The 60948-nt window shown below is 37.0% G+C and overlaps 4 protein-coding genes across 8 annotated transcripts; 2 read left to right on the top strand and 2 right to left on the bottom strand.

Moving 5' to 3' along the window:
- Positions 1-1122: 1122 nt before the first annotated feature.
- On the bottom strand, positions 1123-15611 carry LOC131333723 (uncharacterized). The gene is made up of 3 exons (XM_058368427.1): positions 15160-15611; positions 2495-2667; positions 1123-1557 (listed from the first exon to the last, which is right to left on the bottom strand). Exons 1-3 carry the CDS (start codon positions 15319-15321, stop codon positions 1473-1475), a joined length of 420 nt encoding a protein of 139 aa, XP_058224410.1. The 5' UTR covers positions 15322-15611; the 3' UTR covers positions 1123-1472.
- Positions 15612-20126: 4515 nt separating this feature from the next.
- On the bottom strand, positions 20127-25638 carry LOC131333715 (uncharacterized). 4 transcript variants are annotated; one of them, XM_058368411.1, is made up of 5 exons: positions 24936-25638; positions 24698-24836; positions 22772-22857; positions 22444-22607; positions 20127-20538 (listed from the first exon to the last, which is right to left on the bottom strand). In XM_058368411.1, the coding sequence occupies exons 1-4, from the start codon at positions 25191-25193 to the stop codon at positions 22479-22481; spliced, it is 612 nt and encodes a 203-aa protein (XP_058224394.1). In that variant the 5' UTR covers positions 25194-25638; the 3' UTR covers positions 20127-20538; positions 22444-22478. The 4 variants fall into 4 exon arrangements, with proteins under 4 accessions (XP_058224394.1, XP_058224395.1, XP_058224396.1 ...); XM_058368412.1 differs by having other exon boundaries at positions 20127-20494; XM_058368413.1 differs by having other exon boundaries at positions 20127-20494; positions 22466-22607.
- A 4483-nt stretch (positions 25639-30121) lies between these two features.
- On the top strand, positions 30122-35128 carry LOC131333695 (zinc finger CCCH domain-containing protein 12). Of its 2 annotated transcripts, XM_058368364.1 has the most exons (3): positions 30158-30471; positions 30825-31680; positions 34513-35128. In XM_058368364.1, exons 2-3 carry the CDS (start codon positions 30909-30911, stop codon positions 34791-34793), a joined length of 1053 nt encoding a protein of 350 aa, XP_058224347.1. In that variant the 5' UTR covers positions 30158-30471; positions 30825-30908; the 3' UTR covers positions 34794-35128. The 2 variants fall into 2 exon arrangements, with proteins under 2 accessions (XP_058224346.1, XP_058224347.1); XM_058368363.1 differs by having other exon boundaries at positions 30122-31680.
- A 4208-nt stretch (positions 35129-39336) lies between these two features.
- On the top strand, positions 39337-43693 carry LOC131333702 (transcription factor bHLH71-like). Its single transcript, XM_058368374.1, has 3 exons — positions 39337-39968; positions 40757-41167; positions 42086-43693. The coding sequence occupies exons 1-3, from the start codon at positions 39588-39590 to the stop codon at positions 42173-42175; spliced, it is 882 nt and encodes a 293-aa protein (XP_058224357.1). The 5' UTR covers positions 39337-39587; the 3' UTR covers positions 42176-43693.
- Positions 43694-60948: the final 17255 nt, after the last annotated feature.

The following is a 60948-nucleotide window of genomic DNA, read 5'->3' as shown; positions in this document are numbered from 1 at the left end:
GTGATAGAAAAGATTAGACAATCGACCACCAATTTTCTTCCATTGTGATTCAAGGATTAGAGTCTGGGATGTCATCCCCTTCCCATGGAATATATGTTTCAATGCCAGTGCGGTTCACTCCATGGCTAGAGATAATGCTCTTTGGTTCAGAAAATCTGCTTTGTGGACAGCCCGTTTTGCCACAAGTCCTCAAACTACCTGAGCTCGCGGGAAAACTCACCCCTTCATTGTCCAACCTTATCCCGCTACATGGACACCTCAGCAGATTGTAAACCTCCGGATGGTTCATTGGTCGATAATGTGGCAATCTCTAGCTTGCCACAGCTCTAGCCTCCTCGAATAGAATTACATTAGCAGTTCTGGAAGCATTGAAATGGACTAATCTAGTAGCTTAATAATTTCACAGCTTCACATATTTTCAAAGATTGTCTTAATTATGTCGTAATGCAGATTGGAGGGAAGACTGATAGTCATTGCGTTTGCTTTAATTAGCTAGCTATGAGATTTTAATGAAGTTGTAGCCAAAGTAAGAGTGACTGATTGCTGTGAAAAGTTGAAAATATGCTTTTAAGTTGGTTAGAATATAACGACTTGTCCTCAAAGCACTTGGAATACAGCTGCTCCAAAATCAAATTTCAGGCTGTTTTTCAACTTCCCTAAAATTCTCATAATATCAAAATTTGTTGGTAAGTACTATTTACAAACTGTTGTTTAGAAGTTAAAATTCCAAATTTTATTTACATACATGATCTAAACAAGCATTAAATCATGTATGCACAAATCCCGGCAACGCAAGGCAAATCTCCCCCTGCTTGGCTAAGAAAGCAAGTCGGCGGGCAAGTCTGGAGACAGCAAGGGTAAAATGGTGTCCATGTCCAAGACAATAAGCAGCAGTGGAACAAAAACTTTCGCCAAGAAAAAAAAAAACTGCTCAAACCAATTCGGAAATCTCCACTGTCCTGGCACCCCTTGTTAGGTGGTGAAAACGGTTGTTTCAAGTGCATGATTAGTTTGCCTCTTTGTGCTGGTATATCCTTCTGTTTCTTTAGAATTTCTCTTAATTTGCTGTATGCTTTTTGGTAATGAGATGATGATTTAGGTAAAATAAGATTCCACTGAAATGTTCACTTCTCTTGTATCCCGTGATTGAATTCAATTATTCGAGTAAATCTCAAACTAGCTTTAATTGGGCCGATCACAAGAGAAACCCGAGTCCTCCCCTGCAGTTTCCAGGACGATCGATCCAAGTTACATTAATCCAGTAACAATTTACACATAATCATGTTAGGAGCGACATTAATAACAGCTAACTAGAGCTTACTTCCATTGATAATCTCATTTGATATGCTTTCTTCAGGTTCAGGACTCAAAAGGATCACTGCGCACGCGATCAAGAGACCGCAAACTATTGACAATATCTCCTCTCTCTTTAGAATGCCTCAACCACGGCCACTGCTGCCACCCTCACCAGATTAGTTTTCTCTCTCGATTTTGCTGTCGCCACCATCTTCCTCCTCTGCCTCCCACATGAAGTGGGCATAAGATCCCAACACCGTACTGGCAACCAGTTAAACAAGGCACAATAATCATCAAATTCAACCCAAGCATGCCCAAGGGGTTTTGGCCAAGGGAGAATGGAAAAGCAATGAGTGTTTTTCCTCCATCAGGTCGTATGTGCAAATCCCACAAAGGCAAATATTTCAAATATTGGGACCACTAAAGGATTTTTTCGGTCGTTAACTTCAGAGCCCCGGAAATAATTCAGGTGCACGTAAGCTGGTCCAGACATCCGGTTAACAAAAAAAAAACACTTTAGCTATCCATATGTATATAGATAGAGAAAAAATGCACTGGCACGTAGTGATGGACCCAAGGGATCCTGGCCTGATTTGTTGCCCGAGAGTTTTACAAAATACCAAAATTTAAGCAAAGCCTTTTCTGGAAGTACACAACTACAGAGTTTTTGTTACATGTTAGCTTTTGACCTACAATTCGATCTTCAATTTATTCTTAAATTGACGTCGGCCATTTGTAGGAATCGATATTACTATATTTTACATGTTAGGTACAAATATTTAGTTGCGTGTTATTTGGGACCTCAAAATTTAAAAAAAAAAACTCGTTCCCGTGCATCTTCTACCCTATATTAATGACCTGGGACAGCTATTAGCTAATACACACCTCGACTATCTCAAGGCTTTGACTTCAATGACTAGGCAAACCTCTAAATGCTCAAGAGTCTTTTTGCTGACATTGGGACTCGAACTCGCTAGCTCGGGTTGTAAATCCCTAACTTGATGTTATGCTCTCATTCGACCAACTCTTTGGGATTATCTTAATTACCCAAAAAGAAAAAAAAGAAAAAAAAAAAAAGAGCTCTTTGGGATGATCTTAATTCCTACTCTTCTTCTTTCTTTCTTTCTTTTCAAGAGATGGGTTTTGTCTTCCTACCTAGACATAAAATATGGTGAGCCTTGGGTTTGAAATGAATTACCAATCGTGGAGAGAGGCATGAAGGGCTTGATCGAAATAGGAGTGGGCTCTGTATTGGTCTCGGTGAGTCTCCCATATTAGAGTTCCATAGAGTGACAACACCTCTCCATCCTCAGGACTCTCCAGTATTGCTTTTCCATAATACTCCTCTGCTTTCACCATGTCTCCCTCCACCTTCAACCGCCAAAATTGGTTAGCATATAAGTACTAATATAAATAAAAATCATCAATCTTACTCGAATGATCGAATCAACCCTGCATCACTAAGAATGAACAACTTACATCCTCAAGTGATTAAGATTAACTAGAACTCAGAGAAAGAAAAACGGCTTGTCTCGCCGTCGCCTGTGTGTTGGAAAATTGAATAGAATTAGGAGAAGTGTATTCCTTATTATTTTTCTTTTTTTATAACTCAGTCGTCCGGGCCAAGTTATGCGTAGTGCAAGGTGGAGTTGAGTATCCTTTCAACGTCTCGATTGGTTCTTTGTTGCCGTTGTCTAGATAGAACAGGAGGTGCAGTGCATCCCGGTATAATGCACGTGTAGTGCGAAACACGAACCGTAGAGCTCGTCAATCAACGGTTGCGATGTGTTTTTAATCTTTGACCGGTAATAAATATCTTTTACCAGTAATAGATTATTTTTAATTTGGACCGTTGATTGATAAGTTCAACGGTTGTGTGCTGCCCTACATGTGCACTAAACGGGGGTGCACTACAGCACCCCCGGATCCTGTCTAGATTCATGATTCGACCAAAACCGTATGGAGGTTTCTCTCTGCTGGTTTTGTTGGTGCAAAGTTCTGTCGGTGGCGTCATTTGGCGTTGGTGGTGTGATAAGCACCCGGTATTGCAATATAGGGTGCGCTAGGTCTTTAGTTTAGTCTAAATTCATTGCTCATTTTGTTATCTTTAAATTGCTTTTGCTCGTAGAGTTTGTTAACCCTGTTTTGTAGGAAAATCACCTAACAGTGAGGCTTTAAAGCATAAAGCATAACCAAGGCATGTCGAGTGCCGAAGGTGACCCGACGCCAAGGCAAGGCAAAGAAGACCAAAGCGAGGCAAAGCTCAGCGACTGGAGCCTAAGCTGCTCGGCATCGATAGGAGAAACCACATTCCATCGATGCCGAATCAATTAGTAAAGTCTGGCCTAAGCTGCTCGGCATCGATGGAAGAAAATACATTCCATCGATGCCGAGGCTGTTAGGAGGGTGATTTCAAGGCATCTCCTGAAGAATATTGGGGCATACCTGGAAAAGTAGATTTTTTTTTGCTTACATCATTGTAGATCTAGATCTAGATTGGTTTTTGTTTTTGAATGTTCATCAATTTCCAGTTTTGAATTTTTAATTTCTGTCTTCATTAATTAGTTTTTGATATTGTCATCTTCTTTAAAGTTGTAGTAAATCTTTCGATCTACCGTTTAATCCAATTTTCTTCTAGTGTTGTTAATTCAATTATGTTAAGTAGATTTTCGCTTGCTCCTATCTCAATAGATATGTGTGAGTAGTTTACCAATGTTAGGTCATGGGGTGATTAGCACCTCATGGCTCAAGTAGAATTGCGTTTTTCACCATAAAATTTAAACCTTTGGTTTGATCATCGATGTGGGGTTCGGGTTTATTTGTCAAATCGCTAAGGTGTTAATCTCCTTGATCATGTGTAGGTAGGAGCATCGCCTACCTACCACACATGATACTTTGAGCTCTGACGCACGAGGCATTTGCTAAAAAAATTCTAGAGCTAGCTATGTAATCAAACCATTCTATTTTTTGATTTGGGAACCTTAATTGTGTATCCTAAACCGTGTAATCGGGTGAGAAATGCAGTTTAATTTGAGTCGTGAGTGTTAGTAATTCCTAGACCTAACTTGCCTTTTATATTAGTTTATTTGCTTTTCAATTTAGCCCTTTTTCATTTCCACTACACACGTAAAACCAAGTTGGTTGTCTAAAAGCCGAAAGTTCTTGCTTGTATTTACAAATCCAGCAAAGCCGTATTAATTATTCCATTGGGTACAATTCCGGATTTCCTGATTATCATGCTTCAACTGATGTATTAAGCCCTACGCTTGGGGCGTTATTCCATATATCGGAGCAAACGAAGCATGGTGGGCGGCAGGGTGGGGTGGAGAGGTGATTGGAATTGATTGGTTGTCATTTTCAAGTAGTGTTTGCAGGTTTTTCAATTGTGGTTGGCTCTTAGGGTAGTTAGCGGCATAGGATTAGCGGGTGGATTAAGTGTTGTTTGGGATACGTTTTGTTTGTTATGATGCCATATCTTCCTATCCTTTTAATCACTGTAATTTTTCTTTTTCTAATTTTCCTGTTGATTAATAAAATTTTCTTTGCTTTTAAAAAAAAATAGACCTTAAAGTAGTTGATAGCAGAGCATATTCTTATTTTTCTACGGCTTGTAATAATAATAATAATAATAAAACTATGTCCGTTGAATCCTATTCTGAGTAATTTGTGTTAAAACTTTACAGAATGAAACAGTTTTGACTGTATTATTGGAGAGGCTAGAGAGCAACTTGTAAACATCCCAATTTGAGCTTCCGAATAATTTTTAAGTTCCCCGATGATGAAATAAGAAAAAATATACCTTCAAGACTTGGATTGTTGCTCCTTTGTCACTTATTCTCTAAACCTCAAGAAAACCCCTTCCCAAACATATACGGTGGCCCCCGATCCAACTGTAAAGAGAAAAACACGTTTGCTTTGTCAAAAACAACTTTTTCCATGACACACTGATGGTAAAATGGGTACACATTTCAATGTATAAAACGTCTTTGAGTGAAACCAATTGAGTTAGAAAGAGGACTTGACAAACTTTTCAACGCTTCAAACCGTGCTCAAGTCCGAGTTCTAAAGTGTTTGGGGCGCCGCTGCGAAGTTTGGTGTGCTGACGCACAATACCGCGCGGCGTTTCAAAGCGTCGCGCAGCATTTCAGAAACGCCACGCAACATTTCAGAAAATTCCAAAAAAATCACTCCACCGCATGAGATTTCAATATACAGCACGGCATTTCTCTTTATGTCACGCGGTGTTTCGGGAAAAAGTTCTGACAGTTGCAGAAAGTTGTCGGCCACACCTGCAGGTGCAATAATCCGGCCTAGAACCCACCTCCCCTCTTTGTATTGATCATCCTTGGCCCTCTTGCCTATAAATACGCCAACCACCCCCCCCCCCCCCCCCCCCCCCTAGTTGAGAAGCACCTCTTTAACTCCAAATAAAGTTACTCTGTCATTTTATAGACTCCCATTCTCTCTCTCTAAAAATACCCTCATTCTTCTTCTCCTCTTAAGTTCAGTAAACTACTGACTTAGAAGGACCTCCACCTCAAAGCATCCAAATAACCTCACATCCTTCAATCTCCATTCAAGCATTTCAAATCCAAATCAATTTTCATTCCACCATCTTCAAGCGCATCCAAACTTCGATCAAAAGGTATAAACAAATTCCTTGGGCTAAACCACGTTTAGCTTTGAGAGGAAGCCGATCGAGGCCCTTCTCGGTCTTTCTATACTGAGTTTGGGTCTCAAACGAGTTTTATATTCAAAAAGCACAAAAAAATAGTTTCTGTATCGGATACGCTGCACCGTGCGGCGTTTTACAACTCTGCACGGCGTAATGTGTTACACCGTGCGGTATTTTATTTCTTGTACATATTCCTTCTTATGTATTCTGTTTAGCCTGTTTACTGCTTTTCTGTGCGGGTACATTCCAGAATCAAGTTTCATGTTGAAAGTCATCTTTTTGACTTTATTAAATATTTCAACATTTCAAAAAAAATTTAACATTGTTTTACATGATAAGATGAACAAAATGGTCTCGTAAATCATTTTTCAGAGATTTGAAAAATATAACAAACTATTTTGTGGACCTATGATTTGTTTTGTCATGTAAAAATAAACTGATTTTGGAATGCGTAGACAGGTACACCGCAAGGTGTTTTAGTTACACCTTGCGATGTATCTAGTCCGTCGTGTGGTGTTTCACATGATATTGGCAGATTGCTGTAATATTGTTTTTTCACTTTTTGTACATTGCTCATCCATTTCATACTATACAGTTCGCACCACAAGCACGCCAATGTGTTATATTAAACCCCATGTCCCTTTCCCATACATGTTTTAATCAAAGTTAAGTTTTTCAAATGATATTAAATCCCCCATTTAAAATACTAAGTAGAGACCGGTTTTTACCGGACGAGTGGAGTGCTCTTTCAACAAAATCTTCCCCGCTCTTAACGTGGCTCTCAGACCCAAAGTCTCGACATTTTCGCTAGATCAAAAGCCTTTTTCTCTCAAACAAACTCTCGGTTTCTCGGATAATCCATCTTAAAAATCCAGGAGGCGACTCTTCGAGCGCGCGCCGGGCGGGGAGTCCACAGTGACGACTCTGCTAGGGACGATATTGCGTTAATCAAAACTTTAGAAATTAATACATAAATGAACAATCTTTCAAAAGTCTGTTAAAATAGTACGCTCTACGCTGCTAAAGAACGAAATGGTAACGAAACAGGATTTCACATCTGACCAATCCGAACTGAAACTTTTACTATTGTTCACTTGTGTAATTTTCTTCAAAGTATTGATTAGTGGAGTGAGCCAAACTTGAAAGGCATTTTCTTTTGGGGATTTAAAATCATTTGCAAAAAATTTAACTTTGTTTTCGTTTACACTCTGCACAGCACAAGCCTCGCCAATGTGTTTCGGCAATCTTGCCCGGTTTACCGGTGACAAGCTCTTCCGGAATGCCTTGCAACCCTCGACGATGATGAGCCATCGTACTGTTCGACCATTATCTTGCAATATACTTGACATGGGGAGTACATCTTGGCTCTAGTTCGGAGAACCCTTCTGAGACCAAAACCGGCCTTCTGCACTTGTACATAGCCATAGAACCTTCCCAACTAGGACAGGAACCCATGGCTAGGACTTATGTGATATATCATGTTTATGTGCATTTCTTTTCTGTGCATGCATATCATTCATACATCATTTCATTCTGCAGACTAAAGGATAGGATTCCTTTAGGACTCTTCCCCTTCCCTCGGTCGGTCTAGGAGACCTTAAATCTATGGAGTTTGAGATACATCCGGTGTTTGCCGTGCCCGAGCGGCTCCTCTAGTCTAGATCTAGCCTTAGGATGTGCCTCTATCTAGGTTTCGGCAACCTCATTGCTTTGTCTCGGATGGTCAAGATAAGGAGAATGGCTCTGATTCCGAAGCATTCGGAATTTAACCTATCTAACACGACTTACCCGTGGCTGCTGAAACCCTTGGTACAGTCATATCTTAAGTGAGATTTGGAGCTGAGGTAGGTCTTAGGATGTAGACGATGCCAACGACATTGCATGGACATGATTCTCGAGCAAGATTTAAGCTGCCTTTTTGCTTTACTGTCAAAACCGCCCGGCTCTAAGGTGGGTTCCCAAAGAGAAGCTCAGTCATCGGGGGTGATATCTGAAATGATGGGTCAAATGAATGAAATAAGGGAAATCAGGCAGGCTATGGTTAACCTAGAAGATCAACTCAGGCAGTCAATTATGAACATATATGGTCAGCTCAAGTCAGTCGTCGCCGATGTCCAAAAGAACATGACCATGATGTTTGAATCAATGCAAGAAATTAGTGACCGCCTACCAACGAAACCTACTCCGAGTCCCGAATCATTGCTCGCCGGGGATGCGCCCATCGCTGACCCCCAAGTGGTGGAATTGATTGCCAAAATCAGCAAACTCGAGGAATCTATCCTCAAGACAGAAAGGATGGGGAGGAGTGAAATAGACATGGATCGTTTAAGTTTATTTCCCAATGTAAAACTGCCTGAGAAGTTCAAAGGGATGGACTTTGCCTAATTCGATGGGACTACTGATCCAAAAGCCCACTTGTTAGGGTATGTTGGGTCCTTTTCCATGCAAGGGGTCCAAAAAGATGCCATGGCTCAACTGTTCCACGAGTCACTTACTGGCCCGGCTCTACAATGTTTCCTTTCTTTGGCACCTTCGAAGGAAAAGACGTAGGAGGACATTGGAATGGCTTTTGTGTCCTAATACGATTTCAACGTTGAGCTGAAAATGACCACCCGAGAACTTGAAAACACCAAAATGGGCGAAAATGAGAGTTTTGCTGACTATGTAAAAAGGTGGAGAGCCAAAGCTGCCCAAATGCACGATAAACCAGACCTAAAAGAGCAGATGCGTATCATCACTAAAAACCTGCCCAGCGCCTTCGCCTTCTACATGGTTTTGTCACAATCGTCTCCTGATTTTGAGACCTTCTACAATTCTGGATTGGCTGTTGAAGAAGCCCTTAGGGACGGTACCCTTGAGAAGAAAGAACCCACTTTAAAAGGCAATGGACTCCATCCCGACAATGGCGAATCCCTTTTTGGAAACAGCAATACCTTCCACGTTGGGAACTCCCCAAATGCCAAACCCCTCGAAATAAACTAGATAGCTGATAAACCAACTTACACCTTCACCTAATTCAGCACACCCCTATCCACACTCTATGAACAGCTCCTCAAAGCCGATCTCATCAAGCCACTCCTTCCAACTCCTCTGCCCCAAAAGCTTCTGACCTACCACGACCCAAATGTCTTATGCGCCTTTCACCAAATGCCCGGCCATGTTACCAATAAGTGTCACCGTTTCCGTCACAAAATTCAAGATCTTATCAATAGCGAAACCATCCTTCTACCACCAAAAGAATCAAGCACTTTGTCAAACCACCACATTAACTACATCAACACCAACTCCACTACATTTAACCCCATTCACTATATCATCCCTGCTCACCTACCCAAACCAATTGTACCCATTCCCGATGAATTCAGTATTTCAGTATTGGACTTTGAACCAATGATGGAGCAAAAGAGCTTAAAGAGTTAAGGAAGGCTTTAGAGGAAATGAGCCAGAAAATGGACACACAAATGATCCAAATAGGGGCTTCAACACAAAAGATGGATAGTCTCCTCACCCTCATAGTCTCGGATCCAAATCTAAAGCAAAATGCTAAGGAAGACATGAATGAAGGGTGTTTACCCCAAAGACAAAGCTCTCTGAAATGTTCAAGGGCCTAGCCGAAGCAAGCGAGGCCTGCAATACAAACAAAGATTCCGTTAGGGGCACCCCCGGTACCACAATGAGCCCTCAACTTAACCGCAACGCCAAATCGAGAACCTCATCCCGCTCCTCCGCACCCCAATCTCTGGTTTATGGGGAGCTCCTCAAAGCCGGTCTCATCAAGCCACTCCCTTCAGCTCCTCTTCCTCAAAAGCCCTCAGCATCCCATAACCCAGGTACCTTCTGTATCTTCCATCAAATGCCAGGTCATAACACAAACGACTGCATCCGCCTTCGCCATGCTATCCAAGACCTCATTGACAACAAGGTCATTAAGCCACCTCCTGAACCAAAGCCAAACCATGTGCCCAAGCGCAATCCTTGCATCAACACCGCATTCTTCAATGAAGATGAGTAAAATGTCAAAAGCCATGCAATGGTCCGACTTTCAACGAGTTTGAAAATTTCTAAAGTTTCAAGTCAAGTTTTCATCCTTATTGTGTCAGTCTGTACTTCGAATCTGTCATGCTTTCGTTTTCGTGTCTGTATGTTTTCAAATTGTCGTCATGAAAAAGAAAAATCAAAACAGAGAGTCAGTTTCGTAATCTTGAACTACGTTGTGACCTGATTCCTTTATGGGATACGTAGGCAGCCTCACCCTGAGGCCCGGTCACGAGCATTCGAGTCAGTCCCAAGGTTCGGTCATAGTCTTTCGAGTCAACCTCTGTTGGTTCAGCTGCTGTCTTTCAAGTGTCACAATCATCATAACAAACTCAGGTTTTTGTGAATATCTTCGGCCCAACTCGTAATTGTTTTCCGCCATCACTTGAGAATCATTTATAATCACTTCAAAACACGAGATGATTTTTGATTGAACCCTCACCCCGTGCAAGAAGAACAATTTCAAGGGACCGATCCCCGACACCATTCCAATGAACAATGCCTTAACTCTGGGGAAAAAAAAAGAGAAAAGAAGAAAAGCTCGCTAGGTCAAAATCTCAAAATCTGACTTAGGCAAAAAGTTAGAGTAAGCAAAAGCCTCTCAATGAGCATCTAGGATTCAGTTGTTACGTTGTGCAATCTAAAATGAAGAGAGGCCCTAGTTTCTTTCATCTTACATACAAAGATATATCATTTGATAGCCTTTTTTAGCCACAATCGAATTCTTTGAAAAAGAAGCCCAGCTAGCCAACTATCCCCCGCATTGGGATGAAATAAAAAATAAAAGTGCTAGAAGAAACTTTGAAATTCAAATCATCAAAAGGGTGAAAGTGCCAAACACATTGAGATTCAAACATCAACAGGACGAAAGCACCAAACACACTGAAAGGCATTGAAGACATGAGAAAACAAATGAAAATGAAAAGAAGGCACCTACAATTCAAAGATAGCTGTTAGCTTTGAAAATCCAGAAGAAAATGAAAATTTTGAGCCTAATATCCTTTCTTTGTCAAGCCCAAACCATGGCTCACGTTACAACCCAAAAAGTCCTTTCGGATTAGAAAGCACAACTTGATAGCAAAAATCTTAGGTGTTATGGTTAAGGGCATCAATACATCGAGGTATTGTGCGAAACTTGCATCAATCAAAACGAAAATCCAAATGGGGATATGGATCATCATTAGCAACTTGGTTTGTGATAAAAACTCTCGTGTTTTGATCAATTGATGGAGTAAAAAGAATTTCGAAGGGAAAAATCACAAAAACCTGGTTTGTCGTAAATTATGGGACATGAATCCTGTTTTCTTCAAAGAGTCAAACTCTCCGCCCAATCAAAAGCACTATTCGAAAGTCGCTTCATTCATAAATGGTCTTTCCCTCCTTCATATATTTTGAGTCAACATAGTCCTGTCAAAATCCATTCCATTTGCTAAAAGGTTGAACCATTCGTCTTGATCTTGTCAATCCTAAACTAGTGAAAGTCACCCTTGAGAGAAGCTCGTTAGGGTGTAATCATAGCTTGGATTGCGCTTGGTTAACTGCTTGTCAAAACTATCAAGACTGGGGGTCGTTACTCACTGGAATACATCGGCTCAATGTCGTCTACCGAGAAAAGCAAATCCAAGACTCAAACCCTAGCCAAAAGAAAACCCCAGCTCAAATCGGCACGGAATCCAACCCAAATTCGAAGAATACCGGTCCATTGGTCAAAGACAGTAAAGCAAATAGAGTGCTCAGACATGTCCCTAGAATGTTATCATCGTTTGTCGTTTGGTGTCATAGGCAAATCTCGAATGATTGTTCAAGAGTCAATTCCAAGATCAATCCACAGTCTTTTAAGCCTGTAGTTTCTCTCAAGCTATGGCCTAACCGACCTAGAAGCCTTTAGTCTCTCAAGCTGTGGTTCATCCTCCGGGACTACACTCTATCTAGCACTTCGTCCTTTGGGACTCGCACTCTATCTGCACTTTGTCCTCCAGGACTCACTTTTGTCATACTTGCATTGATTTTACATGCTCACGTAACATTCCATGACATATCAACTTGCATCATCATTCATGTATTGTCTCAATCAAATGTCAAATTCAAGCTCTTCAAGTTCAAGCTACTCTTTCAAAATTCAAGCTATTCAAATTCAAGTCTCTTCCAAAATTCAAACTTTTCAAAATTCAAGTCTCTTTCAAAATTCAAGCTATTCAAATTCAAGTCTCCTTCAAAATTCAAGTCTCAAATTCAAGTCTCTTTCAAAATTTAAGCTATTCAAATTCAGGTCTCCTTCAAAATTCAAGTTTCAAATTCAAGTTTCTTTCAAAATTCAAGCTATTCAAATTCAAGTCTCATTCAAAATTCAAGTCTCAAATTCAAGTCTCTTTCAAAATTCAAGCTATTCAAATTCAAGTTAAAGCTATTTTCAAAATTCAATTCAAAATTCATGAAAATTAAAGCTTTTCAAAAAATCAAGTCTCTTCGCCGTCTAAGCATTAAAATCTGTTAAAATGACCATGCCTTGGTCAAAAGGTGCATTTTTCGTCCGTCAGGACTCGTCGCGATTTTTGGTCCCTTGAGGACTCACCTCAATTTAAGTCCCCTGAGGACTCGCCTTAATTTTAGTCCCCTGAGGACTCATCTCAATCTTTAGTTCCCTGAGGACTCGTCTCAATTTTAACCCCCCGAGACTCGTATCAAGAAATTTCATGACACTCGACACTACAAGCACTCAATCTTCTCAAGTTTATTTGCTTTTGAAATTTGTCCTACGGGACTCGTTTTACCTGCATTGTCCCGATTGAACCACGTTGGTCTGATCCCTATAACGGGGTACGTAGGCAGCTCCATGAGCGCGACCACTTTTATTGCATTCTTGCATTTAACTTAAAGACTTTGGAGCGATGGATTGGAATGTCAAATCTTTAGCGTCACTTATACCAAGCAATGGTACCTAAGTTCCGTTAAAGATGGACTACTGTAGACACCTCAATCTGGGCCTCCGAATAATCTTTAAGTTTCCCGTTGATGAAATAAGGAAAAATATACCTTCAAGGCTTGGATTGTTGCTCCTTTGTCACTCCTTCTCTAAACCTCAAGAAAACCCCTTCCCAAACATATAGGGTGGCCCCCGATCTAATTGCAAAGAGAAAAACACGTTTGCTTTGTCAAAAATAGCTTTTTTCATAACACACTGATGGTAAAATGGACACACATTTCAATGTATAAAACGTCTTTGAGTGAAACTAATTGGGTTAGAAAGAGGACTTGACAAGCTTTCCAACGCTTCGAACCATGCTCAAATCCGAGTTCGAGAGTGTCTGGGGTGCCCCTGCGAAGTTTGGTGTGTTGTGCTGAGGCACAATACCGTGTGGCGTTTCAAAGCGTCACGCGGCATTTCAGAAATGCCATGGGGCATTTCAGAAAATTCCAAAAAAATCACTCTACTGCACAAGATTTCAATATACAGCACGGCATTTCTCTTTATGTCGCGCGGCGTTTCGGGGAAAAGTTCTGACAGTTGCAGAAAATTGTCGGCCACGCCTGCAGGTGCAATAATCCGGCCTAGAAGCCACCTCCCCTCTTTGTATTGATCATCATTGGCCATCTTGCCTATAAATACACCCTCCCTCTAGTTTCAAATAAAGTTACTTTGACATTTTCTAGACTCTCACTCTTTCTCTCTAAAAATTCCCTCATTCTTCTTCTCCTCTTAAGTTCAATAAACTACTGACTTAGAAGGACCTCCACCTCAAAGCATCCAAACAACCTCACATCCTTCAATCCCCATTTAAGCACTTCAAGTCCAAATTAACTTTCATTCCTCCATCTTTAAGTACGTCCAAGTTTCGATCAAAAAGTATAAACAAATTCCTTGGGCTAAACCAGGTTTAGCATTGAGAGGGAGCCAATTGAGGCCATTCTCGATCTTTCTATACCAAGTTTGGGTCTCAAACGAGCTTTATATTCAAAAAGCACAAAAAAATAGTTTTTGTACCAGATACGCTGCACCGTGAGGCATTTTACAACTCTGCACAGCGTAGTGTGTTACACTGTGCAGCATTTTATTTCTTGTACATATTCCTTCTTATGTTATTCTGTTTAGCCTGTTTATTGCTTTTCTGTGCAAGTAGGAGTGTAAACGAGCCGAGCCGAGCCGAGCTTCGGCGAACTTGAGCTCGGCTCGTTTACTTAACGAGCCAAAAACTCAAGCTCGAGCTCGACTCGAGCCTTAACGAGTTGAGCTTAGCCATTTCCTAAACGAGCCTCTTTAATCGAGCCGAGCCTCCCTTAACGAGCCGAGCTTTTGTCGAACGAACCGAGCTCCACTCGGCTCGTTTAGTAAACGAGCCAAATACTCGAGCTCGAGCTCGGCTCGTTTACTAAACGAGCCGAGTCGAGCCGAGCCTTAACGAGCCGAACCAAGCCCAGCTTGCGAGTAGCTCGGCTCACTTACAGCCCTATGTACAGGTACATTCCAGAATTAAGTTTCATGTTAAAAGTCATCTTTTTGACTTTATTAAATCTTTCAACAATTTCAAAAAGTTTTTAACATTGTTTTACATGATAAGATGAACAAAATGGTCTCGTAAATTATTTTTTAGAGATTCGAAAAATATAACAAACTATTTTGCGGATCTATGGTTTGTTTTGTCATGTAAAGGCAAACTGATTCTGGAATGCGTAGACAGGTATACCGCATGGTGTTTTAGTTACACTGTGCGATATATCCGATCCGTCGCGCAGTGTTTTACATGATATTGGCAGACTGCTGTAATGTTGTTATTTCACTTTCTGTACATTGCTCATCCATTTCATACTGTACAGTTCACACCACAAGCATGCCAATATGTTATATTAAACCCCATGTCCCTTTCCCGTACATGTTTTAATCAAAGTTAAGTTTCTCAAATGATATTAAATCTCCCATTTAAAATACTAAGTAGAGACCGGTTTTTACCGGGCAAGTGGGGTATTTTTTCAACAAAATATTTTCCGCTCATAACGTGACTCCCAGACCAAAAGTCTCGACGTTCTCGCTAGATCAAAAGCCTTTTTCTCTCAAACAAACTCTCGATTTCTCAGATTATCCATCTTAAAAATCTGGGTGGCGACTCTTCGAGCGTGCATCGGGCGAGGAGCCCACACAACTCGAAGTGAGAAAGTACCTGGTGCAAAAACCTGCTGTAGTTTGCGAGAACAAGAGAATTACTGGGGTCCAACTTCAACATCTCCTTGTAATACGCACCAACCTCACTCTGATTCACGTTGCCACCGGAACCCGCAGTTTCCGACAGGATCGTGTCGGGCTCTGATGACACCTTCCTCATGCTCCTCGCCGAAGTAGAATCCGTATGGTGACTAGCTTCGCAATGCAACGAAATCCTCGATATCGAAGCAGAGCTGTTTTTGTTGCCGGAGAAAACACCTGAAACAGGGTCGGGAGCACAGAGAGAGATTATAGGTGAACTGGGCACGAAGGAGGGATAGTAGGGGATTGGAGCCGAACCAGTTCACAGAAGAAAAGACTTCATCTTGATGGTTTCAGATGCACTCAGAGGTTTTCCTTCCTTCGGTCAAAAGCGCTTAGTATAATCCCCAACGCGTTGGCTCAATTGAGGTCTACTCTTTTTTACTCCAAGTTTTAGGTGCTACTAGCACACGGGTGGGTCTTTGGTTGATCTAGTTTGAGTTTCGCTTAATTTTTAGGATTTTTTTTAAAATTTTGCCCTTATTTAACTATTTTTAAAAATTATTTTCTAAAAAAAAAATTTGAGTAAAACATTTTTTTTCCAAAAATATTATTCGAAAAGAAAGAGAGAGGAAAAGAGAAGAGAGATAAAACATTTTTGTATAATGATTGGTGTATTTGATTGAGAATATGTAGATCAATTAACTTTGGTTATTGTCAAAAGGTTGATAGTTTTAGTTATCCAAAGCTTAAAATTTGATTATATCTAAAGAGGTTGTTAAATTTGATTATGGCATTATGAGCCATATTTTACACCAACATTGTAAACTTTAAAAACCTTTTACTTTTGATTAGTAGTATTGTGAATACTCTTAGTTGGGATCCTTGGACCCTCACCAAGTAGATGAAATTAGTTCCCATAAATTAATTGACCTGCGTGTAAATTGGCCAAAACGCAATTATAAGGTGGACCCATGTGAGAACAATGTAATTATTTGTTGCTTCGGCTCCTTTCCATACTTCATAGTCATCCCTGCTTTCCACTATTCCATCTCGGGCTCGCACGGATGATGAAGAGATGTTATTCTTTGTAGAATGTATGTGCTTCGTCCATTAATATATCGAAATATGATCACTTCAAGCGTAAGGTAAATACGTCATTTGAAGCATAATAATTCGAAAGATCGGGATTGTACCCAATGGAATAATTAATACGGCTTGGATGGATAGGTAGATGTAAGCAAGGTTTTCGGCCTTTAGACAACCAACTTTGTTTTACTTTATGCGGTGGAAATAAAAAAGCTAAATTAAACCACGAATTAACTAGAATAAAAGGCAGGCTAGGTCTAGGAGATTCTAACACTCATGACTCGAGTCAAATCACTCGTCCCATCCTATTACTCGGTTTGAGATATTCAACTAAAGTCCCCAATTCGAAAGATACGTAGTTCGATTACCAAGCTAGCTCTAGAATTCATTTGGCAAACACCTCGAGTGACAGAGCTGCAAGCATCATGTGTGGCAAGTAGGCACGCTCTTGCCTGATTAAAGAGGTTAACACCTTAGCAATTTGACAAACAAATTACCAAACTAGCTCTAGAATTCATTTGGCAAACATCTCGAGCGACAGAGCTCCAAGCATCATGTGTGACAAGTAGGCACGCTCTTGCCTACACATGATCAATGAGGTTAACACCTTAGCAATTTGACAAACAAATCCGAACTACACATCAATTTTCGAACCAAAGATTCAAACTTTATGATGAGAAAAACAAATTTAACTCAAGCCATGAGGTGCTAATCATCCCATTACCTAATCTTGAAAAACTACTCACTCATATCTAGATAAATAAAAGCAAGTAAAAATCTAGCTAACATATTGAAATAGCAAAGCATGAAATAAACTAGAGATTATGATAGATCGAAAGCGTAGCTACAACTTTAAAAAAGACAACAACAGCAAAACAAAACTAATTAAGGCAGAAAATTAAATATTCAGTGCTGGAAAATGAAGAACACTAAGAACAATTCAAAAAGTGATTCAAAATCTATCTTAGATCTAGAAAATATAATACAATCTACTCTTTTTTTATTTGGGTGACATCACACCATTTATATAAGCCCTATTCACGTATCGAATATTCCCAAAGATGCTCTAAAAATCCTCTCCGAAGGCCTTCGATACCGATACCTCACATTCCTTGGTACTGGTACCGAAAAAGATTAAGGCTGTTGCAAATCAACTTGGTACCGGTACCTCGATTTGATTCCCATCGGTATCGAACCAGTTAACTAGTTCCGATTAGTCCACTCGGTACCGATACCATGCTTTGTTCCCTACTGATACAGAAGCTGCTAACTCTAGCACTTGGCTCTTGATCATTGTCTTGCCCTTTTCGTGCATGCCATCAGGTCACCTCCGGGTCTCTAACTCTTTATTCATGATCATCTTTGAGTCCTTGAAAGTCTTTGATACGCTTTAGGCCTTAAAGATTTTCCTACAAAACAGAACTAGCATACCCTACGTGCAAAAGTAAGTAAAAACGACTAAATTAACAACGAAACTAAACTAAACTAAAGACTTAGCGCTCCCTCAATGGTAATGTCGGGTGCTTATCAATATGAGATCAACAATTTGGATCATCAATGTGAACAAAAAATGAGGCCCAGAAAGGGAGGGTACGGAGCACTATGGTGGCAAGCTAATAAAACAATCTGTTAGGTGACCCAAATTTTTTGTATGTGTTACGGTTATGGTTTTTTGTTTATCAGAATTATCACTTGGCGAAGCCACACCATCACATTCCGAGAACAACTAGATTTTCTTCATGATAAACTTTGAGTTGATCATGCGGTTTTTGATAAATCGACTTTATTCAATTTCGTTAATGATCTACTTAGGGAAAACATTAAAACCAAAAGTTCATAGCATATTTGCAAGTCCATTAGTCAAAAGCAGCTCCTTAAATTGCAAGTATAGTACAGACAATGACGGAGCTAGCCTATGTCCACAGGGGGCACGACCCCACTACATTCTTTGAGTTTTTATTTTAGTTTGAATTTTTAAAATGGCACTTAATATTTACTAAATACTTTGCAAAATTGAAAATTGAGAAAGATTAGATTTATCCATTTGTTTAGTTGTTCATTACTACTTGTCATTAACTTTACCACTTAAACATGGATCATGTTCCAAATCAATTAAATGGGTGAATAATTGATGAGCAATAGCATGATTGGAAGCGTTTTCAATAAGCTATCATGCACAACTTTCAAAACATAAAAATTCGCCATGCTCTACTGTAAAATCTCACGTAATTTGTAGTTTTACTGATCGATATGCTAGTTTTCCGAGTATCTTCAGTAGAAAAACGTTATTGCCATATTGCCATAATATAATCATTACCAAGAATATATTTTCGTTGTGTTTCCTAGTGCCCCACCCATTCATATTCATGGCTAACTCCTCACTGTACAGAGCGGATGATGTTCTGGAATGTTTCTTGTCAGGTCAGGTGCATGGATAATGGATTTGTCTGACAGTATACGTCGCTTTTGTGATCACTGCCCATACCCAATTCCACTATTTGCCCATACGGCCCTCACTTTCCCATTCCTTCCCAAATCACCCAATGGAAGGCCCCACACAAACCACAATCCATAATACTAGTAGTTCCTTGGATCTTCTGCCTCAGGGACAGAGCTCTCTCTTCAGGACTGACTGTATCTGATGTCTGTCATGTGCAAAGTTATTGCATTTTACCAAATAGTATAACCTAGAATCCATTTAGAGAAATAGAGACAAATTGAATAGTTAGTTTGTCCTCCCTATGTTGAAATGTCAACATATTTTATAGGGAGTGATTTTGGCACTTCTCAAATTGATAATTGTTTCCATATTTTTGACACTCCCCTAGAAAGTGTGGCTATCAATTTGGGAAGTGCCAAAATCAATTTCCTGTTTTATTTTCTTGTCCTAGAAATTTCTTCTATCAGGCTTATCATCTTTATCCTACCCATATTTAATTATGTTTGGTGAAAACCCCTAATCCCAGTATTAAATTAGAGCAGAGGCTGATTTAAAAATACCTTCATTGGGACTCTAGAAACCACAACTTTCTAGTTTTGCCGAGAGCACATTTAGCTTTATTATGATATACACATTTATTAAAAAAAGATATCAAATACATTTAAGATAAAGTAGTCAATTGACTGGTACTGTCTGGTATAGACCGGTGTTGGAAAAGAGAAATAAATTTTAAACTAGCCCAGTACCACCCGGTATTTGAACCAGAACGAAATTATAGGTGTATGATCCTAGATTTGGTCAATACCTACGGGGTTCAAAACCTTGCCAAGTGCCACTTTCTCCTACGCAGGCATCCCAAACGCTGCAAAGTCGTCCATCTTAAAACGAATTCAAAAAGAAAGGAGCCTAAAGATTGGGCTTCTTTGTGACATTGGTTATCGATTATGTCTGAGACTATCAATATACTTTCTCTTTTAAGTGTTCAACTTCGTAAATTCAATTTATTAAAAAGATATCATTATTACACATTTTATATTAATTTTTATCTCTATTTTTCCTACTTACCTTTTAAAAAGACATCATTATTAGAGCATCTGCATCAATCTCTTCAAATTTTGAATCAAATTACACCTTAAAGCCTCACTTTATTACTTTAGCTATCCACTTATACAATGTCTTTATCCAAAAACCTTCTCAATAAAATATTGTATTTTTATCTGAAAACCATCCTAGCTAGCTTTGTAAGCTCTAGACATTGGTATTGTGGCAGCTCATGATAGGCAAAGAAGTTTCAAATGAAAAAGTAAAACATTAAAGAAATAGGTAGCAAGTGAACAAGAGCTCGTTTCAAACAGAGAATGACTGTAGCAATTGTGATTAGTAACTGGCCTCAAGAGAGGTTGATGCCGCACCAATTTCAGACATTTGCTCGTTACATTAACAAGAAAAGGTGTTTAACAAGGAAGGTGCAGATGCTCTTACAATTTTACTCACTAACTTTTCAAAATAAAATCTACTTTAAAGAGCAAAATAAAAAATGTACCAACTTTTATTCACAAACTTTACAAAATGAACACTCACTAAGAAACAACAAAAAATGGAATATTGGATTCAAAAAGATGTACGGAGGGAGTACTTCATATCTGAACCATTTGCCATCAGCTATATCTGAACTGATTGCCCCAGACCCATTTTCACCTTCTTAACTCCTGTGAGAGCCTAAAATCACGAAGTTCCCCATATGCTGCAGCACCACCATGCAGCACCACCATAATGTTGATTACTGCATAGAGTGATAGAGGATCACGTCACCATTTCCCAGTGAAGCTGGTAAATAAAGATTGAAACATGAATGCTGTCACGTATAAATCTAAACTGGATTCATAACAGTGAAAAATTTAACAGTTGAAAAGAACCCTTGTTAAGTCCAACCAACCAGACTCTTGCCTGCTAGTATTTACAGACTGAAGACATTACAATTTAACAGCCCATGTCCTTGTTAAGTCCAATCAACCAGACTCTTGCCTGCTAATATTAACAGACTGAAGACATTACAATTTAACAGCCCATGTCCTTGTTAAGTCCAATCAACCAGACTCTTGCCTGCTATATTACAATTTAAGGACGATATGATAAGCCAGAGTCCACAATCCACAAATTCATACGACTAGAGAACAGGTCAGAGAAGTCAGAGTTATTTGGGTTCATGTTACATGAGTAATAAAAAAATTGTGTTAGAGTTGAAGATATTACCACAATAACATAAGTGTAATTTTGAATCGACCCAATTAAGAAAGATACACGTGCCGCCAAGCATTAACACAGCTAAACCAACAAGATGAAACCCCTAGTATAATTCAAATGTATAGGTCGCTGGCTACGTGCCTACATCTATTCTACACTTACAGTTATTTGGAAAGACAAGAAAATACAATTGCCCAGTTCCTGATAGGTGTAGCTGAAAGGGACAAAGCTGGATCACTGCCCTCCTCAAAGATCCATACCGAGTCATGAGCAATTGCGCATGGGACAACACAAAAAAGGGTGAAAATTGCAGGTTATTGGAAATCAAAGAAACTGCATGCTCCAAGTGAATCAGCAGGAATCAAACCTACGAAATTGCCTCTATCCATTTGTTCTTTTTCCTCTGGTAGATGGTCATCTTGGACTCTTGTTAATTGCACCACACATCATGCAATTATATGCAACAAATGTACAACATGAAAGTCGACAAATCAATGTAAGAGACACGGGTACGGATACGGACATGGAAAAATGCACGAGACAAGAGAATTCTAAAAAAGTGGGGACAAGCACATGGTGGGGGACACAGCAATATATATATGTATGTGTATATAACTTTCTTTTGATAAGATATATACACTGTTATACTAGCACATACACACATATACATTACTCCCTCCATCCCTAAATAAATGTCCGGACTGCAAACCTAGGCCTCTAAAAAGATGCATTTTTTCGTTCCAAAATTCAATTTTATTTTCACAAATCAATAGATATCAATGAGTACTTTCAAGTTGCGCAAAAATATTGAATTTTTTTAACAAAAAATGCATCTTTTTAAAGGCCTAGATTTGCAGGCTAGACATTTATTTAGGGACGGAGGGAGTACTCTATAAGATATACACTGACACAACAAATATATACAGCAACAGATAGGTATACCAGTGCACGCGCGTGCACACACACACACAGTGAGAGACTGCTTCAATTGGTGATGTCGATCTAGGATTCCTGCTTGAATCGACTGATCGATATGTGTTATGTGTGTTTATCGATGTTTTAGTATTGCTTATATAGCTTTAATTACACTAAAACCTAAACATTTGAGTAATAGCGTGTTACACCCCGAAAAAGTTAAAAAAATATTGCACATCTACCCCCAACCGTGTCCCCTGTGTGTCCCCGGGTCCAATACGCGGACAAGGGGACCTTTAGGAGAGTCGGTGCTTCATAGTCGACAATCATTGGTAATTATCAAGGGAAAAAAGGCAAAAATCATCAGGTTTCTAACTCTTTTTTTACCACTACAACAAATTCATAACCTATCAACCCTTCCCAACCACCGACTTATGGTTATGGATCAGCAAACAAAACACACTCAATGGAAAGTCAAACTTAATGCATAATGACTTGAATCACTTGACTTAACATAAGTTACAACTTCTGCAACTAAAGAGTAATTACATAATTACTTTACTAATAACTTACACGATGAAGGTAGAGCACCAACCTCTTGACCAAATCTATTGATTCTTCTTTATTTTGGAAGTGGAAGATGAAGTTTTTAGATCTTGATTAGAAGCTCTAATAATGAAAAGAAGTGTTTCTAGGAGCATAGCACAAACAAACCCGAGGATGCCTCCAGCAGCATTCTGAAAAGAATTAGAAAACTATCAATTATGGTAGTAGTACCAGATGAACCAGAAAGATTAGGGAACAAAATGAAATATTTGAGTGGCAAAAAAGGAGATCGTGTTTAGTAGTTCCTGAGTGGATTAAAAAGGTATATGAACTTAGAAAGGTGCTCTGAAAATACCATAACAGGACTATGGTTAAACAATGCTCTGAATGCAGCATATCCAAACAAATAGCCAGTAAACATAGTTACCACCACATGTAAACCTGTGAAATGGGAAGGAGATGTTAGATAAAACCTTCCATTGCGGAAAAATTGCATATTAGGGTGAAATTAACACCCTGAATTGAAAGGTTTTGGGGAAGTATAAAACCAAAACCATTCAACTCAACAAGCTTTAACGCAAAGGCATAAAGTGACCTTCAAACATACAAATATCAACATCTTAAATGTCATTCTAGGCATTTTGTCTGTTCCATATTTTCGAAAGCTTGTGTAATTTATAATGATTTGCCAATATCATGAACAGTACGGCAAAGTTCTGCACTAACCAGAGGTTAGTATCTAAAATATTGTTCGCCCAATCCACTAGAAACTTGGAAGTTTTGCCACACTCTACAAGTGTCGGTGGCGTAGTTTTGTTCGACATTTCCATTATTGTCAACGGTATCAACCTAAAAAGTGTAGTAGGAACTCAATTGACCAATCCAACCATCAGGATAAAATCAATACGACCGTCGTTTGACAAGAATACAATCAGGTTTCTTTTTCAATTTTGAGTTTCAAGTTTTTTATTTCTCCACGTGCATTACAGTTCAACCTTGCTTGACACGAGTGTTCTGCTGAATGATATTTTCAGAACAAAGCTGATTGTTACTGTATTTTATAACCTGAAACTCCTGAAGACTTAAAACGAAAATAAATGTAGGCATTTTACAGAAACTTAAGGTAAATTTACTCCATCAACATCAAAATGAAAAATAAGAATAGCACAGAGCTTACCCTAGAGGTTTAGTTACATATTACACTTGACCGGTGCTAGGTCATGTTACATTGTGACCAATGTTCCTTAATAAACACAACCCTTGGTTTTGGAGACGTTCACGTAGATTTTTGAGACATATGATCAGTCAGTCCCCTTAAATGAATCAATAGGTCTTCTTTTTGCCATTGTAAATGTAGCAATAAAGAAACACATTATCTACCTAATTCTAAATTAAGACTAGTTAGAAGTGGGGATTTACACCTTAGTTCAAATCCAAATCTGCAATAAACAAATGGTTAGGGGTTTACCAAATGTACTAGTTCAATTCTCAAGTTACTTAAAAGCTGTCGTTGGAATCATGGATTTGAGCAGGGATTTATTGAGGGAAACTAAAATGCTATGAAAATTAATGATAGAGGTATGTCTTCTTTTTCTTCATCCTTATCATTGGTTTGTGAAGGGTTTTGGAATTAAATGATAGAAGTTGAGGACCTGTACATCTATAAACCTACCATGATACATTCCACCTCTATATGAACCAATTACTGCCAAAGTCACAAACTGGTAACATAAAACCCATAATCCACAACCCAACCCCAAGAAAAAAAAACTAAAAATACCATAATGACTCAAAATACAAGTTAGGGCCACACCAAACCCGCAGCATTGTCCAGTCCTACCACAGCATCCAGACTCATTTTCCACCATGGCCATTTATTTCAATCTTGTCATTCCATTAGCAACTCTTGCAAACAAAAAAGAACCATAATCCATTAACCTTAGTCCTCTTATCACATAACTGACCAAAATTCTAGCGAAGTTTGACGGTAAAACACCAAGAAACATAGTTAAGTTTGGAACCCAACTACTTTCTTAATTCGGGTAATTGCACAAATGACAAAAAAAAAAAACCCGTATATTTTTACATGGTGGCAATTGTAGTTAACATTAAGCAGAGATTTCAGTTCATTAAATCCACAATAACCACCAAATGAAATCAAAAAATAACATCACAAACTTCAATTGTAAAAATCACATCTATTATTATACACCTACAACTCCCATAATAAAATGCATACGATGATTCAAACAGAACCAAAGGACAAGGATTAAAAACGCACCAAACCCTAGCTGATCTTTGTAAGACGAGAACGGCTCATCCGTACCCTTCCTCGGCGTAATGTCCTTCACAAGCTCCTCATACTCCTTCCTCTCCGCCAATTCCTCTAACTTCCTCAATCTCGCCTTCAACTCCTCACTCTAAACACAAAAACCCAAAAAAAAGAGAGAGTATATATTCAAAAACTCAATTGTACAAAACCTAAGTAAATTTTTTATAGGGAAACAAACGGGGCTAACCTTTTCTCTAGGTTTGGGGCCGGTGAAGATGAAGTCGGATCCGGAGAAGAGGCGGAGGAGTTCGGGTCGGGTATCGGGTTTGGAAGCGAACCAGATGGATCGGAGGGCCTTGTACGGGACGGAGGAATAGGAGGAGAGGTCGGCGGCGGATTGACGGAGATCTTGGGGGAGGAGAAGGTCGGAGGAGGCTGAGGTGAGGAATGAGCGAATCAAGTCGGAGTTGGATATGGCGAGACCGTTGGTTGGGTTTGGAGGCATGGTGGAGTCCGGGTTGGATCGAGGTGCAGAATGGAGAGAGGAGTTGGGAATGAATCGAGATTTAAGGCTCTGTTTGGAACCATGGAAAGGAAAGGAAAGGAAAGGAAAGGAAAATTAAAAAAATTTCTCTACCATTCTTTGGTTGGAATAATAAGAGCGAAGAAAATAAAAATTTTAAGTGTAATGAATAATAAATTTTCTCTCTTATTTTCCACTCATTTTCCTTTGCTTTTATTTTCCTTTCTTTTTCTTTCCTTTCCATAGGTTCCAAATAGAGCCAGGCTTATTTGCGTTTTTGGTCACCAAAATGTACCATTTACATCTTCCAATTTTTAATTGCGCGAATTCGGTCTCCAAATGTTTATTAGAGCAAGTTTACCCGTGGGTAGATATACTATATTGTGAACAATTCACAATTTTAATTTAGCTATCAATTTTTTTTTCCACAACTATACCAACACTATTTATTTTACCTAACATCAATTAAAATATATATATATTTAATCTTTTCCTTTTATCCTTTTAGTTGTATCATTTTCCACCAACCAGCCAACAGTCGTCGTCTTCTTCCAGTCAAGTGGTACAACAAGGTCAGAAAAATTGATGAAGTATTGGATCGCGTGTGAACAGTTGTTCACTTCTTCGGTAGCAGAAGCAAACGGTCAAGTGGTACCTATGCTGCTGCAGGTAAAATTTTTGTCTCTTTGGTTAGCTAAAATAGCTTTTTCAGTTGTTTACCTATGCTAGTGAACTTGCTCTTACGATCTGCATCAAAGTTGTCCCTTAAGAGTTCTTAAAACATAACGATTTTGGTTTTGGGATTTTGGATAATGTATGAAGAAATTTAGATAAAGAAATTAAAATAATAATTAGGAAAAAAATTATTAGGAACCGTTCGTGTAACAATCCGTAATTTTTATCATTAATAATATCATTTAAAAAGTATTATTCGTAACAATAAAATTCTTTTCCTTAATAGATATATACAAATATAGTGATCTTATCTTATTTATCTTATTTTTATTCAATTTGCATGCATGCACACTTCTTCTATCTCTCTCTCTCCTACTCAGTCTCTACTTTCTCCCTGATCATATATTCGTCTTTATCTCGTCCATCTCAAAGCCCAAGAGATAGAATTTTCATTAAAATCAATCCTATCCTACAACACCAAAATTTACCTATAAATACCTCACCCCATTGACTCAAGAGCATACCACGATGTTTTCCACACTCCACCGACCAAAAAAGAAGAGAAAAACAGAAGAAAATCAAGCTCCAATCAATGGAGTTTTAGAAAGAGAAAGTTAGAGTAAGAAAAATGAGTTTCATAGCTACGTTCAACCGAAACCCAATTCCCCCGTTCCAATCACTTCCTACAACTCCAAGCATCTCTAAACATCATCCAATTCGGCCCCAAGGTCCCCCATCGACAAAATCTGAAGTCATCTTCTCCAAATTCAAAGTTTCGATTTTTGATCCGATTCTACCAATTTGAGGTATTATAATCCTATCCAACTACTTCTCTATTTTTCCTAAGTATAATTGAATTGTTTTGACTATTTATTAGGGCATGAAATGAGCTCGAACGAAAAATATATAGCTTACTACGCGTTTTCTGCAATATTCACCAATTTGATATTATTTTTGAGCCCGATACTTTATGTGTAATTATTTACATAGAAGATGACCCTTATGATATTTATTTTATAATTCTTCTGATATTAATATTATAAAAAACTAATAATCTGATATTATTTTCTTACAGTCTAATATCATATTAGTATAAAATATATTAGTTATTTCAGTTTAATTTATCTGGTAGATTGAGTTGGTTAATAAAAGTTTTTAAGTTAATAATACTTCTATTTAGAAATTTTTAAATGTTTCGAAACAATTTTGCGACCTTCCAAACCTCATTTTTGACACCCAGACAATTTTTTCTAAACTTTTCACACCTCAAAGATCATACCTTGTTAATATCATATTTTATTTATTTATTTATCTATTTATTAATTATTTATTCGTTATCTTTCAAGATTTTACAAACGAAAAATCTTTACGACCTTCTGAAGCACGTTTTGTCACCCAAACTATTTTTTCTAGACTCCTCGCATCTCAAAGATGATATCTTGTTAACTTCATTTTTTTTTACTTAATTTACTATTTATTATTATTTTTACAGTGTTTTCAATTAAAATTTCCTTACGACCTTATAAACCTTATTATTAATCTCCGAGTAATTTTATTTAGACTCATTACCTTCGGAAGATGAAACATTATTAACCTCGACCTATTTTATTTATTAAATAATTTACTATCTATTTATTTTACTTTCGACAACTTTTGTTAATATCTTTATTTAAAATAATCCTGCAACCCTTCGAACCCAACTTTTGACACTCAACTGGTTGCATAGGACCTTTAGGACTCTTATTAAGGTCATATTAATTATTCTAATATTTTTACCTAATTAATGTATTTAATTAGTTTTTAATCAATCTAATTACTTAGAAATAATTAATGAGAGCCAAAAAATATATATTTTTTAAAATTCTTTTAAAAAGTTCTTACTTATTATCATCTTGGCCATAAAAGATTAAGGGCAACGGTCCATTCATAAAAAGTTGCGTGATCGCATTGCTTACTAATTGTTTTGTTTATTATTTGATTAATTGTATGTTGCACTACTACTTCATTTGAATGCTAGATTGGACCCTAGAGATATGAGGTGGTATGCGAAATAAAATTCACTTAGACGATGCTAGGTAATGGATAAATTGAGAAGTTTTTCTTTTTTAGAGATTGCCTGCAGGCGGGATTTTGAGATTTGTGATGAGATTGAAACTGGCGGGAGTCCAGTGATGAATTGATAGACTGGCGGGAGTCCAGTGATGATCTTGAAGTAATTTGTGAAGTGGTGTATAAGATAAGCGAACCCTAGTTGTAATTCAGGCATGATAAGTTTTCCCTTTGTTGTAGTTATTGGGGTGCACACTCGGTATATAACTTAGGTGTATCTGTGACAACAAAGGGAAGTGATCTCATGGGACCGAGCATGGCTAGTGGTTGGGAAGGAAAGATCTCGCGGATGAAATCTTAGATCACATGATAGGTTAATGGATAGTAATGAATTGGCTTATATGAAAAATATCTGTTTTGACTTCTTCGATTCAATATTATCTTGTTACCTGCTAGTTGTATAGTAGGAGGGGTGGTTGGGTTGGATTATTCTACTGGGTGATTTATCACTCACGGATACGTCTGTATCCTGGCAAATCGTTTGCTTCGGCAATCAATTTGCCAGAGGGCGCAAGATTCAATGGAGATGATTCAAAGATGGTGCAGTTCGACACGGAAAGAATATCAGGAACGAAGATTGAGTATGCTTCGGATTTGTATCAGCTCTGGAGTTAATGTATTTTGAATCAGTAAATTTATCTTGTGACTGTAATAGCTAAACTTTATTTTGAAAAATTATATTTATTTACCAATTTTTCTTAAGATTTTATTTTATATTGCTTACTGAAAATCGGGGCGTTACAGTACGCAAAGAGAAAATATCAAATCCAAAACTCCAAAAATGAACATGGTCTTCACTTGCAATACTATATAGCACTAGCAGCAAGTGCAAGGGACTCCAAACAAAAAGGCCTCTTGCAATACTGTACAACACTAGCAGCAAAACCGTGCTATGCACGGGGTAATGACACCCGATGAAGAGAAATAATTAAAAAGGCCTCAATAATCAATTTATCCATTTTTTGGTTCACATTCCCTATTATTTTTAGCTCCTCCCTGCAAACTATCCCATGATTCATGAATATTACTCATCACTCAAGTAAGAAAGTAGAATTACTAAAATCATTTATCATACATCACAGGGTGAGTCCGCTCACTGCTACTTAATAATAGGTCTTATAATATTTTTTATGTTTTTAAAAACTTTGTTTAAGAAAATTAATTGAGATTTATCAAATAAAATTCATATGATATAAAAAATACTATAAATAAAAAGATATAGCCAGTTTTTTGAAAGATCCCAAATACTAAACAGGACCAACAATTTGAAACGGAGGGGTAGAGGTAAATACACAAATGAAAAAATAAATTGAACTCGCACTGAATTGCTTAGGTGTTTGTTTAAATTTATTTAAGGTTTCATTTCTTATCCACCATTAATTTAGATAAATAAAGTATGAATTTCTTGCCTTTTTTTAATAAAAAAATTATTAAAGACACAATTCCAGAGAAAAAATCGCTAACATACCAAACACCACAAAAAGTCCGGTCATTTCTGCAATTAATTAGAGACGTAAATTTCTAGGGAAATGATATTTGCACTCCAAAAATTAATGCAGATACTCAAAAAAACAAAGGAAAAAAGCTTAAAATCAGCGTAATTTCAAAGCTTTTTTCCTTTGTTTTTTGGAGTGCCTGTATCAATTTTTGGAATGCCAATATCATTGCCCAATTTCAAATGAAGTTATCGATTTTGACACTTTACTTTTTTATAACACCACTTCATAGTCTTCATCACTTGTCTTGTAGTAATTTTTTTTAAAGGACAATGTTAAATTACACAACAATTCACACAATCTCTCTCATACATGTAGGGTCCAAACATAATAGTATGTGTGGACCCCACATGTATGTGAGATGTTGTGTTTGAATTGTTGTGTGAGTATCATTTTTGATAAAATAGACAAATGATTTTTGTATTTCATTTTTTTATGATGGCACTTTAAAATTTGTCTTTAAGTGTAAATTATGTATAACAAGATACACTAAAAGACAAATTTTAAAGTGTCATCGTAAAAAAGTAGAGTGTCAAAATCATTTTCCTAAAAATATGGTGTTCCAAAATGCATAGATTGAGAAATTACTAGGAGTACAAAAGAAGTACGCTATTAAAATCTTTCCATCTTACTCTTACCAATGAACTATCCACTAACCTAGTGACACATCATCACTTGCACCACAAAAAGAGTACACCGCACTCAAGATAGAACTACCTCTGAAATCACCAGAACTATTACCTCTCATTCCCAAGATAGAAAAATGGGCAATGGGTATATGCCTTTATGTTGTCTGAATCCTTTGCAGATTTATCAAATCTACCTGTAATAAAAATCCAATCTTGCAATCCATGTAAGTCCCCCGCACGCCTCTTTCAACTCTTTGTTGGGAAACTCCTCGTTCTTTAACTGCTTCTCGGCTCTTCAATCTAGTCTAATTCTTGTAGATCTAAAGCTAATAAGCAACTGAATCATTTCAGGTGAACTTTCCTGATCTGTTTGTAGTCTTTATCTGTGTTTCTGTTTCTTTTTCTTGGCTGCGTTCGTTGTTCAAATTCAAAGACTGCTTTTTTATACCCTTTCTCTGTTGAATCAGTTTAATTCCATAACCGAGGTTTGAATTGAATACCCATTTCTTAGATTGGTCAAATTTTACTGATATACTAAGTTGTGATCAATCCTAGACTGATCTGGGTTCGTGGGAGTTGTTCTCGTTAATTTACAATTAGGGTTAGGTCGTGAATTTAAATTTACAGTGGATTTGGGTTCGGTAGATTTTGTTTATTTGAGCTACTACCGTTCCAATTTTCAAACACTTGGTGTTGGGTTACAGTGGATTTGGGTTCGGTAGATTTTGTTTATTTGAGCTACTACTGTTCCAATTTTCAAACACTTGGTGTTGGGTTGTATACTGCTAATGGATTACGGCCGGGACACCGGATTTTCTGGTGGAAATGTTGTGCAAATACTTACTGGACCCCATGGCAATGGCGTCGGTGATAATTGGGGGTCAGGGTCCATAGACCAAGCAGTTTGGGCAACGGAAGATGATTATGGGGCTTGGACTAGAGAAACCTCTGTTGACACTACTTCGAATTCGGATTACCAAACCCGGTCCGGAAGTGAACCCCCGAATAAGAAATCAAGAAACTCCCAATCGGGTGATAATAGATCGAAGGCAATAGGGAAAATGTTTTTCAAGACGAAACTATGCTGCAAATTCCGGGCGGGTACTTGCCCATATGTAACTAACTGCAATTTTGCACATAGTATTGAGGAACTCCGGAGGCCACCTCCCAACTGGCAAGAGATTGTGGCAGCCCACGAGGAGGAGAGAGGTGTGTCATCTGAGCCAAGGGAGGAGTTCCAGATTCCATCACTTGGGTCAGCTAATTTTGTAGGGGAGTCTCAGAGGTCCTATAAAGGGAGGCATTGCAAGAAGTTTTTTACTGAGGAGGGATGCCCTTATGGAGACAATTGCACTTTTCTTCATGATGAGCAGTCAAAAGACCGAGAGAGTGTTGCAATAAGTTTGGGTCCTGGGAGTGGTGGTGGAGGATATGGGGACAATGCAAATGGAGGATCGAGCTTGAAGCCTTCAAATTGGAAAACAAGGATTTGTAACAAGTGGGAGCTGACAGGGTACTGCCCTTTCGGAAGCAAGTGCCACTTTGCTCATGGGGCTCAAGGTATGATTTCCAGTCAACACTTTCCATCTTATATTTGCCCTAAAGAATGGAGAGACTGTGTTCCATCTACCAGTGAATACACACTAAATAAATTGCTTGTTATTTATGCAATTCATGATTCTTAATTTATATGCATTGTGTGTTGATATACTGGTATGAGTTCCAACTTACCAACTTAGCCTATGTGATGTTGAATACCAAACAATCCCCAATAATAAATGGCTAAAGAGAATCTGATTTCTTTTGGCTGGAAATAAGCTTCATTTGTAGAATGCTTAGGCCTGTCAATCCTTAGCTATTTGATACAAAATTTAAGACCACTTTTCAATGACTAGAGCAATGAAGGAAGAGTTAGTATTCTTGCCTTGTTTCTTATTGTTAAATAGGAAATCCTAATGAAAAGCAAACTTGTACACAAAAGACTGATTAGTTTTATGTAGACACTCTCATTCACTTCCGTTCAGGTGACAAATTAGTGCTTCATTTGTATGTGCCTGATGTGATAACAGGCACACACATCAGAAATTATCATTGTATATGCACACAAACTTGAAGAACTTTAGCCTGCACTTATAATTTGAAGAATTGGTCTCATCTATGAACTAGCTTTGCTAAAGTCTTCGGTACTGGTAGCCAAACTGATCTGGATTAAATCTTGCCTTCATTAGTTTTGCCATTGGTGGCCCCTCCCTCCCTAAGGGAAAAAAGAATGGAACATCACACACCCATGTTGAAGTTCCATACATGCTCCCTTTAGGTATCTCCAATGGCATAATCAAAATTTGATAATCAAAACTTGTCACCTCATATTTTGGTTATTCATTTAAGGGGTTGCTAAGATTAACAATGTGAAGTCCCACAATGGTGCATAATCAAATATCCACTTTTAGTAGAGAGAGATAGAGAGAGTTGAGAATAAATGTAAATGGGTGGGCCCATTAATAGTGATGGGAGGAGAGATAAAGAGAGAGAGTGTGATCCCCATTAATTTGGTTATCCAAAGAGAAAATGCTGCTAGTTTTGGTTATCCAAAGGCCAAAATTTGGTTGTTGGTTAAGGGGTTGAGTTTGGTTATGCCATTTTGAGCTATATTTTGGACCAACGTTGCTAACTTTAGAGATCTTTTAGTTTTGGTTATACCATTGGGGACACTCTTAGGATGATGCGGAAATTATTGTTGTCCATCCCTTTTCTGTTTTATAAGCTAGGTAGGTTTGTTAGCCTAAAGGCCCAAAACCACTAAACTCCTTGTTGTTGGGTTTGTGAAGCTTGATTCGGCTTTGGATTGCCACTTTGCTGACCATGTTGGGGCTTGGCCTATGTTACCTGGTGCGCACATTGTACAGTTACAAGGAACAAGAATGGAAACGTGGCACATCACATGCCTAAATTGTGCTACACAAAGGGCAGACTTTTATAGAGAACAAAAGTAGAACTTACTCTTCCAAGCGATAACTAGTAAAAAATAAGTATTATTTTGTTTATATCTATGCAAAACACATTTTTAAGAGCATAATGATTGAATTTTCTACATCTCTCTCACCAGATTTCCACTTTCCCTAGATTTGTACCCTAACATGTTGATTTTTTGTATAAACTTTGGAGATCACTTTGGATCGCTAAGTTTACCTTTATAGATCAAAACTGTACGAAGATTGGAACTTGCGTACAAAATCATACTCCCTCCATCCCAAATTCTTTTTCCGGTCCGCAAAACTGAGTGTTAAAAATAATGCAATTTTTTCAAGAAAAAATTCAAACTTTTTTCACAAATTAAAAATACTCATTGATATCTAGTAAGTTGTTGAAAAACTTTTGATTTTTTCGTGCAAAAATTGTACTATTATTTTTAACACTCCGTTTTGCAGACCAGACAAAGAATTTGGGACGGAGGGAGTAGTTCGTAAGTGTCATGTCTTGTATCTTCTACATTTGATTAATAAAATCTTTTTTGCCGTTCACAAAAAAAAAAAAAAAGAAGAGCGTTCCCTGGTAACATAGGTTTGACTTGCCCAGTCAGGTGTGGGGGTCCAGGTCGCAGCAGGTGCTCAGGGGAAACATTTGAAGGTCTTGGTATCTTTTCTGTTGCACTCTATACTTGATTGTTCCTAGTGCATTGTGTGTGTTGTGGTTTGGCCAATTTCTCAACAAGTTTCCTTGAGGTCCATAACTCTTAATAGTAGCAGAGTTTATAAAAGGTGAATTCACTTAGGAATCAAGTGGATCTGCGAATGCATGTCTGCACTGTGTATTTGCTCATGAAGCTTTTGCGTTATATCTTGGAAAGTAGTAAATGAATCTCCTAACAGGTGCATAACTTTGTCAAGAAAAGCAATAGTGTTGTCTGGCTAACTCAGACTTCTTATTGCTTTGTGAAATATAACATAGAGCTCAATCTGAAGTAGTTCTCCGGGGTTCTGTTATTTGTTTATGGAATAATAATTTACCCCCAAAATCTTAAAGTTCAAGCCTTTATACTCACTGAGTTATAACCATATATGGTTGCATATTAGCCCTTATTAATCATGAACAGAAGTTACCATGCAATTTATCATTATTTCCTCTTTACTAGTCAATGGTCATGATTCTCATGGACCAAAGGGACTGTCTTCTCTTTAGTTCATCCATTTCCCTTGGACTTTTGAGCTGTTGCACTACTTGATGAACAGCCCAATTTTTTCTGTTGAACTATGTTATTCTGTTTTGAAGTTTGATCTCAAGATCCCTGAACCAAAAATCCGGCACACTTATTCTGTCATTGGTGATTGTTCAAAATTGAAAAATAGCAGTTGTTTTGTATATGAAGTTTTGTACGTTAAAATTTTGTCACAGAATTGCATCGCTATGGTGGAGGACTTATGGAGACAGAAGGTAGAGATCCTTCCTCTGCTCCTCCAGAGATAAAGCAGGGACTCATCCCTTCCAAAACTCCGGCTGATACTGTCGTTGTGTCTCTCAGTTCCGTTCCTCATTCGGATGGTTATCACGTTGGAGTTCCACCTCAGAGGTTGTCCAATGTAATCCAGAGGACAGGGCAGAGACCCCACCAGAAATGGAAGGGTCCCGACAAAATCAGTCGAATATATGGTGACTGGATTGATGACATTGAGTAAAACCTGAAATCCTTGGCCGGCAAATATTGGAGAATGAAGATTATGGGAGTGGACTCATATTTCTGTAAAAGAAATGTCGCTGGAAAGCCGATCTCTACCAAATGTAGTACTTATCTTGGTCTTCCTTTTAGATCAAGAGAAGGTTTATTTTGTTGTAGTCTTGAAAAGAGTTTCAGCAACCCTCTGCTTGTTGTAGAGTCTCTAGCGAATGTACGAATTTGCAAGCTTCTTGCCTTTTGAGGTTTGGAGGAAGTCTGTACCCTTTCCACAAGTTATGAAATCTATCTTTTGTTATCAGGTATAAAAAAAAAGTAGATGAACTTTCTTATCAAAAATGCGAGTAGTTCCGTCTTTGTACCAGTTGACAACTTATACTGCATTTGTCCTTGCTCCTTGCGTTTTGTTCCTCTTTCCGCTGGAAGAAATGATCATCTTGCTTTGTAGAATCTGTCTGTGGTTCTAATTGGTTTAAGGTAACGTGTGCTTTGATTGGTGGATCCCTTGTTAGCATCGATGTTTTCATTTCATACTGTATTTTATTTTTATTTTTTTCATTTCATACTGTCTGTTAGCATCGATGTCACTTAGATTATGGGAGATGTTTGACAACTCAGGTTGCGAGCTATTTTCTCCGTGAATGAACCAAGAGGGTAAATAAGCCTTGGCGGATAGTGAACTACTTTCTCCGTGAATGAACCAAGAGGGTAAATAAGCCTTGGCCCTTGGCGGATAGTGTCAAACGATGATGGTGTTAATCCAAGGAAATCATGGCTATCTGGTCCTGCGTTTCCTCTCTTCTTGTTCGTTATGACGTGCATGATTATTTTTGCCTTTTTGTTTCCTTTTCTTTCTCTCTTTCAATGCACCATTGAGATCAAAAGTTGCTGAAGCTACAGGGCAGTTTTGGTACTTGGGGGTGACCGAAACTAGGAATGAGTGGTCACATGTATTACTCTGGCATAGGAGTCTGACAGCTATGTGGTCCAAGTTCGACAAACCCATCTTTCATCAGTCCTCTTCATCAGAATAGCCACAGTGACTCCCCAGTGTGACTTCCTGCTTTCTTTCCCTCTCCAAGACTCCAACTATGTGATGTAGTGTGTGCACATTGCGCTTATTTTAATTTTAGAGTTTCTTTTTTGCTGCGGCTGCTCTGTTTTGGACCAAATGCTTCGTCTGCTGCATGTTTCACTCATGGCTGGTGTGGTCTTGATTTTATTTTATTTTTTATTGGTCACCTTTATACATCAGCGGGATCAGGGGGAGTGAGTGAGTTAGTATGTTAGTTCACAAGGGGTCCAGAGACTATCTATAGCCCTAGACACAGGTCGCTCCCCCCATGGGGCTCAAACTCACGCCTCCACTGAGGCAGCCAAATGAGACAACCAACTGCACTACAGCGGCTTCTCGTGGTCTTGATTCTATTGGGTTTGTTTTTTGCTCCTGTGGGATTAGTTTTTTTTTGCTCATTTTTCTATAAAGAGAATTTTTTTCTTTGCAAATTATTAATTAGTCTTCACCTTGATGTCTGCTCGGTCTATTGAGAAAATCTTGGGCGAAGAATCTTGGGCGAAGATTGCTTGGATGCGGATCAGGTAATTTCAAGTAACTTCTTGTCTATGGAAATTGGAGCTAAGTCCGATAAAGTGATTCCTAGAAACAAAAAGGATCCTTATTCCTCATTTTTTAATGAAGTTCATAAATGTTGTATGGAGGTCACACTTTGGGTATTGAAATTAGAGGAGGGAGAAATTAGAATTTGAAGAGACTATAGTTGAAATGCAAGAGAAAGAATTAAAGGAAAGGTCCCAAGCTCTAGATGACATTGTGGAGGAGCTTGTCTCGGAGGCAGAAGATGACTGTGTGGATGGTGCATCTCTCTCTATGGTTTTTTAATTTTGAGTTGTGGCGGGTTTGGGGTGTTCTTTTTCGTTGCTTTTGTTTCTATGCTTTTTCGGCAGGTTTTATGGGCTGTGTGGTCTTTGTGGTTTTTTTGGTGTGTGATTGTCGTCTTGACTTCTTTTAGGTCTCGGATGGCTTTTTGCCGGTATTTTCTTAATCCCTTTAATCTTTGTAATCTTTTATAAAGATTAATATTTTTTTTTTGCTTAGAAAAAAAAAAAAAACTAGAATTGAAAGTACTCCAATAAAAAAAAACGGTGGGGCCCGTTTGAGAAGTTGAGTAGGATATAGGGAAAGTTGACATTGTTGTTACTTGTTAGAAGTCATAGGATTTAATTGATCTGAAAAAAGTACAACTGTGGGGAGTAGCTTATAGTGTGCTCAATAATTTATAGTGTGCTCAATAATTTATTTTGCTATATATTTTTATGCTCTTTCTTTTTTTCAAAATAAGAACTTTTTTTATTTAATCATTTCCTTTCTTCTCTTCCCTTCCTTTTTCTTTATATTCCAAACAGAACAGGAAAACAAAGTTTTGAACGTGGAAGAGTAGCTTTTGCAAAACAAAAAATACCTAGAACCACTCAAAAAAAAAAATGCACAAACACCCAAAAAAAAGAAAAAGAAGAAGAGGTGAGGCTCACACATACTATTCCACCAGTGTGCGGTCGGTCCCCACACAGTTATGTAAATGACTGTACTCGTTCATTTTTGTTGTTTGTTTATGTGCATAATACTCCTATATATTTATGTATACAGATGGGCCTCCTTACTCTTCTTCGGTGTAGACAGTGTGGCAGCGTCCTTCGACGACATCTACAGAAAATCTGGGAAAGCAAAATATAATAAAACAATGTTTTCTTAGAAAATGAAAGAGAGGGAGACAGGGGGTATATGAAACAGTATAGTCCCCTTTTGCCCTTTTGATTAACGATGGAAAGAAAGAATCCTTGATTCTCATCCAGGCAACGGAAACACACAGCAGTTGGTAAATATTTTTTGCAGCAAAGGATCGCTCTAGTTATTATATTTATATATATACGAAAAAAAAGTGCAATTACAAAACAAAACAGGATCATCCCACGTCGTTTGCGTTTGCGTTTGCGTGCGGGATCGGACAACAATAGATGACGTAAACCGCCCCAAGTCATTCCTTGAAATTAAGGGGTTTAGTAACGATACATGACAATAATTAAGTATCCATAAAGTTTAAATTTGAATCGTTCATTGTTCCGTTCATGTATCCTTTCACGCTTGAAAACCCCAACACAAAAAAATGTTTCGAACAAGAAGAGTACGTTTGGCTTTTTGCACAGCTCGGTTTCTGTAGTTTTTGTGCGTGTTTTCGGTACGTAGATGGGTCCCCATGCTCCTCTTCTTTTCATTTCTTTTCTTTGCAGATAACGTAGCATGCAGTGTGCTTTGACAGCATCTATACGACAAATGTTGGAATTTTAGCCAAAATAAAATACTAAGGTTTAATTTGTACAAGATGATGAACGAGAAATGTTATAATACTATATATTATATAAAATTAACGGTAGTCCCACATGTGGTTCATGAATAAAAGCAAGCAAGATCTATGTACAGTACTAGATCTTGATGCTGAGAGAAAAGAATGAGGATAATACCAGGCCCAGCCATGTCTTGACATTTTCGGGCTCTAAGCGGTGTTTGAAAATGGGACCTCTCATTGTTTTGTATATTAATTAGTTGTTCAATATGAAAACCAAGACCGTCTTGTGGTTCAATGGTTAGTGTTTGTACCACCTCTTTTGTATGAGTTCCAATATTGCTGGCGTTAAAAACTGAGGTGGCCAGGCGTCGATCGAACTCGCGACCCCATGCTCAAACACACACGGGCCTTACCACTATGCTACATTAACCTAGTTGTAAAATATTTCACATAAACTATAACATTTAATATGTTTCGGTATTTGGAGGTCCAATTATTGAGCTCAAAATTGGAGGCCCTAGGCGGTCGCCTAAAGAGCCTATGCCTAGGGCCGGGACTGAATAATACCGGAAACGTCACTTATCTCAGAGAAGCTCGTATATTTAGTATTGAGACCCATAGGAATGTGTGGTGAAAACAGAGGTTAAAGCATCACGTGGCGGTGCCCCAATATCATCAAATAAATTTTCCCATCTCAACCCTTCATTGGAAATCTTACCAAAATCCCGTCGGTCATATGTGCTCACCCAATGATCTGCATTGTTCAATAAAGAAGCACCAAAAAGGATCATCGATCAATGATAAAAATTAATTAACTGAACAATACAATGATCTCAACCATCAATGATAAAAATTAATTAACTGAACAATACAATGATCTCAACCGTGCATTGAGGTAGCACTAAAAAAAGATCATCAAATCGGACGCTTTTGTGCACATAATCAAAACGAATTTGCTTTATAATAGTAATAAAAAAGAAGAAGAGAAACAATCAACTTACTGACTGAACACTTGAGTTATCAAAACAAATACTACTACTATCATTTATACAGATATTTTTATTTGTTGTGGCTTTAATTGGGATCCCTGCAAGTAAACGGTGAAATTGATCTCCCAAGATTAGTCAAGGTGTGCGAAAACCGGCTCGGACACCATCGTATATACGATTCCTGAATTGAGACTGCAGAGAATCCTTTTCTTTAACCCTTCTGGATTTCTCCCCCTCTCGATCCCCACTTTCAGTTTACTCTCTCTCTCTCTCTCTCTCTCTCTCTCTCTCTGATCAAGAGAATTCAAGATGTGGCCTTTGCCATGAGAAGGGTGTTGTCCGCTCCATAAATTAGAGGAAAAGCCAACAACATAGGGTTATCCCTCAAGACTCAAATGCTGGTGGAATTACCCAAATTATACGTAACATATACTGCAAAACTTTTCTATGGCTTCTGAATTAGAAGCACTATCTACCAATGAAAGCCTGGACTACATAGTCTATGACACTATCTCCGCAGACCCTACTTTCCTGCCGGAAAACAGCCTCAAGAAGCCTCGGGAACTAGGCTGCGGCGCCTCGAACAGCAGCTCTTGCATGATGCGGCGGTGCCGCCAAGTGGGGAGCCCGGAAGTTTCCAAGAAGCGGCAGAACGCGGCGGCGCAAGGACGGAAGAAGCGGCGGCGGAGGCCGAAAATCTGCAAGAACAAGGAGGAAGCGGAGACACAAAGGATGACACACATTGTGGTGGAGCGCAACCGCCGTAGACAGATGAACGAGCATCTCGCCGTCGTACGGTCTCTCATGCCCGAATCTTACGTCCAAAGGGTTGGTTTCTTTCTTTATTTCTTTCGAAGGTGAAAACATGTTGTTCAATTCGATGCAAAGTGAAAAACCTTACCAAGACTTGACATGCCGCGAATCCTCTTGAAAGAGAGGTGTCTTTCTCCACATAAGGATATCTCTAGAGTCATTAATTTCCAATTGTTTTGTTGACCAAAATAAAGGGAAAATATAGCAAGTGCAAAAAGAGTAGATTCATCATACTATTAATTGTTGAAAGAGGCAGAGAATTGGAGACCTAATCCATTTGGGTACCACCAGGGTGTTAGCCTAGTGGTAAATGGCTTACTCCCATCAAAGTTGGGCTCAGGAGGTCACATGTTTGAAACATGCGAACAATATATGCTCGCTTGCTCGTGGCTTGTGCCCTCTTTCAAGCCCGACTATAAACGGCTAGTCTCCCACAGGGCATAGAAATCTATGAATGAGTACTAATCCCTCTCTGGGAAGGTTGCTATAGCCGATCGCCTTCCTCCATTATTTACCATTGATAAAACAACTTCTTCTTTTTGATGATATTGCAGCTCCATAATCAAGAATAATTAAGAGCTGGTGTATACTAATTATTACCAAATCATGATTATGACAAGTTTTACTTGATCATCATAATAAAAAATAATTAAGAGCTGGTGTAACTATCTTGGCGAATCATGAAACCCCCATTTACCATTCCAATTTCTGTTTCCAACATTGCATTTCTCTTCATACTACATTAAAATCGCAGAATGACCAAATTACCCCTAATCGGTCCAACTGATTTGATATATATGCAGGGTGACCAGGCTTCTATTGTGGGTGGTGCCATTGACTACGTGAAGGAACTTGAGCACTTCCTCCAGTCTCTGGAAGCTCAAAAACTTCTACTGCCACAACAAGGAGGAATCCGGCCACCAACCACCACTGCCGCCGCAGAATTCTTAGAAGCCCCTTTTGCCCAATTTTTCGCATGCCCTCAATTCACATGGTCTCAATTTCCCAACAAGTGCTTATCTCAGAGTGCCGCGGCGGTGGCAGATATTGAGGTGACTCTGATTGAAACCCACGCAAACCTTAGGATCCTCTGCCGGAGAAATCTAAGGCAGCTATCAAAATTGGTCGCCGGATTTCAGACAATGTACCTCACAATACTTCATCTCAATGTGACCACCTTGGAGCCATTGGTCCTCTACTCCATCAGTGCCAAGGTATGTCGATCGATTAAATTCTACAAGCATTTAAATTGGATATTTTAATTTGTGTTGATAGACAAACCACAAATGAGTCAAACGCATTGATTGTTCATGTTTGGTTTAAAAACTTAACTTTATTAGCTTATTTTGAGATAGATGATCTTGAGTAATTTGAATTTTTTATACATCATTAGCAGAATGAGCAAGTAATAGCCTATTCAAAATTTGTTTAAAATTTTGACGAGGTGCAATTAGTCAATGTGCTAAATTTGTTTGTGTGACAGATCAATTTTAAACAAAATTTTTGACAATTAAGCAATTTCGAATAGCTTGGTTCGTCTTATCAGTCATTTTTTCTTTGTTTTGTGGACAGCTTTTATGAGATATTAGTAGCACACTCGTCACTTCACATTTGACTAGCCTCCAGTGGATGTGCGGATGGAAAAAAAAAATGGTGCACTTATAGTACCAACAGAAGCACACAAAAACTCAATATGCCGTTCAAGTTAAACTGTGATTTATTCGGATTACGTCTGGAATTAATTGGAGCTACACTTTGCATTTTTGCTATGCATGTAATTTTTCTGATGTCAGGGTCATTTTCGTCTGTCTAGTCTTCGTTGATTATAATTTCCAGGAATTGGCTTCATTAAAAGATAGTAGCTTTATTTTTTCCATAGCTTACGAGTTAACGATTCAGATCTACTACAATGAGCGTCAATATTATTTCATCAGCTCGAATGCAGAATCTTCCCGCATTCTGCAGCAACCGGGCCTCTTTAGCTAGCCCTGGTCATTAAAAGATGCTTGTTTGCTATCTATATATGTGATTCTGTGAGTTTTGGACGTTTGGTTGTAACTGTCTTCCTTTTAGCAAGAAAATTAGAGTGGTATTGGGCTAGAATTGGAATTTTTGTTTTATTACTACTGTAGGTGGAAGAAGTATGCCAACTCACTTCACCAGATGAGATAGCAGGTGCAGTTCACCACATGCTCAGAATTATTGAAGAGGAAGGAACCTGATCCCAGATTCCCAATGTTGACTGCCAACACACCCAATTTACCCTTGTAGTTGCACTGGAATCACCAAAATGCCACCCAACTTTCCATGACCCAAAGAGGGTTTATGGGGTTCCTCCACGACCTATGATATCCAACGTTGTAATATGGTAAAGGTGAACATATATAACAATTATCTTCTTCTTCTTCTTTTTTGTTATTCGTTAAACCTAATCTATTCTATCCTTGAGGATTTGGAGATGAGTGCTTACGAGAATCGAACCCAACCCATATGCATGAGACTAATAAGAGATGCACCAACTGCACTTGATGCAAAATCAAAAGATTATATTTTTTTTAAAAATAAGAATATTAAGGTTTCCTTATTTTTATTTTAGTTATTTTGTTAGGAGTCTTGCAATTATAGAAATAAGTGTTCTACATTATTTAGTTTTAATTTATTTTATTTAGTTTCCTTTTTCTTTATTTCCTAGTGCGTAGGGTTTCTCCTACTATAAATTGAGTTGTAAGCCTTAGGGCTATTTAGTTTTTTTTTATGATTAAAAAAATTATAAAGAGTGTTCGCTTTTATGCCAACTTTTGGATATTCTGTGTGAATCAACCAATTGTTGTTGCCTTTATTCCTAGGTATTCTCAGACTAAACATGTTGAAAAGTTATCACGATCTTATCCCCCGATCTCTTTTTTTAACACGCTTCCCAGCATCAGCATCCACTCCACTTCACCCCACTTGAGGAGATTTGGTAAACTGGAATAGAGATTTTGGTGAAGTTTCGTTTTTATTCCAGTCAATGCTAACTTTTGCTGACTTTTACAAGAAACCAAAAACCAGAGCTTTCTGCTCGAATTCTTCAACCGAGAAGTGGTGAAAATTGTTTTTTTTTTTTTTGAACGGCAAAAGAAAATTTTTAGTAACTCTGATAAACACGCCATTTCCCTTTTGTCAAATCTAATTTGACCTAAAGGCAACTGGATTTGGAGGCCTGTTCAAAGATGCTAAAGGCGATTGGATTTTGGGATTCTTTGGAAAGCTTAACTGCGAATCTAGCCTTGAAGCGGAACTTTGGGGGATATACAAAGGACTGCAAATCATTTTGGAGAAAAGTTTGCGGAATGTCCAGATCGAGTCAGATGCTATGCTGGCGGTGAATCTAATCAAAGATGGCAATCCGAGCAATCACACGCAGAGTGTTATCATTCACGAAGCGCATGGCCTCCTCACTCGTACGGATACGACGCTGAATCACATCTACCGCGATGCTAATCAGTGCGCGGACCACCTCGCCCACATGGGAGCAGAGCAAGACGAAGACCTGATCATAGCGGTGGACATCCCCATCTCCCTCAGGGAATTCCTTATCAGAGACGGCCTAAATGTTAGGCGGATTTCAGATTAGATGTTTTGGTCCTTTAGGCCAGTTTGAGTATCCTGTTTATCTCTCCTGTTGTGAACTTGCGTTTCTAGTCTTTGAATGAAATTCCGACGTACCAAAATAAAAAAAAAAATCTAATTTGACCTAAGTTTTTACATGGCCGATAAACTAAGCTTTTAAATGGCGGGTATCGTCGTATCGGGACAAGAAACGAGAGAGCTGGTGCGGTATAACAGTATTGTGAGTCTTAGATGATAGGTAGTGCAAATAGATTAATTGTAGGGCGCGGTCGTATTTTAAAAAAATTATTTCTGACCAAAACAAAACTTAAAGTGCCTAAATCAATTATACCGCTCGAATATTGACCGTAAAGACAGGGAACAAGTTCTTGAATCGCAAAACGAACTGATACATAACAGGAACCGATTAGTACTTATGCTCGATTTTTCATTTACAAGTGTATATATAATTGTATGGAAAGACAAAAACACCGATGCGTATCGATAGACACGTCATGTAAAATCACAAATTTTAAACCTTGTGATAAATGCATCGGAAAATTATATATTGTACGTTCCCATTTTTGGATCTTGTTCGGATCTTGTTCTTGACTAAATGCACACAAAGATGTAGTCCTTGTCTAGGTCCTTTCCATATACTGTTTTGTCCCTTTCTTCATAACTACCTGACTATGTCCTGCTTATTGGCCTATTTTTAGAATTTACTCATAAAACCTATCAAATAAGATCTAAACTATGAATCTATATAATAAAATAGCTCAGTATTTGAATCATATGTACATAAATTTAACAGCCCAAACTCATCCCTCATAAATCCTACAGCTGAGAAGAGTCATAGGGCTGGAAAATCTTATTTTCAATTTTTTTCTAACATTTCCTATTCCAACTCCCTTTTGTTATGGAAAGATAGAAAGCAATAAAATTTCATTGCCAAAAAAAAAAAAAAAAGAGTCAGATTTTGAAATATGAAAGGGAAGTAAATTTTGAAACCTTAGCAGGGTAAGAATTAAATATTTTTATTTATCGGTTGATCAATTTCAATTTTTTTGGTGTGTGTGTTTTTTTATAAACTAAACAAAAGGGTAACAAAAAAATCTGTTTGATCCTAATTTAAGAAAAAAATTCCCTTATAAATCAATTTCGTTGGCGGGGTGGTCAATAGTTTCGCAATTCATTTTAGTTGTGTTCAAAATGCGTTGCGCCGTGCTTTCAGACACGAACAAACTCTAGTACATTAATGTTTTGTTACTGTGAATTTGTCATTACTCCCTCAATTCCTTTTTAAGTCTCCCCTACTAGAAGACGTGCGATTTTCAAATTCAAAAATGAAATACTTTCGTGCCTACTTTTAAAACTTTTTTGCACTAATTTTTGAGTGTTCACATGTCAATGTTACATGTGATAAATTTCTTAACGGTTGCACTTTTTACGGAGTACTTGTATGAATGTTATTTATGGAATACTCCTAAAGGAAAATAGTAACATCTGCCCTGAAATCAGAAAATAATAGGTAAAATGTGCATTGATTTCCGAAAAAAAATGAAAGTGTGTCAATATCTGTGACCTATATATTAATATCCAAACTTGTTTAGAATTATTAGCATATATATTATCCTCCGCCTATTGCGCAGGACCAGATTTAATGAACTCTTAACTACATTGGGTGGGAAGCGAGGGGGCTGCTGTCCCCTTGGAGATAGCAGCGTGCTGCTGTGCCCGATTTTGGGCGCACTCTGGTCTCGTTCTGATGATCGGAATCGTTCACTTTGTAGAGCTCGTCGAGTAGAATAACCATGCAAAAAATCAGCTGAATTGGATATCGTTAATTGCCTGATCAGAGCCCATATAACTCTCGGTCCATGGGTTACAGTGGATTTGATCCAGTGTTTCGGATCCATTCTTTTCAAGATAAAAAGGTTCCGATCAGGCACTTAACAATATTCAATTAAGCTGATTTTTTGCATGGTTGTTCTACTCGATGAGTTTTACAAAGTGAATGATTCCGATTATCGGAGCGAGACCAGAGTGGACCCAGAAACTGGGCCCAGCAGCCCCCCCCTCCTCCCATTGGGTGCTACTGTACAAAATAAACAGATCTAATTGTATCGTGATGCAGCCCACTATATGACAAACAAACGTGATTTGACCAGAAGGTAGGGTGTAAACAAATCAAGCGAGCTTTGTACTGTTCGAATTTGATTTTTCTTTTTCTTTTTCTAAACGAGCCTAAAATTTGTGCTTGACCTCAATCGGCTCGTTTGTGAACTTGCCAAACCATTAACGAGTCGAGCCCGGTTCATTTATTAAATAAATTGAGCTATATAAATGAGTCGAGCCGAGCTTTATAGTGATGAGGTCGACTCGTTTACTTAACGAGTCTAAAACTCAAACTTGAGCTCGACTCGATTACCAAAGGAGCCGAACCAAGCCTTGAGAGTCGGGCCTCGAGCCGCTCGTGAGGAGCTTAGTTGGTTAGCAGCCCTACCAGTAGGGGGAGGGTGTCATTGATTCAGACAAAGCAACGTGAATATCGATAGATACTGTACAAATTTGAATTGGTAGTTTCTAAAGTAAAAAGCCCATAAAAAGTCCTTGTAGGATCGATGCAAGATTCCATATTGCGCTGATTCCAAGCTTCAAGTTTTGTTTCTTTGCCTCAGATTTTCCTGTACTTCTCGTTAAGGTTTGTGTCATCTTGTGATTCTTGTGGAAACCAGACAGAGACATTTGAGAGAGAGAGAGAGAGAGAGAGAGAGTTGATGATGATGATATGCCAACTCAAGTCTCGAAAGATATGATAAAGCCTGCAGATTGAGAGATACGTACAAACTTCTCACATGAGGGATCAGATTCAACATGTGGCCTACACATGCATGCATGCAACACCACATTATTATCTCCAATAATGAAGCTTTTGGATGCCTTTGGAATCCAAATTTGAGTCACTCTCTTCACAAAGCTCTCTAGGCCATTTTTGATCATCACTCAAATCGCAAATTATAGCATGACAGAGAGCAAACCCTATCCCTTGCTATATTGGCTGTCAAAGTCATAATTTTGCAGATTTTCTAATAAAAGCCATGTTCATTAGTGAGAAAATTAGTATTTGATAATCTTTGGCAAAATCTATATCGAAAGATCAAGATGATTTAAATTCAATGGTCTTAATTAATAATCTAAAACTCAATGGTCTGAAGACTCTGAAAAATCCTTGTGCGGTTGTGCCGAACGAGTTGAGCAAATGGTTTATTAAGCTTGGTTAATGAGTTTGAAATACAATACAATTTAACTTAGCTTGTTTGTGAGAGGAGCCGTTCTCAAATGAGTTTAATCAAGCCGAACGTGAGCCGATCTCGAATAGCTTGAGTTATTTATACATCATAAGCCGAAGGAGCCGAGTAGTAATTGGTTCGAGATTGATTAATTTTTAACCTTAACGAGCTTTAAAAAATGTTCAATCTTTGTTGATTAATTTTAATTTTTTATCATTATCTCTCTGGATTTTGTTTTAGCAAATATATTAGGTGTTCAACTATGATGTCCCGAAGATGAGGTGTGTTCATAATGTATTGAGCACTCTGCTAGAAAAGGACATAACAGAAAAAAATACTTGTAATTTCAAAAAAAAAGAAGAAGAAGAAGACGACGACAAAGGTTTAGAAGTGTTTTGGCCCAATAATCCGCTGCTTTTTTTTCTTTCTTTCTTTTTTTTTTGTGTGGTTTTACATCAATATTTTTTTATCCTTTATTTTATTTTATTTTGTCAATTTTCTTTAGATATTATTGATTTGCCAAGACAAGAAAAATAAAAAAATAAAACAATATGATGAACCCATCCTTGGGTGTGCAGCTGCCAATGCTTTAGCGCAAAGTCTACTTTCACCCCATGTGGTTATCACCATGTGTGGATACGCTCCCTCATGGTTCAAAACTGACCGCATAATCTACCTGTGGTTTTGAAAATATGCGGATAGACCCCATGCGGTCATGTTTTCCATCCATATTAACGGAGGTGTATCTCAAACGCCTCTAGAATGTAATCTGAGTCGTTCATAATGTATTAAATAAAGAATAGAGTATCTCTGTAAAAAATAATCTCGATCAGGCATCAATAACCCAGTGATCTAATTTTTTGTAAATTCAAATTTGAAATTTTAATTTCATAACAAAATCGATTCGACCATGAGCTTTTCATTTTTTGATTGACTTGAATTTTGGCATAGATGTAGTACTCGTCAAAATTTACAATATCAACGGTTTGGATTCAATTTTTGGTATAGGGGATGGTGTGGTCAGATTTAAAAAATAAGAATAATCAAGGGACATGATGAGGGTATATCGGTCTTTTAATGTTGTGTCTGTTAATATGGATGGAAAACATGACGGCAGAGGGTCTATCTGCACATTTTCAAAACCACAGGTAGGTTATGTGGTCAGTTTTGAACCATGAGGAGAGTATCCGCATATGACGATAACCACGGGGAGTCAAAGTGGACTTTGCCCAATGCTTTAAGGACCAACAAAGGATTTCCGTAGTGAGAAATTCTAATTGCACCTACACAGTAAAAATGATAAATTTTATAAAATACTACTATTGTAAAAGATGAAGCTAAAACAATTCTCAGTTTTACACTATTGGAAATTTTCCTTGTAATACCAGGAAAAGATTTCATTGATAGCATATTGGTCCTGACTTGGGGAATACAAGACTGAGAAAGTAGGTTTAGGTCATAGTTTCTCCAATAATAAAAAATTTTCAATCCTCAATTTTGTTCGACCAAAAGTAATAAATTTCTCACCTAGACAGTTCTTAATTTCAACGAGTAAAAAGTACAGTAAATGGCTATTAGTAGTATTTACCCTTCTTGATCAAAACAGCAATTCTAACTGGATACATAAAAGTCATTTTGGTTCAATATAAGTGAGAATTGATTATTTTCTTTTTTACTTATATATTATCTAACAAATGGTGAATTTTTAGATATAAGACACTTTTAAGTACTCATTCCATCATGCGTTTGAATAAACAATTCCCAATTTTAGGGTTTGGTCAAATGCACGTTGAAATCACGAGCGGTTTACTTTTATTTCTCATACGTGCTGGGGTATCCGACTATCCGTTGTTAGAGAAAAAACTCGTGCGGTGGGATTGGGGATTCAGGCGGTGTCGATGAAATTTGCCCTTCCATAAATAGAATCCGAATGGATATTGTTTGGGCTTACTGAAACTTTGTTTGGGCTTTGAAACTACTCGGTCATGGTTTCGAATAGTAGTATCATGGGCCTCAAAGAATGTAACGGGTAAGTTCAAGTTTGAATCCGCTTCTCATGGGCCTTAACAAAGCCGACGGCCGAGAACACCAAATATGAAACAGTAACATTCTACGGGGTACAAATATTTTTGCTACAGTAGTATTTATAACGAATTTCAGTTAAATTGTCTGCATTTATTTTTCTTTTCCAAAAAACTAGTTAAACTAGAACATTAAAACATTTTCCTTGTTTTTTTGTCTTTGAAACGCAGTTTGTTTTTCAAAAATTCACATGTCTAATGAGTTTAGAAATTATAAACTCCCAATGGAACGAGGTTATGCATTTTTTGCAAGCGATCACTTTAATAATTTCTATTTGGGGCTAATATGTTACAAAGTTCTTCATATTAGCTAGAACACGACACGAGCAATTTTGATTCTTTTTTATTTTCTAATTAGTAGGAGATTTGATTTTCCAAACTCATGTTTAGTTATGGAAACACAAGACATGCATATTATTATAGAAACTATTATAGATTTTTTTCTTCCAAAATCAAAACTAATTGAAAATCTAACTTTCTGGTCACTGGAGTTTCTATGCTAAAAAATTCCAAAATTAATTGAATTCATTTAGGCTATTGGTATTGTTTTTTCATAATTTAGGCCTAGTCGTTCAATTTAAAATTTATATATTCAGACTTATTCTATAGTCGTTAATTGGTGCCTTTTTATTATATTTTAGCTGAAAACCGTACAAAACTGGAGTATTTAATTTTGAGACCTATATCTAACTGTGGCTTAAGGAATCTTTTCATATCATGATTTGGTTGATTTGATCATTTTTGTGATTACAATGGTATTGAAAATATTTTTTTTTAAATGTTTGTATTGGAGAAATAAAAGGGTCTTTATAGTGTCAACCGAACATGACACGATTTTAAGCAGGTTGAGTTAGTGTCACGATATTTGACACGATAATGTTAACAGGTGTTCTGACATGAATCCGAAAAGACACGAAACTTGAAATGACACGATACCCACCCAGTAATCCTATTGAACAAGGAACAACTATTTGGTGGTACGGGGGCACCACATGTCAATGCCCAATACCATTGAATAATCAAATAATTTAGAACCACACCCAAAACACACACAAATGAAAAGAAGTTAATTAGATGCACACCACCAGTGTGTATGGTCCGACACATTTTGTGTGAGTGTTTGTGTATTTTGGTATTGTTGTAGACTTGTTGAATAATTTACTCATTTAACCAAGGTCCAATCTTGTGCAAGTCAACTCAATTTAATTTATAAATGAAGACTGTCCTCCTTCAAATTGGCCTGCCAAAATTTGTCAACATTGCTGGGTGGAATTTGCAATTATGGTGAAAGCAATGGTACATTGCATTAGAAATCAACAACTTGTGGGCATTACAAAAGGTGACCAAAGAAAAAAGAAATGAAAAAAGAAAGAAAGGTAACCATGAATGTGCATGGAGTGGGCCAAAACTATCAACTTGTTCTTGGGCTCTTATCTAAAAGTGGGCTCCACCCTACAATTAGCTTCTCGATCAACCCACCAGGATTGATTAAGGCGGTTGCAATGGTTTGGAGTCAGTTGAGATCAAAACAGATGCGATGACGCATTCATGCTTCTTCACCCATCAATTTCTAATATTAAAGAGAGAAAGAAAAAACACCAATCCTAATTCCTATCTTGCCAATATGATATAGTAGTACAAAACCCACCTAAAAATGAAATCAACAATTCTATGATGGCATACGCGTGAGGGCGAATCTCACCGTGCTGCAGCGGTACCCAATTAAAGGCCTGATAAGTCCCGTTTGAACTGACTCAACAAAGGATTTTCATAACAAGCGGTAGAAGAATACATTTACCCAGATTATATTAAACAGGACATGAGTTACAATCATACTAAGCTCATGACTAAAAGCTGATTAAGAGAGCAAATAAGTAGACAAATGACCTCTGTTTAGGAGAACTAATCAATCTTACTTTTGGCAAGAATTGACCTTCGAACCTCCAGTATGGAAGCATAAACATGTGACCAATTGAGTTAGTCCCACTTGGTTTCGACTGTCACCCTCATCAAATGGCATACATAGGTGACCAATTGAGTTAGCCCTAATTTAGGTTGTGTTTTTCCCTCAAATTTTGGTGTTGGTATTTTTGTCCGTTGTTTTTAAATTTTAGCTAGTTTTTTGTTGGTCAAATTTCGTGAGATAAACAACCAGGCGTCTTGACGAGAGAAATCTAAAAAGTTGAAAAAGTTATGACCAAAAAAGCACCCCAAAAAATAATTCAAAAAAAGTCTAAGAAAATTTCAGTTTTGCTGTCTTTTTGTTCATCTTTTTTGTATCTTTTCAACTTTGAATCTTTTATCATATTTCTGTATTTTTTTTATTCTTCCTATCAATACGAATAATTAATTCTAAAATTTTGCAAAAAATAACCAAAAATTTGCTAACATTTAAAAAACTGACCGACTTCAAGAATAGTTAATTTAAGAAAACTATACTCCTTCTGTCCCACTTTGTTATGTCTGTTTCCTTTTTTAGACGTTTTAAAAAATTGTCTATATTTCTTAATTTATGAGGTAATATTTTATATATTCAATATGGATCTTATTTGATAGATCTCAATTAATTCTTTTAAACAAAGTTTTTTAAATCATAAAAACTAGTACTCCTATAGATTGTAAGATATAGATAATTTTTTATTGTGGAGAATGAGATTTGAACACCACGTGATGGTGATTCAGGACCGCATAATAATTTTTCATTTTATGATAGATATTGGCGGGGCAAGCTGACGACTCCAGTTTTGTCCCTTCTAGTATTCGTCGTTTTCCAAGTTAACCGACCCGGGTAACCGCCTTATTCAACGGCTATGAATCTTACGCGACAAAATAACTTTTCAGAGCAATGAATAAAGGTCAAGTGGAAGAAAAATTACCAAGTACAATGAATTTCTTGTGGGGAGTTTATCTTGTGAGGTCTATATGGACATACATCCTGTTGTTTGCCGGCTGTGCTACGCCCACCGTTCTATTTGACCGCTCAATATTTCACCGTCTGTCACGAAAATTAATAGTTTGGATTTAAGAAGAAAAAAAATTCTAACTAAGGAAGAAAAAATTCTAAGTAAGAGTTTATGAAAGAATTTTTTAAAATTCTGACCGTCCAAAACACTTATAACGATGAAATTGAAAGCCGGGGAAAAAGTGGTAAAAGTTGATCAGCAGTCCACATCTGTAACACCTAAGAGAACCTTAAACCCGCACTCCACAACTCTTATTTGTGACAGAATCTTTTTTGTCTTTTTTAATCCTTCAACTGGAGTATAAAACACCAGGGAAGCTAGGCTTTATAGTAGTAGTACTCTATGCTAGAGGATAAGGAGTTTCTTATTCAATTAGTTTTTCCGATTCTTACAATAATTACATCTAATTCCGAAAATTGTTGGGGCTTGAAATGTTTACAAGATATAGACAATGCCTTCATGATGTTCGTTTGGGGGGTCTCAAAATTTTTGGGTACAATCTCCAATAAATTTTTTATGTCGATCTTTCGTCACTCATTACTCTAAAAAACTCTTCATCAAAATTCAAAACGAATGGTCTAAAATGGTGCATATGGGAAAGGGAAAGCATTACCATGTGATGTGATCTCCCTAAGTAGGTATAATGTTGGTGAACAGACGCAATTAGACTAATTAACATCATGGTATACTTTGAGGGTCCCACAGACTACTTCATGGGAGAAAAATGAGAGAGGCTTCTTAAGATAAGAATTGGTAAAAAACCAAAATGACATCATGGCTTAAGCAACTTGATTAAGGTGTGACCCCAGTCCACTCATGGTAGGACATATGCAACCCCCTTTTATAAAATGTTTTTTTTTTTTTTTTAATTTGTAAAGGAACAAGTGATCGAGGGTGCATGTTAAAAGCATGGAAAAAGAGATCGACACAAGACATATCTCTAGCACTATATTTATATTTTTTTTTATTAAAAGGATGGACACATAGTTTGGGTGATGAAAGAGAGAGGATGAGTTTACAGTTTACCATAAGGAAATTAAAAAAAAAAATTTATGGGTTTAATAACATTAAAAAAATGGTAGCAAATCAATACAACACAAAAGTAAGATCCAAATTCCACACCCATTCCACTTGTTTCTTCATGAGTGCTACTTGCATTGCTGCCACCATCAGCATCTCAGCAGCAGCAAAATTTTAAACTTCTATTATATACCAACTTGGATTAATTTGGCATTTTCCAGACTTTGAGAGAGAGAGAGAGAGGATAAGCATGAATATATATATATATATATAACCATATAATTTGTGAAGATATTTTGTTTGTTATCCTGTACTCGGGTTAAGGTCGATTCATTGGACTGGAGGATTTCAATTATAGTAATTTTTATCCTGTCGAAAATATGATATTTGGAGTGGTAACTCTAATGGATGATTTGGTTTAAGAATAGGCCTAAGAGCATCAGCAGTGGAATAAACAAATATGAATAATCAAAACATGTCACATCAGATTTTGATTATCCATTTAGAGGTTGCTAAAGATAACAATATCAAATCCCACATTGGTTATTTTTTGTCCATAATCAAAATCAATGGGCCCTCCAAACTTTTTTCCTTCGTTTCACATGTATTTTTTGAAAAAACTGTTTTTGAAGAAAAAAATAGTTTATGTTAAAAACGGTTGTATAAAAAAAAGTTTTCGAAACAAAAAACACACTTTGTTCACTTAAAAACTATAAATACAGTTTTGAGAAATTTTGAAAGAATTGTATTTACACAAACAGTTTTGAAATTTTAAAAACTATAAATACAATTTTTTTAAAACAAATTTTGTGTAAAAAAGAGTTTGGAAATTTCAAAAACCGTTTACGAAAAAAACAGTTTTGTGTAAAAGAGTTTTGTAAACAGTTTTTTAAAAACACACACTTTATTTACTTACAGTTTTTAAAATTTTTGAAAAAACAGTTTTTCGCTAAAAAAAATTTTGTTTCGGGAAAAAAACAAAAAAAATTTGAAAAATACAGTTTTTTAAAATTATTTTTTGAAAACATTGTTGAAAGAGAGAAAAAAAGGGAAGAGAGAGAGAGAGAGAGAGGGAGAGAATGTTTTACGTAATGATAGTGTACTTGATTGAGAGAGAGAAATTTAGTTATTGGCAAAATGTTGCTAATTTTGATTATTCAAAGACCAAAATTTGATGAGTTGCTAAGAGATTGCTAAGTTTGATTATTCCAATGTGAATACTTTCTTAAACAAATATTACTAACCATAGCAATATTTTGATTTTGATTATTCCACTGTGGATGCTCTAAGAGCCCGTTCCAAAACGTGAATAAGAACTTATTTTTTGTTCAATAATAAGGCTTGTTCCACAAAAATAAGAAGAATGTACTTATTTTTTCAGAATTTATATAGGTACCAATGGGCGCCAAGGAGGGAAATCGTACCGACGGCCGCGCCGGGCCGTCTCCGGCCACCGGACGGCCGATTCGAGCCTTTCAAAAATTAAAAAAAAAAATCGAGGGGGCCTACGTGGGAATCAACGACATCCGAGGTGTGTAGGATGTTTGATCTAAGCACCCCTTTTTCGTGTAAGGAGTGCTCTGATCAAGCACCCTACACCCCTCGGATGCCGTTGATTCCCGCCAAGGCCCCCTCGGTTTTTTTTTTTTATAGAATTTTTGGACTGCTCGAATCAGCCGTCTAATGGCCGGAGACGGCCCGGCGCAGCCATCGGTACGATTTCCCTCCTCGGCGCCCATTACTCATAGCACAACTCCTTATTTTTCAAGAAGGCAATTTCAAGCTCAAAAATCATGTGCTTACGCAAATAATTTTCTTATCAATATGGATCTTATTTGATAGATCTCATTGAGATCTTTAATATTGTGCACAAAAAACATTGAATTTTTTTTTTCATTTACATTATTTTTGAGTTTGAATATATAAAATAAATTTTTTATCTGGATTTTATAGAATGACCCTTCTTATTTTTGCGAGAAATTTTAAAATAAGTACTTATATTTTAAAAAAGTTTCTGAAACGGTGCCTTAGAAATGTTCTAGATCAAATAATGGAAATATCCAGGGTACCCAAATATCTAGCTACGATCTGACAAGTCATTTAATTTACGTAGGGGAAATAATCAGAACCACCCCCGAGGGGACAAGTCATTTAATTTAGATAGGGGAAATAATCCGAACCACACCCAAGGTTTCTACATATTACAAATTGTCCTCTTGCGTTTTGAAAATTACAAAATACCCATGTCTCATAACAAATTACTCCCTTGTCGTGATGTAGCCACTAATTCAGCAGAATTTGTTGACATCGTGAAGTCGTAATTACGATGGACCACATTATCCTTTTTACATTGCATACAGCTGTAAAAGGTTTGAAAATTGCCTTTTACAAGCTAAAGAAATACTCCATTGGTTCTAAAATGAGTGACCTTTTGGAAAAATATGTCATTTTCAATTGTTTATTTCTTTCAATATGAGTGTTAAAAAATATGCAATATAGATCTTATTTGATAGATTTTAATTAGTTCTATTAAACAAAGTTTTCAAAATCACATAAAACTTCATAAATTGAAAGTTATAAGCATTTTAAAATGACACGGAGTCCCAAAAAGGTCACTCATTTTAGAACAGAGGGAGTATATATTTGCCCACTGTACTTAGGAGTTCATGATATCACACGATTTCCATCAAATTTTTAAGTTCGCTAAATCACGAAAAGGGAGTATTTTTTATGAGACAGAGAGTATTTTATAATTTTCCAAACATGAGGGGCAATTCATAATTTACAGAAACCTAGGGGGTCATTTTGGTAATTTACCGTTTAATTTACAGCAGCATACCGTTTCCAAAAAAAATTAGGGCGCCGCTATTCGCAGCTCTCTATTTTCTCCCATAACCCGTTAAAAATTTTCAATTATACTTGACAATTAGTTACCGAAATTGAGATATATTTTCAGCATCCAATTACAGAAATATAATATTTTTTTCAACAGCTATTTACCAAAAATGCATGTTCGGCAGTTGTTTATTGAAAGTTGAACATATTTTCGACATGTAGTTACCGAAATATAATCTTGTTTTCAACAGCAATTTACCGAAAATGTTATTTATGATTTTCAACAACCATTTACCGAAATGTAGTGTGTTATGAAAGAAAATAAAGGGTTGCGAATAGCGGCGCCCAAAAAATATCTGGAAAAGCTTAGGGCGGGTTTAGTAACATTTTCAGTTTTTAATTTTGTATTTTTAAGAAATTAGAAGTAGAAACAGATTTATGTTTTCATATAAACAAAAATAAGAAAACATGTTCGATAATATTTGTGTTTCTCAAAACAAAAAAAATGGGAAAAACATTTTTTTGTAGTTTCCATAGTTTACAAAAACTCTAAAAAAAAGTTCGTGAAAAACAAAAAAGTAAAAATTTGTTACTAAACAAATTTTCTTCAATAGTTTTTCAAAAAAGTAAAAACAAAAATCAAAAACTAAAAATAAAAAGGTTACCAAACGACCCCTTAAAGCCCCAAACGTTGTTTTCATTGTATAAACTTTGATGTGGCCGACTTTCATGTCATATCATATAGAAACGGCATGCATATCACATTCATTGAGCCAGCCAAAATGGTAAAAAAAAAAAAACAAAACAACAGTCCAATCACTCGCACACGAGAAGTGTTATGTACAGCACGTACACATTTATACTACATTCACATGGGGTTCAATTCGGATCCCACGAAAATACAGAAAAATAAACTTATAATTTTTAAAACATTTTTAAGGAGCCTTGTAAAAAATTAACTCAATCCAATATCAGTGAGTATTTATTCTAAATTCGTATGGCGAAACTGAGCAGTTAAACAAATTTGCCCTAATAAATTCAAAAAAAATACTTACCGATATCGGATTAAGCTGATTTTTTACAGAGCCTCTAAAAAAATATTTTAAAATTTATAGACATTTTTCTATATTTTTGTAGGATCCGAAATGTGTCCCACATAAATGTAGTATAAATGTGCAGTGTACTTTGCATTTTTTCTCACGAATCATCATTCAAATCTATATTGGGATGCGGAATGCCTATATATACTTTATACTAATAAGATGTCCGAGAAAGCTTCCACGAATCTCTATTAATAATGTGTCAAAGACTAAAAATGACGTACATACAAACTAGTATTTGGGAAAACTATTTACGAGAATGATGCGTCAAATTTGGACTTTTAAGCCGACATGTACCACCAGTCCACCAGTGCAGCTCCATTTTCCGAATCGATGACTGAAAACGAGGGCTCTGGCTGGGAATTCCGTAAACAAATTGCTATGTTTAACCTCGTTTGATAACTGTGTTAGATATTATGGGATTTGTAAGTAAATGTGATTAGGATGAAATTCGTAAGAAAATGGGATTAGAAATATCATGTTTGTTTTACACACATAGGATCTGATTGGAATAATAAAGTTTCAACATTGCCCTTGTGGATATCAATGAAGAATTGATCGATGAAGAAAGTATGGGCAATAAGGTCATTTTGTAGTCAAAGCTTGGGAAAGGATTAATAATACCTAGTAGGAGGTGGTATTGTTAATCCCATGAATTGAAAGAATTGATAATTCCATGTCCATCCTAATACCATACCCTTTTGTGCAACCCAAACAGTGAGTTAAATGTCCTACGGGATACAATTCAATTCAAATCTCTAACTCGCTTATCAAACTTGGCGGTTCCCACATTTGTGCAAGCATTTGTGTGTAAGCAACATTTGTATGTTTGACATTTCTCTCAGTCAGAAGTACACTACTTTTCTTATTGTTTTGTGTCTCTTTTCGCTTGTCTTTACTTTTTTTTTTTTTGATCCGCACAAATTTCATTCATAATCAACAACGCCATACGGCATCTACAGATTTCAATCAAAGCCACGAAAAGGAACAACAAGAGGAACAGGAAGGACAAATCGCAGTCTAAGACCAGGAACCTCTTCACACCGCCACTTGCTCAAAAGCAGGGTCGGAACACGTGGAGTATGAATCTCGCTTGTCTTTACTTAAACTAGCTTGGTTTCCTTCGTGTTTAACTTTACCTATCATGGTTTCAACTTAGGTGCGTTCTAGTTTCTTTCAGAAAAGTATTTTGTTACAATGAATATAATTTTAAGCTAAAAAATTATAGGGAAAAATACTGAAATAGTCCCTATAGTTAAGTATTTGTGTCAATTTGGTCCCTGTAGTTATAATTGACTCGATTTACACTCTGTACTTTCCATTTTGTTCCAATTTGGTCCAATTACTAACTTTCATTAGTCCGCCGTTAGTCCTTTAAACAGCAAAATCATCTGGCCCCCTTTTTTTGGGTTAAAACAGACTCGTTCTGCTAAATAAGCCAACTGGCTTTTTTTTTTTTTTTTATCCTTATTCAATTTTTTTTTGTATTTGTTAGTTTTTTGGGGGTTATTGCATTGTCATGACGAGAGAAATATAAAAAGTAAAAACTTATTATCGAAATTCAATTTTTTTTGAATAAAAACGAAAAAATTAACTTATTAGCTTATTTTTGTCTTTATTCAAAAAAATTAGGTTTCGATTATAATTTTTTACTTTTTAGATTCCTCTTATCATGACGATGCAATAATCCCTAAAAAAATGACAAAAAACTAACAAATACAAAAAATATTTGAATAAGGACAAAAAAAAAGCCAGTTGGCTTATTTAATTGAACAGGGTTACTCATTCCTCTCTTGCCCTAACATACCTCTAAATCAAAACATAACTCATTCTTCCATTTTCAATTGATAAGGAGACACCTGAGAAGAAATTTGATTATAGTTTTCTGCAAAAAATTGCCCTCAAATTCATCATTTTCATGATCAGCCATGAAGTATCATAACCACTGGTATTGTCTACATGTTTAACTTGTGGACAAATACTAAGATGCCTTATTTTTCTGCATAGTACTAAAAATGCATATAGAACCATGTCCAAAAGTCACAACATGATATAGATTTAAAAGTCATAATATGATAAAGAACCATGTCCAAAAGTCAGAGTATTACATAAACTCAGTTCCAAATTTAGCAAGTCATAACCTAATACATAGACATAGCAAATCACTCAACTAGGTTACAATAAACCTAATTTAATAGCCCAAGTGGTTACAAAGAATAGGGCCATGTCATTCCATTTATTTTCCTATACTTGGTCCATGCACTGATTCTTGACTAGGAATGTTGAAAAATAAACCTAAGCCAATTTTTTCGTCTTTATTTAAAAAATTGAATTTCGATCATAATTTTTTACTTTTTAGATTTCTCTCATCTTGATGATGCAATAACCCCCAAAAAATTGACCAAAAACTAACAATTACGAAAAAAAATTGAATAAAGATAAAAAAAAGAAGCTAGTTGGCTTATTTAGCCGAACGGGTTTGTTTTAACCCCCAAAAAAGGGGGCCATATGATTTTGCTATTTAAACGACTAACGGCGGACTAACGGAAGTTAGTAATTGGACCAAATTGGAACAAAATGGAAAGTACAGAGTGTAAATCGAGCCAATTACAACTACAGGGACCAAATTGACACAAACATTTAACTACAGGGACTATTTCAGTTTTTTTCCCAAAATTATATATTTGCGCAAATAATTTTTCTACCAATATAGATCTTGTTTAATAGATTTCATTGAGATCTTTTAAACGGTACAAAAAAATCGAAAAATTATTTTTCATTTTTATTATATCTGAGTTTGAAATAACAATTTTTTTTTTGAAAAAGAAGGTTTAAAAAGTTTCTGGAACAGAACCTAATTAGCTAGGTTACGTGTGACGACAAAAGCAGCAGCAGAACCCAAAACCAATACAAAATTATCTATACAAAATTACGTTATGGTAATCATCCAAAACCAATGTCTCATTTTGAGAGAATACATTTTTGTTTCTTCCTCATCTTTCTGACCAACAAAATCCAAAAATAGATTTGCATTTTTCTTCATTTTCTTTCAACATTGCGACAAAGATGGTTTAACGCCGCGAAATCTAAAGACAAAATTATGACCAAAAAAAACATTTGCCGCATTTTGTGATGTAATTCAGATACCAAGAAAGAGAAAAAGGAGAGAGAGAAGAAATAGACCTTTGTTGGCATCAATTTATGCATATGATTTTTCCAAACACAAGAAAACAGAGGTGAATAAAACATGAAAAACATTACCCAAAGCACGCGAGACAAGCCATTTGCGCGTGACCCATAAATAGAAAACTGGTGTTGATGTGGTCCTTTCCAATACCAAACCCAATGCCAATGGAAAGCAAATGAAATGAATTCCATCGGTCAAATCAATTACCCTGTTTGCTCACAATGACATTTAATTTAGTCCCAAAGTTTTGAAAGTATAAGGATATATAGCAATATCGGGATGGTTCCGGAGACACCTAAAAAAACACCTAAAAAAGACCCAAAATTTCAATCTCATAGTTTCCGATCGAATTTTTATAATCCGAACCGTTCAATGTGTGTAGAATGTGATTTTAAGTGTGCCCACGAGAAATTAGCAAAAAAAATGACCGGAAAAGGTTTGATTTGAACAGTTTTTATTTGAACCGTTCAATAAAAAACTGTTCGGATCAAGCTTTTCCCGGTAATTTTTTTGCTGATTTCTCCCGGGTGCCCTAAAAATCACGTTCTGATCACATTGAGCAGCTCGGATCATCAAAATTTGATCGGAAACTATGAGGTGTTTTTTTAGGTGTCCCCGGAACCGCCGTATATATATATACATATATATACAGTCATTTTCAAATAAGAATGTTCTTATTTTAGTTAAAATAAGTACCTCTCTATTTCTCCCATGGAAAGCTATAACCCAAAAAGGGTTCCTGCGGTTTTGGCATTGTGGCGGTGGGAAATGCTGAAATTCCTTCTCAATGGCAATGTATGGGAGTGAAATGACTCATCTAAAGTATAGGTAGATCCGTAGATTCATACCAATATATACAGAAGGTTCTCCTATGTACGAATTAGCTCTTTTAGTAAATTCGGTTCAATTCATGAGATTCGGTATG

This window comes from Rhododendron vialii, chromosome 7a (genome assembly GCF_030253575.1).
Source record: "Rhododendron vialii isolate Sample 1 chromosome 7a, ASM3025357v1".
Lineage (NCBI taxonomy): Eukaryota > Viridiplantae > Streptophyta > Magnoliopsida > Ericales > Ericaceae > Rhododendron > Rhododendron vialii.
Note: the sequence above shows the minus strand (reverse complement) of the source record. Positions and strands in the feature narration are given on the sequence as shown.

What these genes read in the sequence shown, in the direction of transcription:
- LOC131333715 (XM_058368411.1), bottom strand. Translation starts at nt 25,193, where the DNA reads ATGCCTCCAAACCCAACCAACGGTCTCGCCATATCCAACTCCGACTTG. An exon ending in CAAAGATCAGCTAGGGTTTG is followed by an intron (nt 22,858 to 24,697) that starts GTGCGTTTTTAA and finishes CCCATTTCACAG; the next exon opens with GTTTACATGTGGTGGTAACT. An exon ending in TTAACCATAGTCCTGTTATG is followed by an intron (nt 22,608 to 22,771) that starts GTATTTTCAGAG and finishes AATTCTTTTCAG; the next exon opens with AATGCTGCTGGAGGCATCCT.
- LOC131333695 (XM_058368363.1), top strand. Translation starts at nt 30,909, where the DNA reads ATGGATTACGGCCGGGACACCGGATTTTCTGGTGGAAATGTTGTGCAA. An exon ending in CTTTGCTCATGGGGCTCAAG is followed by an intron (nt 31,681 to 34,512) that starts GTATGATTTCCA and finishes ATTTTGTCACAG; the next exon opens with AATTGCATCGCTATGGTGGA.
- LOC131333702 (XM_058368374.1), top strand. Translation starts at nt 39,588, where the DNA reads ATGGCTTCTGAATTAGAAGCACTATCTACCAATGAAAGCCTGGACTAC. An exon ending in CCGAATCTTACGTCCAAAGG is followed by an intron (nt 39,969 to 40,756) that starts GTTGGTTTCTTT and finishes ATATATATGCAG; the next exon opens with GGTGACCAGGCTTCTATTGT. An exon ending in TCTACTCCATCAGTGCCAAG is followed by an intron (nt 41,168 to 42,085) that starts GTATGTCGATCG and finishes TTACTACTGTAG; the next exon opens with GTGGAAGAAGTATGCCAACT.
- LOC131333723 (XM_058368427.1), bottom strand. Translation starts at nt 15,321, where the DNA reads ATGAGGAAGGTGTCATCAGAGCCCGACACGATCCTGTCGGAAACTGCG. An exon ending in ACAGCAGGTTTTTGCACCAG is followed by an intron (nt 2,668 to 15,159) that starts GTACTTTCTCAC and finishes TGGCGGTTGAAG; the next exon opens with GTGGAGGGAGACATGGTGAA. An exon ending in CATGCCTCTCTCCACGATTG is followed by an intron (nt 1,558 to 2,494) that starts GTAATTCATTTC and finishes ACTGGTTGCCAG; the next exon opens with TACGGTGTTGGGATCTTATG.